A 72089-nucleotide genomic window follows, 5' to 3' on the forward strand; every position below is an offset into this window, starting at 1 on the left:
TTTATAGCGACTCCTAGCTGGTTGTTAATCAGATCCTAGGAGAATATCAAGCCAAAGAAGAGAATATGATCAGCTATCTGAGGAAAGTTAAGGCCGCCTTTCAAGCACTATATGATCAGTAAAATTCTAAGAAACAGTAATTTTGTCACGAATGCTTTGCAAAAATAGCCTCATCGCTAGACTCCGATATCCCGGACAACATTCCAGTTTGGTACATCAAGGTTCCCATCATCATCTCACTGAGCAAGCTGTAGCTACAACTTAATCTACTTCCTGGATGACTCTAATAATTCAGTATCTCCGAGATGGGACTCTACCCAGTGATAAAACTGAGGCAAGAATCCTGTGAACTAGAGCTGCTTGTTACACACTAATCGAGAACCAACTATACAAGCGAGGGTTTAACACTCCCCTTCTCCGATGTGTAACCGATGATGAAGCGACTATATCATGAGAGAAATACATGAGAGGATCTGCGGTAATCACTCTACCGCACGATCTCTCGCCAATAAGATTATCCGTCAGGGATATTATTGGCCCCTACTTCACGAGGACGCCCTCAACTTTGTGAAGAAGTGTGACAAGTGCTAGAGGTTCGCAAATGTTCCGCTAGCCCCTTCCTACTAGCTAACGACAATGACCAGTCCCTAGTCATTTTCTATGTGGGGAATTGATCTCATCGGGCCCATGCCAATCGGTAAAAGGGGCGTCAAGTATGCACTAGTCGTAGTGAATTATTTCACTAAGTGGGTCGAAGCTGAGCCTCTGGCGGCGATCACAACCAAAAAGCTCAAAGACTTCATCTTTAAGAACATAGTGTGTCACTACGGGATCCCTCATACATTCATCTCTGATAATGGAAAATAGTTCGACAATGAGGAATTCAAGCAATTTTGCGACAAGCTAGGGATTCATAAAAAGTTTGTCTCAATAGCAAGACTGCTAGCCAATGGTCAGGTTGAAGCTATCAACAAGACTATTAAGCACACATTGAAGGCAAAGCTTGGTACAGTCAAAGGCAATTTGGCCGATGACCTCCTAGAAGTCTTATGGGCATATAGGACAACTCCAAGAACCTCTATTTCAGAAACATCCTTCTCGCTAGCATATGACCGCGAGGCAATGATCCCAGTGGAAGTAGGAACTGGTTCACTTCGGAGAGAATTTTTTAACGAGGCAGACAATGAAGCACTCTTGCGTGCGAGTCTGGACTTGGTCAAAGAACACCACGACAAAGCTCGGTTAAGGATAGCTCCTACCAACAACGGACAAAAAGATTCTTCAACTCTAAGGTTAAGAGAAGGGACTTTCAGGTTGGCGACCTAGTTCTGAAAAAAAATCATTCTCGGTATGAGGGAACCGAGTGCAGGGTATTGGGACCCAACTGGGAAGGTCCATACCGTATTGCAAAGGTAATACGACCTGGGACGTATCACCTTAAAAGGCTCAATGGCTTTGAAGTGCTACGAGCTTGGAATGTTGAACATCTTCGCCCCTATTATTAGTAATTCTTAACTCGCTTATAGCTTTGATTATTTCTTTGAACTTGTAAAATTTTCCTTCTTGTAAGCATTATGAATAAGATTGTCCCATTTCTTCTCAGAGAAAAACTTGTGTCGTGATCTCAAGTCTTTTGTTAATAATTTTGTTCTTTGTAACATTTTGCAAGTTCAATGGTCAGATAAGACATATTTGTCTTGTGAAGTGCTTAAATTATAGAAATGCTATCATAAGTGACCAAGAGTTGCTTTTATATATTAAAAAAGTATGTGCAAGAAAGCGACAAGAAATTACAAAAAGCTAAAAAAAAGTTGGGAGAACTATAAAGACAGAAAAAGGGTAATCATTGGTCTTCATCTCCAGGCCCCCCGCGCGCGACCTCCCGATCCTCTAGATGATCATTAGCCTCCGGATCATCCACCCAATCTTCAAGAACATTCGGCTAATCATCTTTTGGAGGGGGTTCCTATTCCTCCTACTGCTCGGCCTCTTCAGCCTGAAGCATGGAAACAATGATGGACTGGTATTCATCTGGAAGGTCGAAGATGTCCATCTCGGGGTTCCTCGGCCGCAAGTTGTAGATGGCTTGTATTTCCCAGTGAGCATTCGTCTTCTCGAGCTCGAGGATTTATCACTTCATCTACTCGGTTAATGAAGCAACTCACTCTTGAGACAGCTTGAGGTCCACCTCCAAGACAGCTCAAGGTTCGCATCCATTGCCCTCTTCTGCTTCTCAGAGTTCTCCTACAGCTGAGCCCGACTCTCCTCCGCCGCTTTCACGCAATCGGTGCTCACCTTCAGCTTATTCTCTTGCTTGCTCAACTCCTTGGTGAGTCTTGCCACCATCCGTTGAAGCTCATTGTTGTCCCCGTCCCTCTTCTCGAGTTCAACCTTCTAAAAGTTTGTAGCCCGGAGTGCAGAACCTCTTTCTGCCAGGTACTGATCCGCCTGGGTGCGAACTGCTTTAGTCTCTGCATCTGCGGCTGCGAGGTCCTACTTCAGCTTGGCATTCTCCTCCTTCAGCTCGTGGAGATTGCCGGCAGAGTCCATATCAATCTTCTACTAGGCCACGGTTAGGGCGAGCAGGGACTGTATGGGAAAAAAGACAAAAGTTAGTTTCCATTAGGGTGTACATTATCAGTTACAGGTGCTCTAGCAGTTGCCTTAAGGAATCCAACACGGACGGGTCTAGCCCCGAAGAGACAGGTATGTCCTTAACTAGTTGTTTGCTCGCTCTCTTCTGAGCAGTCGTGGTCGCTTCCAATCCCTTGCACGAGCTCCCTAAATTTACAAACACCATCATACTCGAAGAAGAAATATTTGGTGTCATAAGCCCTAACGTTGCTGGGGTAACGAAATATCCCTCCCTCGATCGCAAATCGCTTCGAGAGATAGAATGAATCATTGTCCTTGCTTTTTTTTCTAGTAGTAAACGCATGTGAGTTCTAATGTTTTTAGCTCACCGAACCCATGTTCGTGACATGCAATATACATAGCAATTGCTATCATATACGCATTGGATGTTAGTTGGAATGGCACGACCTCGAAGTGGTCGAGGATCGATCTGATGAAGGGGTGAAAAGGTATTGTCACCCCATATTTGAAGATTGACTCTAAGATTACAGCCATTCCCTCCAGGGGGTCTTGATCAGTGTGCGACCTATGCTGGTAGACTTTTACGTTGATTACAAACTAGTCTACTGCCTTTTGAATCTCAACCGCAGTGGCTGCTGATAGCACCGCCTATGTAGGACCTGTCAAGCTGTTCTCATCTCTAAAGTGTCCATTGCTCTAAAAGTTTGAAAATGTGTGACACAAAGAGGCGACTCAGTCTCCGAACGCAATGTTTTGTACGATGACTCGAAAGAGTAAGAAAAACCCTAATTTTCCTTCCTTAGCCCCTAAAAACCCTAAACATCCTTGAGAACAAGTTCCTAAGGATTTGTGCCCTAGGTTTTTGATTTTTAAGAGTGTTCCCCTTTGAACACTGCCAAAGAATGTGCATCATAAAAATTTACCAGTCGTTCAAACCCAACATTGCTGTGTAAAAATCGAGTTTTTAATAAGAATGAAAAGAAGAAAGGAAAGAGTATTCCTTACCTCTTGGTTGTTAGGGAAGAATGTTTTATCATAGTGGCGAGTGCGCATCAACTGGAAGAATGATGAACTAGTTTTCTAAGTGTAAAAAACTCTGTTTTTTCTCTCTGAAGATTTGAGTTCTGTGAAAATCATGAAGTGGGGTTGGGTTTTTATAGGGAAGGAGGCAACGCTTGGTTTCCTTTGCAAGCGACGTTTGGGCGAGACGCGTTCCTAGCCGTTGGATGCGACCATGTGTCGCCAATCCTCGTGAAGAGTAACCTTCACGGTTCGTGAAGATCAATCGACATTTCCCTCTGTTGGAGAAACCAAACATCAGCGTGGTTATCTTCACCACATTGAATACGCCCTCATCCTCATTTATTGCTTTAAAAGAGAATGTCGTTTCAGCATGGCTTGCATTTAATGCTCATGGCTGAAACTTATTGCGCAAAGACACGTCTGTCAGATAAATCTTACTTTATTGAACAGGCCAGCTGTCAAGCGCAACAGATTACATCTGAAGAGGTCATTTGAATGAAACACTTTGCTCCATGTATTGAGCTCAAAGCGAAGTGACCTCCAATTTTTGGCAAGAATTTTCTAAGTGCTTTCAGGTCGAGAGCAATGGATAAAGTTCGAAGCATGTTAGTATAGCACAGAGCAAGATCTGACCCCAGGTCGCTGAACCTTCAGGGGATGATCATCTCAGGTCGCTTGTGAAGTTCGCCAAGCCCACATCGCGACCTCCACTCATTTCGCTAGTCAGGTAAAATCATGAACTTTGTGTTATTTCAGTTGTACTCCGCTTGCAGCTCGCGCAAGTGATCCTCGGGATGAGCCATATCATAGCTTAATCATGAAGTTCTCAAAGTTCAAGCCTTGAACCTTAAGAACTAGGGGGCTTTTGTTATGCCTAAAAATCAGGGCTGACGTATGTTCATGTTAACAAGGACCAATTACAGTTCAGGAAGGTATTGTGTCGTCCAAGCACTACCACATCGTCCAAGGACATAAAGAGCAAGGTTGTCATCCGTTTGGCAGGTAAAGGCCTGGCAAGTGACTGGCTGGGAGTCACCCACTTGCCAAGGCCCTATGCGATTTAAAGATATCTTCCATGCAATTGACCAATGAGGAGCAGGGTAGAAATTACACGACACCTACCCGCTGACAGACCCATTATCATTACGAAAAACCTCTTACTATAAATAAAGAGCTCCCCTCTATTTTTTGGGATTCTAGTCTTGATAACAAAAAAAAAAAAAAAAACCACTCTCTCTCCCTCTCTGTATTTCTGCTCTCTAAGATCGTTGCATGCAACCTGATTGTACTCTTTCATAAATAAACAGACAATGGACATAGGATTCACCTTGAGCATCCGAATTACTTTAAAAATCGTCTCCCTTTTATTTGATTCATTTTTCAGTTCACATGTAATTTCTAAGTTCACTTAGCACTTTGCACATGCAAATAGTTGGTGTCAAAATCTAGCATCAACAATTTATGATAGTGTTATAAACATTTCTTATGTAGTTCATTAATTATCAAATCTCCTCCTTGTAATATAAATTAGGTGAAACTTATAATTTAGGTTTTGAATTTCTTTAAATTAAATAATAGTTTAGAAATTCTAGTTCTTTTTTTATTTAATTTACTAGTAAAAGTTATTTTGTTTTACAACTAAACTAAATAATTAATGTCTCTGGTGTCTTTCCACTATATGCAACATTTTAGTAATTAAATCATTAAATTAAGACTCTATTATTAGTTTATTTTTTATACCTACACAGACAGAGTGGTTTAATTAATTGATTGATGAAATTATTGTAGTCTGCCCTAATTGTTCGTTGAAATTAAAGATATCGAACATCTAGAAGATTTTAAGTGAAATTACCAAAAAGGATATATATAGTTTAAGAATCTAACTCTCCTAAAACAATATTCTTAACTGAGTAAATGTGGCATTAAATGGTATTTTCCTCCTTTTTTATCCTCTTTTTAGCCTAGACATGGGGCTCACAACGTGCACGCAGGTATATTTATTCAATGTTTTTGAAATAAATAATAAACAAATTTATTTTAACAAAATAAACTAATTAGATTAAGACATAATAATTGTTAAATTATACCAATTTTAAAGTAAATATAAATTTTATATATATACAAAGTTGTGTTAAGATAAAATTAATAATTGTACCTGTATAATTATTAATATCAATTATAGGTAGATGTCATTAAATCATTTATCCAACTTGAGAAGATCACCTGAATATTATATGATCTAATTATATTTTTAGGATCATTACCTTGTACTATTGATATTATTTTTGCAACATGTCTTTGATCAGGGGCGGATCCAGCACTGGCACATCCTTAATTTAAAAAAAAAAAAAAATACTAATATGTACAATTTCTAAATTTTGGCCCACCCTAACAGAAATATTAATAGACAAAAATATTAATGTGCAATTAATTTTTATTTTGACCCACCCTAACAGAAATTTATGGATCCGCTACTATCTTTGATAGTCGATGTCAGTATTTTGTAGTAAATCGTGTATGATATTTAAGATCACCTGAATATTATCATGATCAGCTATTTAAACTTAAAATTTATACTGACCTTCCACAATTTTTGTAACTTATATTCATTTTCAAGTTGCGTTGCGCAAATATGTTTATTATATCTTTTTTTACATTATTATTAGGGTTTTTTGTGTTTTAAATATATATTTTTATATTGAAGTTCATTTTTTATTGAATTGATAATTAAAAAATCAATAAATAAAATATCCACAAATTGAACTCAAAAGTCTATATCATCATGGTTCTTCTCAAATATGTCACAATTTGAAATCTGCAACCAAAGTTTACAACTTTGTCAAGAAAAGCAAAAAATTTTGCAAGATAATCTACTGGGTATTATTGATGAGTTTATAAATCAATCAGAGAAAGAGAAACATTATTGAAAAATGTGAACTTTTAAGCAAGAGACTTGTAGAGCCAGAGGAAAAAACTAATTTTGATTGTTGAAAAGAGAAAATGAATTATTTTTATTATTATTGTTTTAGAAATTAAAAAAAAAAATTAAGAATGTTGAGAAGAGAACTCACATAGAAAGCAACAATAACTCTAACAGTATAATCCGAAGGCAACTTAATTGAAGTATTGAAGAAGCCATCAAGATAAAAGTCATGTGATACAAATCTATTTGTTATAATTAGAATTAACCACCACCTATAACAAAAAAAGCATTTGATGATAGTCTTCTAAAGAAAGACGATAATTGTAAAACCCACAAAACACACAAATCAAACAATAAAATCAATCCAAAAATCAACAAAAAAAGATAGAACAAATACAATTAAAACTACATATCAATATTTGTTTTCTTTGGTTATCACTAAAATTAAATTTGTTTTATGTGTGTAATAATAAAATGAATTTTTATTTTATTTTAATTCCTTGTATAATATATCAATTAAATCCCTATCTCTCTAGTTTCCAAAGATTCAAACCGTTCATCAATTGGATTTTTATTTAGCAAGTTATGGCTAATTTACTACCAACTATTTAGTGAAAATCGAGAAACAGGGGAAACAATTTGTGTGATAATAAAATGAATGGTTCTATAGTAGGGCTACAATTGTCCAAAATAAGTGTATAATATATCAAATTAAATTTATGTCTGTCTAGTTTCTAAATATTTGAACTGGATTTTTATTGAGCAAGTTATGGTCAATTTACTATTGACTGTTGAGTGGAAACCAAATTATGTGTGATGATAAAATGAATGGTTCAGCAGTGGGGATACAGTTGTTCAAATTAAGTGTATAACATATCAACTTAAAGCCCAATCTATCTAGTTTCTAAATATTTAAACCTCTCATCAATTAGATTTTTATTTAGCAAGTTATAGATAATTTACTACTAACTATTCAGTGGAAGTCGAAATGTGTGTGATGATGAAAGAAATAGTTTGGCAATGGGGCTAGAGTTATCCAAATTAAGTGTATAATATATCAAATTAAAGCCTTGTTTGTCTAATTTCTAAATATTCAAACCACTTATCAATATGAGTTTTATTGGGCAAGTTATGGTCAATTTACTACTAATTGTTCAGTGGAAATATAAATGTGCGTGACGATAAAATGAATGGTTTACCAAAGCTACATGGTTCAGCATCAAACATCAGTTGATATTTGTTAAATAAATGAAATTAGTTATATTCAATAACAACCTCTTTTCATGATATATGTATGCAACATAAAAAGATATCAACAAAAAGGGATAGAACAATTATAATTAAAACTACGTATCAATATTTGTTTTCCTTTAAGGATAATAATAATGGTTCGACATATTATAAACGGTTTACTAAAGCTACATGGTTCGGCAACAAACATCAGATGATATTTGTGATACAAATAAAATTTGTTATATTCATCAACAATCTGTTTTCGATAAATGTATGTAACATAAAAAATTATCAACAAAAAGAGATAGAACAAATACAATTAAAACTGCATATCAATATTTGTTTTCCTTTGTCATCACTAAAATTGAATTAGTTTTATGTGTGTGATGATAAAATGAATGGTTCAACCGCAGCTCTATAGTTATCCAAATTCATCATATAATATATCAAATTAAAGCTCTATCTTTCTAATTTCCAAAGATTGAAGTCGCTCATCAATTGGAGTTTCATTGAGTAAGTTGTGGCCAATTGTGTAATGCCCCACTTGAGGTACGTAGCTAATGTTTCTTCTTTTGCTCTTATTTGAGTTGGTTTATTAGTATTATTGTTTGGTTGACCTTTGATTAAGTGATATGTTGAACACTTGCTTTGAAATTGGTTGAAAATAGAAGAAGTTTAGTGTTCCAGGCTTCGCCGGGGCAAAGAAGAATCTTTGCCACAGCGAATAGGTGTTGAAGCCCACGGGGAAGCTGCTGGACAGTTTCGCCACGGTGACAGAAGCTTCTTCGCCACGGCAACAGGCCGACCAAAATGTTTTTTAAGTTTTAGATATTTTCTTCCCTAAGGGCATTTTGATCATTCTACCCCTAATTAGTAGGAAAAGTGGGGAGTAAAATGTAAGGAAATTTCTTGGAGCATTTGTTAATATGGTGGTGTGTTTATAATGAATCAAAGGATATAGATGAAATTCCCAAGGAAGAGTAAGGCCAAAATGGGAATGCTTGTGCATAAATTGCATTAAAAGGAATTAAGTCATTGCAAACCCTTCATTCTTCTTCTCCATCGCCACTCTCCCTTCTTACTTCCTCTCAATTTCTCTTTCATTTGTTCAAGGATTTTTAGAGGGCTTTTGGAGTGTTTTGGGGTAGAAAATCAATCTAAGGCATCCTAAGGTAAGGATTCTTGCTTTGGATGTGAAGCTTTGTGAGATTTTATGTATATTTGAATATTGAGGTCTTTTGGTTCATTTGTTTAAAAAATCAAGCAAACCAAAAGAAAGGAAGAGCTAATGAGATCTCTCCATAACAAGGTAAGTAAATCCCAACCCAAGTTGAGATTTGAGAATTTTCTTGATTAGAGTTTTAATAGCAATTATGTATGTATGTTATATACATGTTATATGCTATGTTATTGAGTTTTAAATGGAGATTATTATTGCTTGTGGTTGTTCATATACTTCAATTGTGAGAAGTGAGATATGGGTTGGAAATGTAGTTTGAGATGGAATTGAAGGATATTGAGAAATCCTTTTTAGAAGTGCTATTTTATGGCAGGAATTATGGCTATGTGAGGGAGTTTTCTCCCATTTTGGATGGTTAGAGAAAGATATAGAATTATTGTTATAGTAGAGTTTTGTTATGCACTTGAGTTGTTTGATGAAATGCCTAATAGAGGTTTGAGTATGAGTAGTGAACCTTAATTCTTGCAATATTGCATGTTGGCATTTCATAAGTGCATTAGTGGAGATGAACCATCCATAGGTATTAATTGTGCATTGAGAAGTGATTTAAGAAAGAGTAGAAAACTTTGTGTATGCACTTGCTTAATGAGTAGAGAACTTTGTGAACGCAGCTACTCTAAGGGTAGAGTAAATGGAAAGAGCATTAGAAATGGGTTGATGCTTTGTGATCATCACCCGACAGTTATTAGAAATTGGTTGATGCTTTGTGATCATCACCCGACAGTTATTAGAAATGGGTTGATGCTTTGTGATCATCAACCGACAGTTATTAGAAACGAGTTGATGCTTTGTGATTGTCACCCGAAAGTCATGAGGAATGGGTAGGTGCTTTGTGGTCTCCACCCGATAGTTACGAAAACCGGGTTGATGCTTTGTGATCATCACCCGACAGTTATTAGAAACGGGTTGATGCTTTGTGATCGTCACCCGAAAGTCATGAGGAACGGGTAGGTGCTTTGTGGTCTCCACCCGATAGTTACGAAAACTGGGTAGGTGCTTCGTGATCCCCACTCGGTAGTCACTAAGAGCGAGTTGGTGATGTGTGAACTCCACCCGACAGTCATGAAGTGTGAGATGGTGCTGTGTGAATGCCATCCGGCCGTACCTCCGATAAGATGAGGCCATGACGTTTAGTAGAAAACAATAGAAAGAAAGTGTGAGGAAAGAATTAAGAGAAATACATACGGGGATAGACAGATAGAGGGTTTACTTACTGAGCATTATTTTGTGCTCACCTTGTTATTTTTCCTTTGTGGATGCAGGATCTAGGTGATGATACAGTCGGAGGGGCGTCGGCAAGCGAGGAGCAATAGCTACACTGTTTCCCCTGTTTTTGTTTTTTTAAATGGCATTTTGTAAATAATGCTCTTTGTGTATAAAAGACTTATTACATATAATTAAAAAAAAAAAAAAAGTTTTGGGCCCATTCTATTATTATTATGCATGCATTGTACTAGTTTACAGTAGTTGTTACAAATTGACTACTGATTATTCAATGGAAATTGAGAAATAGGGAAAACCAAAATGTGTGTGATGATAAAAAGAATGGTTCGGAAGTGGGGCTACATTTATCCAAATTAAGCGTATAATATATAAAATGAAAGACCTATCTGTCTAGTTTATAAATATTCAAACATCTCATCGATTGGAGTTTTATTGACCAAGTTATGGTCAATTTATTACTGATTGTTCAGTGGAAACCTAAATGTGTAAGATGATAAAAGGAATGGTTTACTAAAGCTACATGGTTTAGCATCAAACATCAGTTGATATTTGTTAAATAAAGGAAATTAGTTATATTCAGCAACAATCTCTTTTCATAATATGTGTATGTAACATAAAAAGATATCAACAAAAAGAGATAGAACAATTACAATTAAAACTAAATATTAATATTTCTTTTCCTTTAAGGATAATAATAATGGTTCGGCATATTATAAATGGTTTACTAAAGCTATATGGATCGGCAACAAACATTAGATGATATTTGTGATACAAATAAAATTTGTTATATTCAGTAACAACCTGTTTTCGATATATATATGTAACATAAAAAAATATCAACAAAAAGAGATAGAACAAATATAATTAAAACTGCATATCAATATTTGTTTTCCTTTGTCATCACTAAAATTGAATTAGTTTTATGTGTGTGATAATAAAATGAATGGTTCAGCCGCAGGTCTATAGTTATTCAAATTCATTGTAAAATATATAAAATTAAAGTTCTATCTTTCTAGTTTCCAAAGATTAAAACCGCTTATCAATTAGATTTTTATTGAGTAAGTTATGGCCAATTTACTACTAATTGTTCAGTGGAAATCGAGAAACATGAGAAATCGAAATGTGTGTGATGATAAAAGGAATGGTTTAAAAGTGGGGCAACAGTTATCAAAATTAAGTGTATAATAAACCAAATTAAATCTCTGTCTATCTAGTTCCTAAATATTTAAACCTCTCATCAATTGGGGTTTTATTGAGCAAGTTATAGTCAATTTACTATGGATTGTTTAGTGGAAACCGAAATGTGTATAGTAATAAAAGGAATGGTTTTTCAGTGGGGCTACAGTTATCCAAATTAAGATTATAATATATCAAATTAAATCCCTATCTATCTAGTTTCTAAAAATTCAAACCTCTTATCAATTGGAGTTTTATTAAGCAAGTTATAGTCAATTTACTACTAACTATTCAGTGGAAAATAAAATGTGTGTGATGATAAAAGGAATTATTTTCCAATGGGGCTACAATTATCCAAATTAAGCATATAATACATCAATTTAAATTGCTGTCTATTTAGTTTCTAAAGATGCAAACCTCTCATCAATTGGATTTTTATTGAGCAAGTTATGGTCAATTTACTACTGACTTTTCAGTGGAAGCCGAAATGTGTGTGATAATGAAAGGAATGGTTCGGCAGTGGGGCTACAGTTATTAAAATTAAGCGTATAATATATCAAATTAAAGCATTGACTGTCTAGTTTCTAAAGATTGAATCATTCTATCAATTGGATTTTTATTGAGCAAGTTACGGTCAATTTATTACTGATTGTTCAATGAAAACCGAAATATTTGTGATGATAAAATGAATGGTTTACTTGACCCAAATTTAAGGGATTATCATTTAGAACTGATAAGAAATATTTCAAATAACAATATTGATTGGAAAACGGAATCAGCCAAAATTAATTCATTTAACATATATACTCACACATCAACAAGACATAAACAATTAATCATTCATATAACAAATTAAAATACATGAATGTTTTTACATAAAACACATTTTCAACACAAATGAATTGTTTCTACTAATATAGATATGACACATACTCACAGGTCGGTTGACAATAGGATCATCCTCAATTTGATCTTAGTAAAATACATTCCTTGAAAACAAACATAACAAAATTTAATCGATCTTTATGTTAAGATTATTAAGGAATAATTATTCATTCGTATAACAATTGTTACCTGAAAACGAAATCAACAAAAGTTAATTAATCTTTATATTAAAATTGTTAAAGAATACACTTACTGTTCAGCAGGACTAACAGAATTAATCATTCAAATAGATTAACCGAACAAAAACAATCATTCAACCAAATAAACCATTAAAATAATTAGGAAATATACTTACAATTTCGTATTAAAATAATTAGAAGATATACTTACAATTCAGAAGAACAAATCAAAATAACAACTCATTTGACAATGTCAATCGGACATCCTTCCTTTATTCCATGCCAATTTATGAATCTTTGACCTGTAAACAACAACAAAAACATAAATAAATAAAAAATCATCGATTAACAAAATCATGAAGAACAGACGTATTATTGACACAAAGTAACATCACCTATAAACAATTAACAAAAGACTAGACGTATTGTTGACACCAACTAACATATTGTGATAATACATAACTGAACATATGCCTATTTTATAACCCCTTATTTAGACTTTTCGAATGTCAACACAATTAAATACGAATTGAATACGAAGAAATGTTTACAATGTCAATACAGTGCACCTATATAATTATTAATAAACAAGTATGCTTTTACTACCAATGCAATGCACCTATGTAATCCAATCTTTATGTCTATTTATTTAGACTTTGGAATACCAATGCAGCAATTAATATTGTCTTCATCATCACCAATGAAATTCAACCATATGGCAATAACAAATCTAAGGTGTCATTATGGTTAAACCTTTAGAATGCCAATGCAATGCACCCATATAATTATAGTTAACCTCTCTGTAGTCATAATTGTGAGATCAACTAATTTTATTACTATGAGGAGGTTATAATTTAATAGAGGTGTAATTACAAAAATTATTGTTTTGATTTCTTATTTTATAATTCATGTTTTAGTAATACAGTATTAGAATTTCAATTCATATTTTAGTAGTAGTAGGATTTCGATTTAGCACTTCAATTGTCTACTTTTAAAACGGATAGAAGATCGTGTCTTGGAACCAACAAAGATAAGTGTTATTGATGGAACTATAAATACAGTTGATACATGGTTAACTGATGTGAAGCCACAAAAAATTGCCAATGATTTTAACTTTTAAGCACTGCAAAATTAGGATCCCCGATGTCAATGAATTGCAAGTTACAAATGAAGTGGATGAGGAGAATAAAAGAGTCATTGCAAAATTAAGTATTCAAATTCGACAATTTCACCACACTAATTGAATGGATATTATTTTCTTCCTCGATCATCCAAATGAACAACAAATCGTGTATGCTTTAACTGAAGAAGAAATCATTGCTGCAATTAGACAAAAAGCTCTAAACATGCTTGAGAAGCTAAAAATATTTTGACTTTAACAATAAAGTGTCCATGCTAGCAAGTTATTACATACTCGTAAGTTAAAATATGTGGAAATAACTCTAAAGCATAAATTATTGTCCCAAACAACTTTAGATAAATATTTTATTTCAGCTTAAACATTTAATGTAACATAAAACATATTTTTTGTAATATACATATAATTATTACTATGTAGAGGCAACTTTCATTAAGGCGGGAATTAGAAAAATTATAACTTATTATAATGTAGAATTTATTCTTATTTATAACTATCCCAAATTGAGACTATAATTTTTTATGATTATATAAAATTTATTCCTATATAGAATATTACTATAGAGAGGTTTTACTGTAGTATTATTATTAATTATTAATACAACTAATGCAATGCAACTATGTAATCCAATCTTTATGTCTATTTATTTAGACTTTGGAATACCAATGCAACAATTAATATTGTCTACATCATCACCAAATAAATTCAACCACATGACAATCACATATCCAAGTGTTATTATGGTTAGACGTTTACAATGCTAATGCAATGCACCTGTATTATTATTATTAATAATTATTAATACATATCTTATTTTTTTAATTAATTAATAATTATAAATGGAGTAATAAATAACAACCTAAAGTATCAAGATAGAGTAATTTGATTGATTTATTAATTCAATGTGTCAAAATGGAGCAATTCTAGAGCTTTTCTCCATGCTCCAAAGGTTAGAGGTGGGGTCAAAGGACCGGTCCCAAGCAGGCATAAGCCTGGGCCTATTTGGGACTGATCCCAAATGGGACCAATCACTCATGCCTGGGAACGTCCCAGGCCCATGAGAAAAATTAGGACCTGACCAGGCCTTAGGCCTAGTAGGGACTGGTCTTATGGGTCAGGACCGGTCCTAGGACCAATCCCATGGAGTTTGGATAATTATTTTTTCTCCCTCAATTTTTTAATATTTTGAGTGCAAAATGAGATTTTATGGGGGTTTTTAGCATTTTTTAGGTGTAAAATTTATAATAATTTTTTAGATTTTATAAAATGTCATTTTAGCCCTCTTAATTTATATTTATTTCAAATTAACAGGGGTTTTATGTAATTTGGCAGGGACTATATTGAAAAAAATACAATTTTTTTTTGGGCCCGGGCCTGGACCGAGGGCCTAGTGAGGGCCCGGGCCCTCCACCTAGGTCCGGTCCTCTCGAGGACCGATCCTAGGACCGGGTTTTCGAGCTGGGCTTTTGGCTCGATCCCAAATACCCAGCTCTACAAAGACCAATTAGATTTAGGAAGGTATTGGTCGTCCAGGTCTACCACGCTCGTCCAAGGCAGAAGGAGTAAGGTTGTCATCCGTTTGGCAGGTAAAGGCATGACGAGTGAGTGGCTGGGATCACCCACTTGCCAAAGCCCGCGTGATTTAAAGATATCTTCCATGCAACCGACCAATGAGAAGCAGGTAGAACTGCACGGCACCTGCCCCCTGGCAAACCTATAATCATACCAAAACCTCTTACTATAATGAGAGCTCCCCGCTATTTTTCGGGATTCTAGTCCTGATAACAAAAAAAATAATAATAATATAATAATAATAAAACACTCTCTCTCCCTCTCTGTATTCTCCTCTTAGATCGCTGCATACGACCTGATTGTACTCTTTCATAAATAAACAAACATGGATGTAGATTCGCTTTGACATCTGAACTACTTTAAAAATTGTCTCCCTTTTATTTGATCCATTTTTCAGTTCACGTGTAATTTCTAAGTCCGCTTAGCACTTACACATGCAAATAGTTTGTGTCAAAATCCAGCACAACAGTTTGGCGCTAGAAGGAGGGCTTGATTTAGTATCCACTCTTCATCAGGAATCTCTGATCATCGAATCTATTCGCTAGCAAATGGCCTGTAATTCGAAACCGAGTGAGCTAGCCCCCACAACGAGGAGTCCCCTGGAAACAGGATGACACTTCGAGAGAAGTGCCCTCGATTCAGCTAGTACAGCGGCGGACATTCCTTCGAGCTCATAGCTCAACCCTGTTGTAATGGATTACCTGGAGAGGTTCAACAATACTCCAAACGGTTAATCGAAGGTTAAAACGTTTGGACCAGGTCGTACCACTCGAGTCTGACAAGGTGGTGCTACCGCAAAAAGGCCTGTAGGTCGCGTAAAGCATGGAAACGGGCGAAGGCCCATGCCACGCGCACTACGCGTGAAAAGGCAAGGGAAAGCAGGTGATAGATAGTGCCGAAGGGCTCCAAGGGACCAGCGAAAACAGTCACAAAACAGTAGAAATTTGTTTTTGCGACTTGGCGACATGTTGCTCAGTGAACCATCCCACGCCACATCTCATGGGCACCCCCACAAGAGTGTAAGGCAGGGAAACCCCCAACAACCGCAGGTAGGTTCTACCACCACAGAGGTCAGGCTAATTCCCTGAACCTTTCATTGCCCTCACACGACTCCATCAACTGTGTCAAGATATGCCAGAGCCTCTGACTGAGGCGGAAAGATCTGATCTGTAGTCTTTCCTCAACTGTAATCGTGAAGTCGAACCCACATTGCAAAAAGTGATCCCCAGGTGGCTGCGTTGCCTCAAATTTAGGAGTTACAGTGAGCTCTGGATCAACTTAAAGCTTGGCAAAATGAGCGTAGATGTCGCTGAGGCGTCTCCCCTTTTCTCCGTAGTATTAGTTCCCCTCTCCCATCGGCTTTAGAATGCCTAATATGCGAGCATTCGATGAAATTTTGATCACCAGGATCTCCTCATGATTTTACAACCTCATAGAGCTTTACCAAGTTTCCAACTTGGCCAAATGTCGTTGTTTAGCAATGACCCTAACTCCACGCCAAGCGCTGGTTTAGATCGCTTCTGCCAGGATCTATTAACTCGTGGCAACAGATGAGCTCATTTTCTTGAGACACTTTCAGGCGAAAGGAAGTTCTCAATGCCGTTGAGCTATCTAAGCAACATATGGCGGAAAAAAATGAATCCCTCCAGTCCACATTGACAAGTTCCACAGGGAGCTGCATAGGGTGGCTAATATACCTGAAAATCTATTCGAACTCTCATTATTGCTGGAGTTCGCCTGTAAACCGACCTTTGGAAAAAGCTACAGTCCAAGGACGACATTTCCCTCACCTGCTTCCATGACCTTATGGAGAATTACTCCGAATAAAGAATTTTGTGGCTCTCTCTCGCCACAACCCATGTCCTTCGACCAGTGCTCCTAACTAGGGGGGGGTATAGAAGACTTGATCGCAGGGTGGCTAATGAACTCAGCGAAAGGGAAATAAACAGTAGTTTGAGCCCAAGAAATCCTATGCCTGTTCCTCATCACAATCGTGACAAGACACTCCTCTAAACACGTCATGTTGGCTATTCTAGATAAGTTAGAAGAGGTCAGCCTACTTGGAGAGTCAGTGCCCATGAACAATCCCTTTCAGCAAGAAACATCAAAAATATTACCGTTACCATCGAGATAATGGGCACACCACCGATAGTGTCGCTCTCAGCAAGCAATTGAAGACCTTATCAAACAGGGGCACTTCAAGGAGTATGTTGATGTCCGACCCCGTTTAGGAGAAGGATTAAGAGGAACAGGGGAAGAAGCTTTGTAGTAATAAGGTCCTTTACTGCATGGGGATCACTTTAAACCACACCTCGTAGAGAATCGAGGTGCCCAAGAAGGTACGCTCGGAAGCTCATCATGACCCTGTGAGTGTGATGGGTACGGCATCGCGACCGCTAAGATTCGCAGGAAGAAAGATTACCTTCTCAGAGAAAGATTGGTGCATTGCATCATCTCTATGAGGATGCACTCGTCATCGCGCCTGAAATAGGTTGGGCAAAGTCCACAGAATGTTAGTGGACAATGACATGTTGTGAACATCCTATTTCAGAGCTTTTGAGAAAATACAATTGACGAGATAGATGTAAGACCTGCCTTATCCCTCTCTACGGTTTTACTGAGATCATCTGATTCCGAAGGGAACAATTTCACTTCCTGTCACTTTGGGTGAGACCAACGAAGTGACCAAGAGGATAAGTTCTTGGTAGTAGACTGTCCGTCCGCTTTTAATGGCATTCTAGGATGACATTTACTACGAAGCTTCAAGGCCGTCACCTCCATTTATCATATGAAAATGAAGTTTCCCACTCCGACGGGTGTGGGGAAATAAAAGGGTCTCAAAGCAATCTTGTGACTACTATGTAAGGGCAGTGTAGATGATGTGCAAAGGGAAAAGGATATCGTGGGCATTCCCGAGCAGGCAATGGCGATCAGCAATGATCAAGCCATAGCCAGGTCTCCAGAAGAGTATAGATCCTCGTGTTCAGGAGGAGTACTTCCATAGTCGCCGGTTGTCTCTATCGGAGGTACTGTTGCCCAAATGAGTTGACGCGATATTGAGAATTTGGAGTAATCTCAGCCCCAGCTCGTTACAAATTTAACGAGCTTCCTAGACAGAATACTAATGTTTTTGCATGGACTCATGCTGATATGGTTGGGATCAGCCCGAACATAATATATCATGCACTTAACATCGACAGCATAGTCAGTCGGTTTGCTAGAAGAGAAGACCATGGACCAAGTGTTATGCTACCCTTAAAGTGTGGATAGCTATCTTAAACGGGTTTATTCGGGAAGCTCATTGCCCGAGTTAGGTCACCAATCCGTTTTGGTGAAGAAACCCAACGATAAGTGGCAAACTTGCGTTATTTCTCTTACCTTAACTAATCTTATCGCCAAGATAGTTTCCCTTTGCCCAGTCGATCAGCTCGTCGACGCCACCTCTGGCCACGAGCTGTTGGCTTCAGGGATGCCCACTCAAGGTATATCAGATCCTGATGCATGAGCCTAACGAGGAACATACCTCGTTCATCACTATCAGGGGTTGACTTTTATAAAGTCATGTCCTTCGGTCTGAAGAACGATGGGGCAACCTACCAGCATTGGCTAACCGTATGTTTTCCGAGCAGATTGGGAAATCAATGGAAGTCTATTTCGATGACAGGCTGGTTAAGTCATGTCCTTAGATTACATACCACATCTCGCTGACATGTTCGATGTACTCCGAAGTACAGAAGGAAGCTTAATCCTCTAAAGTGTTCGTTCGAAGTATCCTTAATTCTTGGGGTATATGGTTAACCACGAGAGGATTGAAATCAACCCCGAAAAGTTCCAAGCTCTCCTAGATATGACAAGTCCCGTAAATCGAAAGCAAGTTCAGAGCTTGAATGGAAGATACCGGCTCTCAGTAGCTTCATATCGAGAGCAACAAATCATTGCTTGCTGTTCTTTAATATACATAGGCTAACAAGAAGTTTGAATGGACTCTGGAATGTGAGCGAGCCTTCCAAAGCATAAAAGAACATCTCGAAAAGCTGTATCTTCTATCCAAGCCTCTTCCCAAGGAGATTTTTTTATCTACTTGTCTGTCTCCTAGTATGCGGTTAGCATAGCTCTCATTTAGGAAGAGCAGAGTTCAGTGGCTAGTGTATTTATCGAGCAAGTGCCTTCTGGATGTCGAGACTGGTTCCAGAGATGGAACGATTAGCCTATGCCCTGCTGATCGCTTCTAGGAAGCTACGACCTTATTTCCATGCCTATATCGTCCATGTTCTAACCAACTACTCACTCAGGCAAGTTCTTCAGAAGTCGGAGGCTTCGGGTAAGTGGCTTAAATGTGCTCTGGAATGAAGCCAATTCGATCTACATTACAGACCGAAGATAGCTCAAAGGGCAGGATGTTGTTGATTTATTTCAGGGTTCTCTTATCAGCCGATCGGGAACCCCGAATAGATAGCCAGCAAAGTGTCCAGGAAACTATTCGAAACTTATCGACTTGGAGCCTTATATTGTGGGTCTTGAATAAGAAGAGTCGAGCGTCTTCTTCTCTTTAGTCCGAAGGGACTCGAATTCTCTCAGGCTCAGATTTAAAGCTATAAATAATAAGGCCGAATATGAAGCTCTCTTATTGGTCTGTGATTAGCAAGAGAAATGGTGTCGGAAATAATCGACATTTATAGCGACTCCTAGCTGTTGTTAATCAGATCCTAGGAGAATATCAAGCCAAAGAAAGAATATGATCAGCTATCTGAGGAGTTAAGGCCCCCTTTCAAGCACTAATAGATCAGTAAAATTCTAAGAAACAGTAATTTTGTCCGCAATGCTTTGCAAAAATAGCCTCATCGCTAGACTCGATATCCCGACACATTCCAGTTTGGTACATCAAGGTTCCCATCATCATCATCCACTGAGCAAGCTGTAGCTACAACTTAATCTACTTCCTGGATGACTCTAATAATTCATATCTCCGAGATGACCTACCCAGTGATAAAACTGAGCGCAGAATCCTTGAACTAGACTGCTTGTTACACTATCGGAACCACTATACAAGCGGGTTTAACACTCCCTTCTCCGATGTGTAACCGATGATGAAGCGACTATATCATGAGAGAATACATGAGAGGATCTGCGGTAATCACTCTACCGCACGATCTCTCGCCAAATTATCCGTCGGATATTATTGGCCCCTACTTCACGAGGACGCCCTCAACTTTGTGAAGAGTGTGACAAGTGCTAGAGGTTCCAAATGTTCCGCTAGCCCCTTCCTACTAGCTAACCAATGACCAGTCCCTAGTCATTTTCTATGTGGGAATTGATCTCATCGCCCATGCCCGGTAAAAGGGCGTCAAGTTGCACTAGTCGTAGTGAATTATTTCACTATGTGGTCGAGCTAGCCTCTGCGGCGATCACAACCAAAAAGCTCAAAACTTCATCTTTAAGAACATAGTGGTCACTACGGGATCCCTCATACATTCATCTCGATAATGGAAAATGTTCGACAATGAGAATTCAAGCAATTTTGCGACAAGCTAGGGATTCATAAAAAGTTTGTCTCAATAGCAGACTGCTAGCCAATGGTCAGGTTGAAGCTATCAACAAGACTATGCACACATTGAAGGCAAAGCTTGGTACAGTCAAAGGCAATTGGCCGATGACCCTCAGAAGTCTTATGGGCATATAGGACAACTCCAAAACCTCTATTTCAGAAACATCCTTCTCGCTAGCATATGACGCGAGGCAATGATCCCAGTGGAAGTAGGAACTGTTTCACTTCGGAGAGAATTTTTTAACAAGGCAGACAATGAAGCACTCTTGCGTGCGAGTCTGGACTTGGTCAAAGAACACCACGACAAGCTCGTTTAGGATAGCTCCTACCACAACGGACAAAAAGATTCTTCAACTCTAAGGTTAAGGAAGGGACTTTCAGGTTGGCGACCTAGTTCTGAAAAAAAAATCATTCTCGGTATGAGGGAACCGAGTGCAGGTATTGGGACCCAACTGGAAGGTCCATACCGTATGCAAAGGTAATACGACCTGGGACGTATCACCTTAAAAGGCTCAATGGCTTTGAATGCTACGAGCTTGGAATGTTGACATCTTCGCCCCTATTATTAGTATTCTTAACTCGCTTATAGCTTTGATTATTTCTTTGAACTTGTAAAATTTTCCTTCTTGTAAGCATTATGAATAAGATTGTCCCATTTCTTCTCAGAGAAAAACTTGTGTCGTGATCTCAAGTCTTTTGTTAATAATTTTGTTCTTTGTAACATTTTGCAAGTTCATGGTCAAATAAGACTTTTGTCTTGTGAAGTGCTTAATTTAGAAATGCTATCATAAGTGACCAAGAGTTGCTTTTAATATTAAAAGTATGTGCAAGAAAGCGACAGAAATTACAAAAGCTAAAAAAATTGGGAGAACTATAAAACAGAAAAGGGTAATCATTGGTCTTCATCTCCGGCCCCCCCGCCCGACCTCCCGATCCTCTAGATGATCATTAGCCTCCGGATCATCCACCCAATCTTCAAGAACATTCGGCTAATCATCTTTGAGGGGGTTCCTATTCCTCCTACTGCTCGCCTCTTCACCTGAAGCATGGAAACAATGATGGACTGTATTCATCTGAAGGTCGAAGATGTCCATCTCGGGGTTCCTCGGCCGCAAGTTGTAGATGGCTTGTATTTCCCAGTGAGCATTCGTCTTCTCGAGCTCGGGAGTTATCACTCATCTACTCGGTTAATGAAGCAACTCACTCTTGAGACACTTAGGTCCACCTCCAAGACAGCTCAAGGTTCGCATCCATTGCCCTCTTCTGCTTCTCAGAGTTCTCCTACAGCTAGCCCGACTCTCCTCCGCCGCTTTCACGCAATCGGTGCTCACCCTTCAGCTTATTCTCTTGCTTCTCACTCCTTGGTGAGTCTTGCCACCATCCTTTGAAGCTCATTGTTGTCCCCGTCCCTCTTCTCGAGTTCAACCTTCTAAAAGTTTGTAGCCCGGAGTGCAGAACTCTTTCTGCCAGGTACTGATCCGCCTGGGTGCAACTGCTTTAGTCTCTGCATCTGCGGCTGCAGGTCCTACTTCAGCTTGGCATTCCCTCCTTCAGCTCGTGGAGATGCCGGCAGAGTCCTATCAATCTTCTACTAGGCCACGGTTAGGGCGAGCAGGGACTGTATGAAAAAAAACAAAAGTTAGTTTCCATTAGGTGTACATTATCAGTTACAGGTGCTCGCAGTTGCCTTAAGGAACCAACACGGACGGGTCTAGCCCGAAAGACAGGTATGTCCTTAACTAGTTGTTGCTCGCTCTCTTCTGAGCAGTCGTGGTCGCTTCCAATCCCTTGCACGAGCTCCCTAAATTTACAAACACCATCATACTCGAAGAAGAAATATTTGGTGTCATAAGCCCTAACGTTGCTGGGTAACGAAAATCTCCCTCCCTCGATCGCAAATCGTTCGAGAGATAGAATGAATCATGTCCTTGCTTTTTTTTCTAGTAGTAAACGCATGTGAGTTCTATGTTTTTAGCTCACGAACCCATGTTCGTGACATGCAATATACATAGCAATTGCTATCATATACGCATTGGATGTTATTTGGAATGGCACGACCTCGAAGTGGTCGAGGATCGATCTGATGAAGGGGTGAAAAGGTATTGTCACCCCATATTGAAGATTACTCAAGATTACAGCCATTCCCTCCAGGGGGTCTTGATCAGTGTGCACCTATGCTGGTAGACTTTACGTTGATTACAACTATTCTACTGCCTTTTGAATCTCAACCGCAGGTGCTGCTGATGACCGCCTATGTAGGACCTGTCAGCTGTTCTCATCTCTAAAGTGTCCATTGCTCTAAAAGTTTGAAAATGGGTGACACAAGAGGCGACTCGTCCTCGAACGCAATGTTTTGTACGATGACTCGAAAGAGTAAGAAAAACCCTAATTTTCCTTCCTTCTAGCCCCTAAAAACCCTAAACATCCTTGAAACAGTTCCTAAGATTTGTGCCCTAGGTTTTTGATTTTTGAGTGTTCCCCTTTGAACACTGCCAAAGAATGTGCATCATAAAATTTACCAGTCGTTCAAACCCAACATTGCTGTGTAAAAATCAGTTTTTAATAAGAATGAAAAGAAGAAAGAAGAGTATTCCTTACCTCTTGGTTGTTAGGGAGTGTTTTATCATAGTGGCGAGTGCGCATCAACTGGAAGAATGATGAACTAGTTTTTCAAGTGTAAAAAACTCTGTTTTTTCTCTCTGAGATTTGAGTTCTGTGAAAATCATGAAGTGGGGTTGGGTTTTTATAGGGAAGGAGGCAACGCTTGGTTTCCTTTGCAAGCGACGTTTGGGCGAGACGCGTTCCTACCGTTGGATGCGACCATGTGTCGCCAATCCTCGTGAAGATAACCTTCACGGTTCGTGAAGATCAATCGACATTTCCCTCTGTTGGAGAAACCAAACATCAGCGTGGTTATCTTCACCACATTGAATACGCCCTCATCCTCATTTATTGCTTTAAAAGAGAATGTCGTTTCGACATGGCTTGCATTTAATGCTCATGGCTGAAACTTATTCGCCAAAGACACGTCTGTCAGATAAATCTTACTTATTGAACAGGCCAGCTGTCAACGCAACAGATTACATCTGAAGAGTCATTTGAATGAAACACTTTGCTCCATTTATTGCTCAAAGCGAAGTGACCTCCAATTTTTGGCAAGAATTTTCTAAGTGCTTTCAGGTCGAGAGCAATGGATAAAGTTCGAAGCATGTTAGTATAGCACAGAGCAAGATCTGACCCCAGGTCGCTGAACCTTCAGGGGATGATCATCTCAGGTCGCTTGTGAAGTTCGCCAAGCCCACATCGCGACCCCACTCATTTCGCTAGTCAGGTAAAATCATGAACTTTGTGTTATTTCAGTTGTACTCCGCTTGCAGCTCGCGCAAGTGATCCTCGTGAGACCATATCATAGCTAATATCATGAAGTTCTCAAAGTTCAAGCCTTGAACCTTAAGAACTAGGGGGCTTTTGTTATGCCTAAAAATCAGGGCTGACGTATGTTCATGTTAACAAGGACCAATTACAGTTCAGGAAGGTATTGTGTCGTCCAAGCACTACCACATCGTCCAAGGACATAAGAGCAAGGTTGTCACCGTTTGGCAGGTAAAGGCCTGCAAGTGACTGGCTGGGAGTCACCCACTTGCCAAGGCCCTATGCGATTTAAAGATATCTTCCATGCAATTGACCAATGAGGAGCAGGTAGAAATTCAACGACACCTACCCCTGACAGACCCTTATCATTCGAAAAACCTCTTACTATAAATAAGAGCTCCCCTCTATTTTTGGGATTCTAGTCTTGATAACAAAAAAAAAAAAAAAACCACTCTCTCTCCCTCTCTGTATTTCTGCTCTCTAGATCGTTGCATGCAACCTGATTGTACTCTTTCATAAATAAACAGACAATGACATAGGATTCACCTTGAGCATCCGATTACTTTAAAAATCGTCTCCCTTTATTTGATTCATTTTTCATTCACATGTAATTTCTAAGTTCACTTAGCACTTTGCACATGCAAATAGTTGGTGTCAAAATCTAGCATCAACAATTTATGAAGTGTTATAACATTTCTTATGTAGTTCATTAATTATCAAATCTCCCCTTGTAATATAATTAGGTGAAACTTATAATTTAGGTTTTGAATTTCTTTAATTAAATAATAGTTTAGAAATTCTAGTTCTTTTTTTATTAATTACTAGTAAAGTTATTTTGTTTTACAACTAAACTATAATTATGTCTCTGGTGTCTTTCCACTATTGCAACATTTTAGTAATTAAATCATTAAATTAAGACTCATTATTATTTTTATTTTTATACCTACACAGACAGAGTGGTTTAATTAATTGATGATGAATTATTGTAGTCTGCCCTAATTGTTCGTTGAAATTAAAGATATCGAACATCTAGAAGATTTTAAGTGAAATTACCAAAAAGGATATATATAGTTTAAGAATCTAACTTCTAAAACAATATCTTAACTGAGTAAATGGGGCATTAAGTGTATTTTCCTCCTTTTTTACCTCTTTTTAACCCAGACATGGTGCTCACAACATGCACGCAGGTATATTTATTCAATGTTTTTGAATAAATTATAAACAAATTTATTTTAACAAAATAAACTAATTAATTAAGACATAATATTGAAAATTATACCAATTTAAAAGTAAATATAAATTTTATATATATACAAGTTGTGTTAAGATAAAATTAATAATTGTACCTGTATAATTATTAATATCAATTATAGGTAGAGTCATTAAATCATTCACCCAACTTGAGAAGATCACCTGAATATTATATGGTCTAATTAATTTTTAGGATCATCCACTTGTACAATTGATATTATTTTACAAACGTCTTTGATCAGGGTGGATCCAGCACTGGCCCCCCCATTTAAAAAAAAAAAAATACTAATATGCACAATTTCAGATTTTGGCCCACCTAACAGAAATTATGGATCTGCTACTGTCTTTGATATTTGATGTCGTATTTTGTAGTGAATCGTGTATGATATTTAAGATTACCTGAATATTATCAAGATCAGCTATTTAAACTTAAAATTTATACCACCTTCCACAATTTCTGTAACTATTTCATTTTCAAGTTGCGTTGCGCGGATATGTTTTATATTTTTTTTTTTACATTATTATTGTTTTTTTTTTTTTTTTTTGTGTGTGTTTTAAATATATATTTTTATATTGAAGTTCATTTTTTATTGAATTGATAATTAAAAAATCAATAAATAAAATATCCACAAATGAACTCAAAGTCTATCTCATCTGGTTCTTCTCAAATATGTCACAATTTGAAATCTGCAACCAAAGTTACAACTTTGTCAAGAAAAGCAAAAAATTTTGCAAGATATCTACTGGGTATTATTGATGAGTTTATAAATCAATCAGAGAAAGAGAAACATTATGAAAAAGTGAACTTTTAAGCAAGAGACTTGTAGAGCCAGAGGAAAAAACTAATTTTGATTGTTGAAAAGGAAATGAATTATTTTTTTATTATTATGTTTTAGAAATTAAAAAAAAAAATTAAGAATGTTGAGAAGAGAACTCACATGAAAGCAACAATAACTCTAACAGTATAATCCGAAGGCAACTTAATTGAAGTTATGAAGAAGCCATCAAGATAAAAGTCATGTGATACAAATCTATTTGTTATAATTAGAATTAACCACCACCTATAACAAAAAAAGCATTGATGATAGTCTCTAAAGAAAGACGATAATTGTAACCCCAAAACACACAAATCAAACAATAAAATCAATCCAAAAATCAAAAAAAAGATAAACAATACAATTAAAACTACATATCAATATTTGTTTTCTTGGTTATCACAAAATTAAATTTGTTTTATGTGTGTAATAATAAAATGAATTTTTATTTTATTTTAATTCCTTTTATAATAATCATTAAATCCTATCTCTCTAGTTTCCAAAGATTCAAACCGTTCATCAATTGGATTTTTATTTAGCAAGTTATGGCTAATTTACTACCAACTATTATGAAAATCGAGAAACAGGGGAAACATTGTGTGATATAAAAATGAATGGTTCTATAGTAGGGCTACAATTGTCCAAAATAAGTTTATATATATCAAATTAAATTTATGTCTGTCTTTTTCTAAATATTTGAACTGGATTTTTATGAGCAAGTTATGGTCAATTTACTATTGACTGTTGAGTGGAAACCAATTATGTGTGATGATAAAATGAATGGTTCAGCAGTGGGGTACAGTTGTTCAAATTAAGTGTATAACATATCAACTTAAAGCCCAATCTATCTAGTTTCTAAATATTAAAACCTCTCATCAATTAGATTTTTATTTACAAGTTATAGATAATTTACTACTAACTATTCAGTGGAAGTCGAAATGTGTGTGATGATGAAAGAAATAGTTTTGCAATGGGGCTAGAGTTTCCAAATTAAGTGTATAATATATCAATTAAAGCCTTGTTTGTCTAATTTCTAATTCAAACCACTTATCAATATGAGTTTTATTGGGCAAGTTATGGTCAATTTACTACTATTGTTCAGTGGAAATATAAATGTGCGTGACGATAAAATGAATGGTTTACCAAAGCTACATGGTTCAGCATCAAACATCGTTGATATTTGTAAAATAAATGAAATTAGTTTATATCTAACACCCTTTTCATATATATGTAGCAACATAAAAAGATATCAACAAAAAGGGATAGAACAATTATAATAAAACTACTACATATTTGTTTTCCTTTAAGGATAATAATGGTTCGACATATTATAAACGTTTACTAAAGCTACATGGTTCGGCCAACAACATCAGATGATATTTTGATACAAATAAAATTTGTTATATTCACCAACTCTGTTTTCGATAAATGTATGTAACATAAAAAAATTATCAACAAAAGAGATAGAACAAAACATTAAACTGCATATCTATTTGTTTTCCTTTGTCATCCCTAAAATTGAATTAGTTTTATGTGTGTATGATAAAATGAATGGTTCAACCGCAGCTCTATAGTTATCCAAATTCATCATATAATATATCAAATTAAAGCTCTATCTTTCTAATTTCCAAAGATTGAAGTCGCTCATCAATTGGAGTTTCATTGAGTAAGTTGTGGCAATTGTGTAATGCCCCACTTGAGGTACGTAGCTAATGTTTCTTCTTTTGCTCTTATTTGAGTTGTTTATTAGTATTATTGTTTGGTTGACCTTTGATTGTGATATGTTACACTTGCTTGAAATTGGTTGAAAATAGAAGAAGTTTAGTGTTCCAGGCTTCCCGGGGCAAGAGAATCTTGCCACCGATATGGTTGAAGCCCACGGGGAAGCTGCTGGACATTTCGCCACGGTGACAGAAGCTTCTTCGCCACGGCAACAGGCCGACCAAAATGTTTTTTAAGTTTTAGATATTTTCTTCCCTAAGGCATTTTGATCATTCTACCCCTAATTAGTAGGAAAAGTGGGGAGTAAATGTAAGGAAATTTCTTGGAGCATTTGTTAATATGGTGGTGTGTTATAATGAACAAAGGATATAGATGAATTCCCAAGGAAGAGTAAGGCCAAAATGGGAATGCTTGCATAAATTGCATTAAAAGAATTAAGTCATTGCAAACCCTTCATTCTTCTTCTCCATCGCCACTCTCCCTTCTTACTTCCTCTCAATTTCTCTTTCATTTGTTCAAGGATTTTTAGAGGGCTTTTGGAGTGTTTTGGGTAGAAAATCAATCAAGGCATCCTAAGTAAGATTCTGCTTTGGATGTGAAGCTTTGTGAGATTTTATGTATATTTGAATATTGAGGTCTTTTGGTTCATTTGTTTAAAAAATCAAGCAAACCAAAAGAAAGGAAGAGCTAATGAGATCTCTCCATAAAGGTAAGTAAATCCCAACCCAAGTTGAGATTTGAGAATTTTCTTGATTAGAGTTTTAATGCATATTATGTTGTTTATATACATGTTATATGCTATGTTATTGAGTTTTAAAGGAGATTATTATTGCTGTGGTTGTTCATATACTTCAATTGTGGAAGTGAGATATGGGTTGGAAATGTAGTTTAGATGGAATTGAAGATATTGAGAAATCCTTTTTAAAGTGCTATTTTTATGCAGGAATTATGGCTATGGGAGGGAGTTTTCTCCCATTTTGGATGGTTGAGAAAGATATAGAATATTGTTATAGTAGAGTTTTGTTATGCACTTGAGTTGTTTGATGAAATGCCTAATAGAGGTTTGAGTATGAGTAGTGAACCTTAATTCTTGCAATATTGCATGTTGCATTTCAAGTGCATTAGTGAGATGAACCACCCATAGGTATTAATTGTGCATTGAGAAGTGATTTAGAAAGAGTAGAAAACTTTGTGTATGCACTTGCTTAATGAGTAGAGAACTTTGTGAACCGAGCTACTCTAAGGGTAGAGTAAATGGAAAAGCATAAAATGGGTTGTGCTTTGTCTCATCACCCGACAGTTATTAGAAATTGGTTGATGCTTTGTGATCATCACCCGACAGTTATTAGAATGGGTTGATGCTTTGTGATCACATCCGACAGTTATTAGAAACGAGTTGATGCTTTTGTATTGTCACCCAAAGTCATGAGGAATGGGTAGGTGCTTTGTGTCTCCACCCGATAGTTACGAAAACCGGGTTGATGCTTTGTGATCATCACCCGACAGTTATTAGAAACGGTTGATGCTTTGTGATCGTCACCCGAAAGTCATGAGGAACGGGTAGGTGCTTTGTGGTCTCCCCCCGATAGTTACGAAAACTGGGTAGGTGCTCGTGATCCCCACTCGGTAGTCACTAAAGCGAGTTGGTGATGTGTGAACTCCACCGACAGTCATGAAGTGTGAGATGGTGCTGTGTGAATGCCATCCGGCCGTACCTCCGATAAATGACCATGACGTTTGTAGAAAACATAGAAAGAAAGTGTGAGGAAGAATTAAGAGAATACATACGGGGAAGACAGATAGAGGGTTTACTTACTGAGCATTTTTTTGTGCTCACCTTGTATTTTTTTTCCTTGTGGATGCAGGATCAGGTGATGATACAGTCGGAGGGGCGTCGGCAAGCGAGGAGCAATAGCTACACTGTTTCCCCTGTTTTTGTTTTTTTAAATGGCATTTTGTAATAATGCTCTTTGTGTATAAAAGACTATTACATATAATTAAAAAAAAAAAAAAGTTTTGGGCCCATTCTATTATTATTATGCTGCATTGTACTAGTTTACAGTAGTTGTTACAAATTGACTACTGATTATTCATGGAAATTGAGAAATAGGGAAAACCAAAATGTGTGTGATGATAAAAAGAATGGTTCGGAAGTGGGGCTACATTTATCCAATTAAGCGTATAATATATAAATGAAAGACCTATCTGTCTAGTTTATAAATATTCAAACATCATCGATTGGAGTTTTATTGACCAAGTTATGGTCATTTTATTACTGATTGTTCAGTGGAAACCTAAATGTGTAAGATATAAAAGGAATGGTTTACTAAAGCTACATGGTTTAGCATCAAACATCAGTTGATATTGTTAAATAAAGGAAATTAGTTATTCAGCAACAATCTCTTTTCATAATATGTGTATGTAACATAAAAAATATCACAAAAAGAGATAGAACAATTACAATTAAACTAAATATTATATTTTCTTTTCCTTTAAGGATAATAAAGGTTCGGCATATTAATAATGGTTTACTAAAGCTATATGGATCGGCAACAAACATTAGATGATATTTGTGATACAATAAAATTTGTTATATTCAGTAACAACCTGTTTTCGATAATATAATGTAACATAAAAAAATATCAACAAAAAGAGATAGAACATATAATTAAAACTGCATATCAATATTTGTTTCCTTTGTCATCACTAAATTGAATTAGTTTTATGTGTGTGTATATAAAATGAATGGTTCAGCCGCAGGTCTATAGTTTTCAAATTCATTGTAAAATATTAAAATTAAGTTCTATCTTTCTAGTTTCCAAAGATTAAAACCGCTTATCATTAGATTTTTATTGAGTAAGTTATGGCCAATTTACTACTAATTGTTCAGTGGAAATCGAGAAACATGAGAATCGAAATGTGTGTGATGATAAAGGAATGGTTTAAAAGTGGGGCACAGTTATCAAATTAAGTGTAAATAAACCAAATTAATCTTGTCTATCTAGTTCCTAATATTTAAACCTCTCATCAATGGGTTTTATTGAGCAAGTTATAGTCAATTTACTATGGATTGTTTAGTGGAAACCGAAATGTGTATAGTAATAAAAGATGGTTTTTCAGTGGGGCTACAGTTATCCAAATTAAGATTATAATTATCAAATAAATCCCTATCTATCTAGTTTCTAAAAATTCAAACCTCTTATCAATTGGAGTTTTATTAAGCAAGTTATAGTTCAATTTACTACTACTATTCAGTGGAAAATAAAATGTGTGATGATAAAAGGAATTATTTTCCAATGGGGCTACAATTATCCAAATTAAGCAATAATCATCATTTAATTGCTGTCTATTTAGTTTCTAAAGATGCAAACCTCTCATCAATTGGATTTTTATTGCAAGTTATGGTCAATTACTACTGACTTTTCAGTGGAAGCCGAAATGTGTGTGATTGAAAGGAATGGTTCGGCAGTGGGGCTACAGTTATTAAAATTAAGCGTATAATATATCAAATTAAAGCATTGACTGTCTAGTTTCTAAAGATTGAATCATTCTATCAATTGGATTTTTATTGAGCAAGTTACGGTCAATTTTTACTGTTATAATTACAGTAATATAAAATCCGGCACATGATTCAATTACTTAATGTACCGCATTCCATACATTCGGAACCGAAGTTAAATCTTATTTATATTAATTTAAATTTAATAATTTATCGGATAAGCATCTCAATTGTCATCCCTCTGAAATAAGATAGAGATTTTAATCAATGAAAAAATTCTATCTGAAAAAGAAAGCACTAAAATTCCCACTCACCTCACCGAATCTTGATCCACAAACATCCTTGTTCCCACAAAACACCCAAGTATCACACAAGCAAGGGCCATCATTGCCGGTGCACATGGCCTTACAAGCCTCACAACATTCTTTAGAACTATTAAACTTAAACTCAGACCCCCACTTCACAGCACTGCCCCAAAGCTCCAAATTCTCAATCCCTTGACAACACTCACCAAATTCACTACCTTTCACAGACGTTAAAGACTCGAGGTCCGCATTCAAAGAGGCGTCATTTGATTTGGTGATAAAAGAGAGGAATGTGTAGACTACAGCGCAGGAGATCAAGCCCCAGGAAAGGAGAATGAGAGAGGTGAAACGGGGGGCTTCAGGTTCGTTTGGTTTGCGACCCATTTAAGGTGGAATTGGTGTAAAGAGAAAAACCCAGATGGGGATTTGGATCTTTTGATGGGATGTTGACTGGTAATATACTGGATGGAAAGAATGTGAGGAAGAGTAATCATTGAAGACTATTGATGAAATATTATACAGATAGTTGACGGTTGGTGAGTGTCGTGAGTCAATGGCTATGGCAAGATGCTTCTTTCTCGTTATTTCTCTGAAGTTGACAGGAGGAGAGGAAACTAAACGAGGACGACGTCGTATTTTTGTTAATAGCATGCAGCCAAATTCATTTCTTGGTAATTGGAATTGAATTATGTCTTTGTTATTTTCTCGCTACCGAACACAAATATAAAAATAAATTAAAAAAATTAAAATTTACGTTATGCCTAAAAAATCAGGGTTGACATAGGCTCGCGTCAGCAAAGACCAATCAGAGTTCAAGAAGGTATTGTGTCGTCCAAGAACAAAAAGAGTAAGGTTGTCATCCGCTTGGCAAGTAAAGGCATGACGAGTGAGTGGCTAGGAGTCACCCACTTGTCAAAGTTCTGTGTGATTTAAGGATATCTTTCATGCAACCGACCAATGAGAAGCAGTGTAGGAACTGCACGGCACCTGCCCGCTGACAAACTCATAATCATTACCAAAAACCTCTTACTATAAATAGAGAGCTCCCCTCTATTTTTTGGGATTCTAGTCTTGATAACCAAAAAAAAAAAAACACTCTCTCTCCCTCTCTGTATTTATGCTCTCTTAGATCACTACATACGACCTGATTACACTCTTTCATAAATAAACAGACAGTGGACGTAGGATTCGCTTTGAGCATCTAAACCACTTTAAAAATCATCTCCCTTTTATTTGATTCATTTTTCAGTACACGTGTAATTTCTAAGTCCGCTTAGCACTTTGCACGTACGAATAGTTGGTGTCAAAATCCAGCATCAACAGTTTGGCACTAGAATGAGGGCTTGATTTAGTATCCGCTCTTCATCAGGAATCTCTGATCAATCGAATCTGTTCGCTAGCAAATGGCCTGTGGTTTCGAAACCGAGTGAGCTAGCCCCAACAACGAGGAAGTCCCCGGGTACAAGATGACACTTCTCTCAAAGTGCCCTTGATTCAGCATAATACCGCGGTGGACATTCCTTCGAGCACACGGTTCTACCCAGCTGTAATGGATTACTTGGAGAGGTTCAACAATACTCTCCAAACAGTTAATCGAAGGTTAGACCGTTTGGACCAGGTCTTACCACCCGAGTCCGACAAGGTGGTGCTACCACCAAAAAGGCCTGTAGGTCGGGTTAAAGCGTGGAAACGGGCGAAAGCCCATGCCATGCGCACTACAATGCGAAAAGGCAAAGGAAAGCAGGTGGCAGATAGTAGGCCGAATGGCTCTAAGGGACCAGCGAATACCAGTCGCGAAACAGGTAGAATACTTATGGCTTTGCGACTTGGCCACATGTTGCATCATGAACCGTCCCACGCCACATCTCATGGGAACCCCCACAAGAGTGTAAGGCAGGGAAACCCCCAACAACCACGAGTAGGTTCTGACCATTGCAGAGGCCAGGCTAATTCCCTCAACCTTTCATTGCCTTCACACGGCTCCAGTCAGCGTGTGTCAAGATATGTCGAAGCCTCTGGCTGAGGTAAGGAAGAGTTCGATTTGTGGTCTTTCCTCAACCGTAATCGTGAGGGTCGAACCCACATTGCAAAAAGTGATCCCTAGGTAGCTGCGTTACCTCAGATTGAGGAGTTACAGTAAGCTCTGGATCAGCTTAAAGCTCGGCAAAATGAGCGCGGGCAGGTCGCTGAGGCTTCTCCCTTTTCTCTGGCAGTATTAGTTTCCCCTCTCCTGTAGAGCTTTAGAAGGCCTGATATGCGAGCATTCGATGGGAATTTTGATCCCCAAGATCTCCTCTATGAGTTTAACGACCTCATGAAGCTTCACCAAGTTTCCAACTTGGTCAAATATCGCTGTTTTGCAGTGACCCTGACTGCCCACGCCAAACGCTGGTTTAGAACGCTTCCACCAGGATCTATTAACTCATTGCAATAGATGAGCTCATTATTCTTGAGACAATTCCAGGCGAATAGGAAGTTCTCAATGCCGTTGAGCTATCTAAGCAACATATGGCAGGAAAAGAATGAATCCCTCCAATCCTACATTGGCAGGTTCCACAGGGAGTTGCATAGGGTGGCTAATATACTTGAAAAATCTGTTCGGACTCTCATTATTGTGGGAGTTCGCCCGCAGACCGACCTGTGGAAAAAGCTACAATCCAAGGACGACATTTCCCTCACCTGCTTTCACGACCTTATGGAGAAGTACCTCCGAATAGAGAATTTTGTGGCTAATCTCAATCGCCACAACCCCTGTCCTTCGACCAGTGCTCCTAACCAGGGGGAGGCTAGTAGAAGAGTTGATTGCAGGTGGGCTAATGATGATCAGTGGAAAGGAAAGAAGCAGCGGTTTGAGCCCAAGAAATCCTATGTCTAGGTTCCTCATCGCAATCGCGATAAGAATCAATACACTTATCTGAACGCGTCAGTGTCAGCTATTCTAGACAAGTTAGAAGAGGTTAGCCTGCTCGGAGAGTTGCTACCCATGAACAATCCCTTTTCAGCAAGAAACATCAAGAAATATTACCGTTACCATCGAGATAATGGGCACCACACCGATGAGTGTTGGGCTCTCAAGCAAGTTGTTGAAGACCTCATTAAACAGGGGCATTTCAAGGAGTATGTTAATGATCCGACTCCCATTTGGCAGAAGGATTAAGAGGAACAGGGGAAGAAGCGTCGTGGTCGTAAGGGTCTTTACTGCATGGGGATCATTTTGGGAGGGGGAAAGGTACGCTCGGAAAGCTCATCATGACCCTGTGAGTGTGATGAGTACGGCATCGCGACCTGCTAAGATTCGCAGGGAATAAGAGATTACCTTCTCAGAGAAAGACGTGGTGCGATTGTATCATCTCTATGAAGATGCACTCGTCATCGCGCCTGAAATAGGTTGGTACGAAGTCCACAGAATGTTAGTGGACAATGGCATCGCTGTGAACATCCTATTTCAGCAAGCTTTTGAGAAAATGCAATTGGACGAGGCAGATGTAAGACCTACCTCTATCATTTTCAACGGTTTTACTGGAGATTATCTGATTCCGAAGGGAACAATTGCACTTCCTATCACTTTGGGTGAGACCAACGAAGTGACTAAGATGACAGAGTTCTTGGTAGTAAACTGTCTATCCGCTTTTAATGGCATTCTAGGATGAACTTTACTACGAAGCTTCAAGGCTGTCACCTCCATTTATCAAATGAAAATGAAGTTTCCCACTCCGATGGGGTGTGGGGAAATAAAAAGGTCTCAGAGCGAATCTCACGACTGCTATGTAAGGGCAATGCAGATGACATGCAAAGGGAAAAGGATGCTATTGGGCATTCCCGAGCAGGCAATGGCGATCAGCAAGATCAAGCCATAGCCAGGTCCAGCAGAAGATTGCATAGATCCTCGTGTTCAAGAGGAGCATTCCCACAGTGGGTCGATTGAGTCTCTGTCGAAGGTATCTGTTGATCAAAATGAGTTGACATGAGTATTGAGAATTTGGAGTAATCTCAGCCCACAGCTCGTTGCAGATTTAACGAGCTTTCTCAGACAGAATACCGATGTTTTTGCATGGACTCATGCTGATATGGTCGGGATCAGCCCGAACATAATATATCATGCACTTAACATCGACAGCATAATCAAGCCAATTCGCTGGAAGAGAAGAACCATGGACCCGGAGCGCTATGCTGCCCTTAAAGTTGAGATGGATAAGCTCTTCTTAAACGGGTTTATTCGGGAAGCTCATTGCCCGAGTTGGGTCGCCAATTCGATTTTGGTGAAGAAACCCAACAATAAGTGGCAAACTTGCATTGATTTCTCTGATCTCAACAAATCATATCTGAAGGATAGTTTCCGTTTGCCTAGGATCGATCAACTCATCGACGCCACCTCTGGGCACGAGCTGTTGAGCTTCATGGATGCCTACTAGGGGTATAATCAGATCCTAATGTATGAGCCTGATGAGGAACATACATTGTTCATCATAGATCAGGAGTTACACTGTTATAAAGACATGCCCTTCAGTCTGAAGAATGTTGGGGTAACCTACCAGCCGTTTGGTTAACCGCATGTTTTTCGAGCAGATCAGGAAATCAATAGAAGTCTATGTCGATGACATGCTGGTTAAGTCACATGTCGCTTCAGATCACATAACACATCTCGCTGAGATGTTCAATGTACTCTGAAGGTACAGAAGGAAGCTTAATCCTCTAAAGTGTTCTTTCGGAGTATCCTCAGGAAAATTCCTAGGGTATATGGTTAACCACCAGGGGATTAAAATCAACCTCGAAAAGATTCGAGCTCTCCTAGATATGACAAGTCCTGCAAATCGAAAGCAAGTTCAGAGCTTGAATGTGAAGATATCGGCTCTCAGTCGCTTCATATCGAGAGCAACAGATCGTTGCTTACTGTTCTTTAATATACTTAAGGCTAACAACAAGTTTGAATAGACTCCGGAATATGAGCGAGCCTTCCAAAGCATAAAAGAACATCTCAAAAAGCTGCCTCTTTTATCCAAGTCTTTTCCCAAGGAGATTTTATTTATCTACTTGTCTGTCTCCTAGTATGCGGTTAGCACAACTCTCATCCAGGAAGAGGGCAGAGTTCAGTGGCTAGTGTATTATACGAGCAAGTACCTTTTGGATTCCGAGACACGGTATCCAGGGATGGAATGATTAGCCTATGCCCTACTGATTGCTTCTAGGAAGCTACAACCTTATTTCCATGCCTATACTGTCTATGTTCTAACCAACTACCTACTCAGGCAAGTTCTTTAGAGGTCGGAGGCTTCGGGTAAGTTACTTAAATGTGCTATGGAATTAAGCCAATTCAATCTATATTACAGACCAAAGACAACAGTTAAAGGGCGTGATGTTGCTGATTTTATTTCAGAGTTCTCTTATCAGCCGGATCGAGAACCCAAACAGACAGCCAGCGAAGTTGTTCAGGAAATTGTTCAAAACTTATCGACTTGGAGCCTTTATGTTGATGGGTCTTCGAACAGAAGAAAAGTCGGAGCTGGTCTTCTCCTCTTTAGTCCCGAAGGGACTCGAATTCAGAGAATCCTCAGGCTCAGATTCAAAGCTATAAATAATGGGCCGAATATGAAACGCTACTTGCTAGTCTAAGATTAGTAAGAGAAATGGTGTCAAAAATAATCGACATCTATAGCGACTCCCAGCTAGTTGTTAACTAGAGCTTCTTGTTAATCCTAGGAGAATATCAAGCCAAAGAAGAGAATATGATCAGTTATTTGAGGAAAGCTAAGGTCGCCTCGAGCCTTTCAAGCACTATATGATCAGTCAAATTCTGAGAGACAGTAACTCTTTCACGAATGCCTTAGCAAAAATAGCCTCGTTGCTAGACTTCGATGTCCCGGATAGCATTCCAGTTTGGTACATCGAGATTCCCATCATCAGCTCGCCTGAGCAAGCCGTAGCTATGACCAAATCTACTTCCTGGATGACTCTAACTATTCAGTATCTCCGGGATAGGACTCTACCCAGTGATAAAACTGAGGCAAGAATCATGTGAACTAGAGCTACTTGTTAGCACTCCCTTTCTCTAATGTGTAACCGATGATGAAGCGACTACATCATGAGAGAAATACATGAGAGAATCTATGGTAATCACACTATCACATGATCTCTCGCCAATAAGATTATCCGTCAAGGGATATTATTGGCCCCTACTTCACAAGGACGCCTTCAACTTTGTGAAAAAGTGTGACAAGTGCCAGAGGTTCGCAAATGTTCCACGAGCCCCTTCACACTAGCTAACGACAATGACCAATCCCTGGCCATTTTCTATGTAGGGAATTGATCTTATCGGGCTCATGCCAACCGGTAAAGGTGGCGTCAAGTATGTAGTGGTCGCAGTGGATTATTTCACTATGTAGGTCGAAGCTAAGCCTCTGGCCACGATCACTACCAAAAAGCTCAAAGACTTCGTCTTCAAGAACATAATGTGCCATTACGGGATCCCTCATACACTCATCTCTGATAATGGGAAACAGTTCAACAATGAGGAATTCAAGCAGTTTTACGACGAGTTATGGATTCATAAAAAGTTTGCCTCAGTAGCAAGACTACAAGCCGATGGTCAGGTTGAAGCTGTCAACAAGACCATTAAGCACACATTGAAGGCCAAGCTTGGCACAGCCAAAGGCAATTGGGGTGATGACCTCCCAGAAGTCTTATGGGCATATAAGATAACTCCGAGAACCTCCATTTCAGAAACACCCTTCTCGTTAGCATATGGCTTTGAGGCAATGATCCCAATGGAAGTAGGAACTGGTTCACTTCGGAGGGAATTTTTTAATAAGGCAGACAATGAAGCACTCTTGCGTGTGAGTCTGGACTTGGTTGAAGAACATCGCGACAAAGCTCGGTTAAGGATAGCTTCCTACCAGCAGCGGGCAAAAAAATTCTTCGATTCCAAGGTTAGGAGAAGGGTCTTTCAGGTTGACGACCTAATTCTAAAAGAATTCCTTCTCGGTATGAGGGAACCGAGTGCAGAGGTATTGGGACCCAATTGGGAAGGTCCATACCGCATTGCAAAGGTAATACGGCCTGGGACGTATCACCTTAAAAGGCTCAATGGCTCCGAAGTGCCACGAGCTTGGAATGTTGAACATCTTCGCCCATATTATTAGTAATTCTTAACTCGCTTACAACTTTGATTATTTCTTTGAACTTGTAAAATTTTCCTTCTTGTAAGCATTATGAATAAGATTGTCCCATTTCTTCTTTGAGAAAAACTTCTGTCGTGATCTCAAGTCTTTTGTTAATAATTTTGTTCTTTGTAACATTTTGCAAGTTTAATGGTCAGATAAGTCATATTTGTCTTGTGAAGTGCTTAAATTATAAAAGTGCTATCGTAAGTGACCAAGAGTTCCTTTTATATATTAAAAAAGTATGTACAAGAAAGCGACAAAGAGTTACAAAAAGCTAAAAAAAAGTTGGGAGAACTATAAAGACAGAAAAAGGATAATCATTGGTCTTCATCTCCAGGCCCCCCGGGCGTGACCTCCCGATCCTCTAGATGATCGTTAGCCTCTGGATCGTCCACCCGATCTTGGGGAACATTTGGCTAATCATCTTCTAGAGGAGGTTCCTGTTCCTTTTACTACTCGGTCTCTTCAGCCTGAAGTATGGAAACAAGGATGGACTGGTATTCGTCCAGAGGTCGAAGATGTCCATCTCAGGGCTCCTCGGCCACAAGTTGAAGATGGCTTGTATTGCCCAGTGAGCAGTCATCCTCTCGAGCTCGAGGTTTTGTTGTTTCATCTGCTTGGTTAATGAAGCAACTCGCCCTTGAGACAGCTCGAGGTCCACCTCCGAGACAGCTCGAGGTCCGCCTCCGAGACAGCTCGAGGTCTGCCTCCATTGCCCTCTTCTACTTCTCAAAGTTCTCCTACAGCTAAGCCCGACTCTCCTTTGCTGCTTTCGCGATCGGTGCTCACCTTCAGCTTATTCTTTTTCTCGCTCAGCTCCTTGGTGAGTCTTGCCACCGTCCGCTGGAGCTTCTTGTTGTCCCCGTCCTTCTTCTCAAGTTCAACCTTCTAAAAGTCCGTAGCCCGGAGTGTAGAACCTCTCTCTGCCAGGTACTGATCCGCTTTGGTGTGAACTGCTTTAGCCTCTGTATCCGCGACCGCGAGGTCCTACTTCAGCTTGCCATTCTCCTACTTCAACTAGTGGAGATTGCCGACAGAGTCCATATTGATCTTCTATTAGGCCACGGTTAGGGCGAGCAGGGACTGCATGGGAAAAGAGACAAAAGTTAGTTTCTAGCAGGGTGTACATTATTAGCTGCAGGTGCTTTGGCAGTTGCCCTAAGGAATCCAGCATGGACGGGTTTGGCCCCGAGGGGCCAGGTATGTCCTTAACCCGTTGTTTGCCCGCTCTCTTTTGAGCAACCGTGGTCACTCCCGCTCCCTTGTGCAAGCTCCCTAAATTTACAAACACCATCATACTCGAAAAAGAAATATTTGGTGTCATAAGCCCTAACGTTGCTAGGGTAACCAAATATCCCTCCCTCGGTCGTAGATCGCTTCAAGAGATAGAAGGAATCCTTGTCCTTTCTTTTCTTCAAGTAGTAAACGCATGCGAGTTCTAACGCTGTTAGCTCACCGAACCCATGTTCGCGGCATATGATATACATAGCAATTGCTATCATATACGCATTGGATGTCATTTGGAATGGCGCGATCTCGAAGTGGTCGAGGATGATCTGATGAAGGGATGAAAAGGTATTGTCACCCCGCATTTGAAGATTGACTCTAAGATCGTAGCCATTCCCTCTAGGGGGTTTTGAACAATGTGTGACCTATGCTGGTAGATGTTTACATTGATTACAAACTAGTCTACCACCTTTTGAATCTTATCCGCAGTGGCTGCTGATAGCACCGCTTGTGTAGGACCCGTCGAGGTGCTTAAGGGTTGCGAGCTGGTTCCAACAACTATTCTCATCTCCAAAGCGTCTATTGCTCTAAAAGTTTGAAAAGGTGTGACACAAAGAGGCGACTCAATCTCCGTACGCAGTGTTTCATATGACGACTCGAAAGAGTAAGAAAAACCCTAATTTTCTTTCCTTAGCCCCTAAAAGCCCTAAACATCCTTGAGAATGAGTTCCCAAGGATTTGTGCCCTAGGTTTTCGATTTTTAAGAGTGTTCCTCTTTGAACACTGCCTAAGGGTGTGCATCATAAAAATTTACCAGTTGTTCAAACCCAACATTGCTGTGTAAAAATCGAGTTTCTAACAAGAATGAAAAGAAGAAAGGAAAGAGTATTCCTTACCTCTTGGTTGTTGGGGAAGAATGTTCTATCGTAGCGGCAAGTGTGCATCAACTGGAAGAATGATAAACTGGTTTTCTGAGTGCATAAAACTCTGTTTTTTCTCTCTAAAGATTTGAGTTATGTGAAAATCATGAAGTGGGGTTGGGTTTTTATAGGGAATGAGGCAACGCTTGGTTTCCTTTGCAAGCGATGTTTGGGTGGGATGCGTTCCTAGCTATTGGATGCGACCACGTGTTGCCAATCCTCGCGAAGAGTAACCTTCACGCTTCGTGAAGATCAATCGATGTTTCCCTCTATTGGAGAAACCAAACATTGGCGTGGTTATCTTCACCGCATCGAATACGCCCTCATCCTCATTTATTGCTTTAAAAGAGAATGTCGTTTCAGCATGACTTGCATTTAATGCTCATGGCTAACACTTATTGCACAAAGACACGTCTGTCAGATAAATCTTACTTTATTGAACAGGTCAGCTGTCAAGCGCAACGGATTACATCTAAAGAGGTCATTTGAATGAAACACTTTGCTCCATGTATTGAGCTCAAAACGAAGTGACCTCCGATTTTCGGCAAGAATTTTCTAAGTGCTTTCAGGTCGAGAGCAATAGGTAAAGTTCGAAGCATGTTAGTATAGTAGTAAGCAGGATCTGACCCCAGGTCACTGAACCTTCAGGGGATGATCATCTCAGGTCACTTGTGAAGTTCGCCAAGCCCACATCGCGACCTCCACTCATTTCGTTGGTCAGGTAAAATCACGAACTTCGTGTTATTTTAGCTGTACTCCGCTTGCAGCTCGCGCAAGTGATCCTCGGGATGAGCCATATCATAGCATAATCATGAAGTTCTCAAAGTTCAAGCCTTGAACCTTAAGAACAAGGGGGCTCCTGTTATGCCTAAAAAATCAGGGCTGACGTAGGCTCACGTTAGCAAGGACCAATCAGAGTTCAGGAAGGTATTGTGTTGTCCAAGCACTACCACGTCGTCCAAGGACATAAAGAGTAAGGCTATCATCTGCTTGGCAGGTAAAGGCCTGGCGAGTGAGTGGCTGGGAGTCACGCACTTGCCAAGGCCCTACGCGATTTAAAGATATCTTCCATGCAATCGGCCAATGAGAAGCAGGGTAGGAACTACACTGCACCTACCCGCTGACAAACCCATAATCATTACCAAAAACCTCTTACTATAAATAAAGAGCTCTCCTCTATTTTTCGAGATTCTAGTCCTGATAACAAAAAAAAAAAAAAAACACTCTCTCTCCCTCTCTATATTTCTGCTCTTTTAGATCGCTACATACAACCTAATTGTACTCTTTCATAAATAAACAGACAGTGGATGTAGGATTCATTTTGAGCATCCGAACTACTTTAAAAATCGTCTCCCTTTTATTTGATTCATTTTTCAATTCACGTGTAATTTCTAAGTCCACTTAGCACTTTGCACGTGTGAATAGTTGGTGTTAAAATTTAGCCTCAACAATTTATGATAATGTTATAAACATTTCTTATGTAGTTCATTAATTATCAAATCTCCTCCTTGTAATATAAATTAGGTGAAACTTATAATTTAGGTTTTGAATTTCTTTAAATTAAATAATAGTTTAGAAATTCTAGTTCTTTTTTTATTTAATTTACTGGTAAAAGTTATTTCGTTTTACAACTAAACTAAATAATTAATGTCTTTGGTGTCTTTCCACTATATGCAACATTTTAGTAATTAAATCATTAAATTAAGACTCTATTATTAGTTTATTTTTTATACCTACACAGACAGACAGAGTGGTTTAATTAATTGATTGATGAAATTATTGTAGTCTGCCCTAATTGTTCGTTGAAATTAAAGATATCGCACATCTAGAAGATTTTAAGTGAAATTACTAAAAAGGATATATATAGTTTAAGAATCTAACTCTCCTAAAACAATATTCTTAACTGAGTAAATGTGGCATTAAATGGTATTTTCCTCCTTTTTTATCCTCTTTTTAGCCTAGACATGGGGCTCACAACGTGCACGCAGGTATATTTATTCAATGTTTTTGAAATAAATAATAAACAAATTTATTTTAACAAAATAAACTAATTAGATTAAGACATAATAATTGTTAAATTATACCAATTTTAAAGTAAATATAAATTTTATATATATACAAAGTTGTGTTAAGATAAAATTAATAATTGTACATGTATAATTATTAATATCAATTATAGGTAGATGTCATTAAATCATTTATCCAACTTGAGAAGATCACCTGAATATTATATGATCTAATTATATTTTTAGGATCATTACCTTGTACTATTGATATTATTTTTGCAACATGTCTTTGATCAGGGGCGGATCCAGCACTGGCACATCCTTAATTTAAAAAAAAAAAAAAATACTAATATGTACAATTTCTAAATTTTGGCCCACCCTAACAGAAATATTAATAGACAAAAATATTAATGTGCAATTAATTTTTATTTTGACCCACCCTAACAGAAATTTATGGATCCGCTACTATCTTTGATAGTCGATGTCAGTATTTTGTAGTAAATCGTGTATGATATTTAAGATCACCTGAATATTATCATGATCAGCTATTTAAACTTAAAATTTATACTGACCTTCCACAATTTTTGTAACTTATATTCATTTTCAAGTTGCGTTGCGCAAATATGTTTATTATATCTTTTTTTACATTATTATTAGTTTTTTTTGTGTTTTAAATATATATTTTTATATTGAAGTTCATTTTATATTGAATTGATAATTAAAAAATCAATAAATAAAATATCCACAAATTGAATTCAAAGTCTATATCATCATGGTTCTTCTCAAATATGTCACCATTTGAAATCCGCAACCAAAGTTTACAACTTTGTCAAGAAAAGCAAAAAAATTTGCAGGGTATTATTAATAAGTTTATAAATCAATCAGAGAAAGAGAAACATTGTTGAAAAATGTGAACTTTTAAGCAAGAGACTTGCAGAGCTAGAGGAAAAAACTGATTTTGATTGTTGAAAAGAGAAAATGAATTATTATTATTATTATTATTATTATTTTAGAAATTAAAAAAAAAATTAAGAATGTTGAGAAGATAACTTACATAGAAAGCAACAACAACTCCAACAGTATAATCTGAAGGCAACTTAATTGAAGTATTGAAGAAGCCATAAAGATAAAAGTCATGTGATACAAATCTATTTGCTACAATTAGAATTGACCACCACCTATAGTAAAAAAAGCATTTGATGATAGCCTTTTAAAGAAAGACAATAATTGTAAAACCCACAAATCAAATAATAAAATCAATCCAAAAATCAACAAAAAGAGATAGAACAAATACAATTAAACCTACATATCAATATTTGTTTTCCTTTGTTATCACTAAAATTGAATTTGTTTTAAGTGTGTAATAATAAAATGAATTTATTTTATGTTAATTCATTGTATAGTATATCAATTAAATTCCTATCTCTCTAGTTTCCAAAGATTCAAACCGCTCATCAATTAGATTTTTATTGAGCAAGTTATGGCTAATTTACTACCGACTATTTAATGGAAATCGAGAAACAGGAGAAACTAAAATGCGTGTGATAATAAAATGAATGGTTCGATAGTGGGGCTACAATTATCCAAAATAAGTGTATAATATATCAAATTAAAGTCCTGTCTATCTAGTTTCTAAATATTTGAACCTCTCATCAGTTGGATTTTTATTGAGCAAGTTATGGTCAATTTACTACTGACTGTTGAGTGGAAACCAAAATGTGTGTGATGATAAAATGAATGGTTTGGCAGTGGGGATACAATTGTTCAAATTAAGTGTATAATATATCAACTTAAAGCCCAATCTATCTAGTTTCTAAATATTTAAACCTCTCATCAATTAGATTTTTAATGAGCAAGTTATGGATAATTTACTACTAACTATTCAGTGGAAGTCGAAATATGTGTGATGATGAAAAGAATGGTTTGGCAGTGGGGCTAGAGTTATCCAAATTAAGTGTATAATATATCAAATTAAAGCCCTATTTGTCTAATTTCTAAAGATTCAAACCACTTATCAATAGGATTTTTATTGAGCAAGTTATGGTCAATTTACTACTGATTGTTCAGTGGAAACTTAAATGTGTGTGATGATAAAATGAATGGTTTACTAAAGCTATATGGTTCAGCATCAAACATTAGTTGATATTTGTTAAATAAATGAAATTAGTTTTATTCAGCAACAACCTCTTTTCATGATATATGTATGTAACATAAAAAGATATCAACAAAAAGAGATAAAACAATTATAATTAAAACTACATATCAATATTTGTTTTCCTTTAACGATAATAATAACGGTTCGGCATATTATAAACGGTTTACTAAAGCTACATGGTTCGGCAACAAACATCAAATGATATTTGTGATACAAATAAAATTTTTATATTCAGCAACAACCTGTTTTCGATAAATATATGTAACATAAAAAAATATCAACAAAAAGAGATAGAACAAATACAATTAAAACTGCATATCAATATTTGTTTTCCTTTGTCATCACTAAAATTGAATTGGTTTTATCTGTGTGATGATAAAATGAATGGTTCAGCTGCAGATCTATAGTTATCCAAATTCATCGTATAACATATCAAATTAAAGCTCTATCTTTCTAGTTTCCAAAGATTGAAACCGCTCATCAATTGGAGTTATTGAGTAAGTTGTGGCCAATTTACTACTGATTGTTCAGTGGAAATTGAGAAACAGCGGAAACCAAAATGTGTGTGATGATAAAAAAGAATGGTTCGGAAGTGGGGCTGCATTTATCCAAATTAAGCGTATAATATATAAACTGAAAGACTAATTTGTCTAGTTTCTAAATATTCAAATGTCTCATCAATTGGAGTTTTACTGACCATGTTATGGTCAATTTACTACTGATTGTTCAGTAGAAACCTAAATGTGTGTGATGATAAAATGAATGGTTTACTAAAGCTACATGGTTCAGCATCAAACATCAATTGATATTTGTTAAATAAATGAAATTAGTTTTATTCAGCAACAACCTCTTTTCATAATATATGTATGTAATGAAAGAAACAACATGAAGAGGTGGCGGAAATGTAGATTGAAAACATGAAAGATTGGATTAATAGGACTCAAAAATTTCAAACAAAGTTTGAGAAGCATTATACCTTCTCCTTTGCTTAAGGTTGATGAAGCCAAGACTCAAAGAGATGAGTCCTCCACACTTTAACACCAACTTGAGAGAGTAAGAGAGTGGTCGAACCCTAAGAGAGAGATATTGATTTCCTTTTGAGTGAATGAATGACCTAAAATGCAACCATTTGCATTTATACATACATGGGTCATTTTGCAATTAGTTATTTTTCACTCTATGCCCCAATAAAATCTTATTTTAAAAGGAGCCCAAGTATTTATTATTTTACTCTTTGAATAATCAATATTATTCAAAGGCCCATGTAAATTAAACTAGTTTACATTAACAACCCATAAGTTTACCCTTTTGCCCTTTAACTATTAAAAGGTTATTTTCGTTAAACTCATTTATCTTAACGCTTTAAGATATAATAATTAAATACAATTAATTATTGCTTGACCATTTTAACCCTTAAAATGTCACAAACAATTTTCTATGTAACTATTACCATAGAAATCTCGTCATTACCGTCCGAAGGTGCTAGCCCTCTTCGGATAATCATTTCTCTCTCTTATCCTTCTCTAACTTCTCAAGGCTATTGGTGTGATCATGTAGATCCACCGTGGATTAGCCGTGAGCTGGTTCTGGATGAATCTGGAAACCTGTTTAGAGGGCCAACGACTATGGTAAACATCTAGCAATGTGTCATAGTCCCTAAACCACGATAAAGAAATACTTCATCGAACCCATTTCAGATCATATGTACCATGCAGGTAAAGTCCCTCCATTGATATATCCTGATCGAGCACGGATTCATGGAACGTCAAAATCCTAAACTCAATCTTCTACCGAATCGTCAATCAATATGTTCGGAACTCGTCATCACGAACTTGCTTTCATATGACTAATAATAGACTCTGGCCAGAGATTCTGATTTCTAACATTTATCGACGTTCGACCAGGAACTCGAATCCGGATGGAGTCGGCGGTACTCCTGATCCTATATTTTTGAGTCAATGGATCCCTTCTTGACCATTGTTCGTTTCCTCATATGAACAACGCATGACCAAATAGGCTTTATCATACGAAACATGACTAGTCTCATACTTATACACCCTATGAACCATACGCATCCGTATCAGATCCGACCACAATGTCTCGGGTCAAAGGACTACATCGTGCACTAATATAACCAAACGATAAATCATTGACTACATGCTGTTCCAAGTGATTTGTCGTTATTCGGTCATGTTCGAAAAACAATTCACCAACCGCTAATCCATACTAATGCCCCAGTGACATGACTATCATGGTCATCTATACTTATATCAACTCATGATATCCTTCGGAAGCATCCAGTATACCAACTATGCAATATAATTTCCCAAATTATATTGCTTCCGTAAGGAACCTTTTTGATAATTCATTTACTGATTAAATGAACCATATGGACAATTCATATACATACTTTATTTTAAATACATGACTGAATAAAGGAAGCAACTTATATATATATGAATTGAAGAACTCTTTCTTCCATTATTTATGATATATTGATACAAGACAAAACGCTCTGAAACCGACAACACGAATGGTTTCTAGGGCATACACTAATACATTCTAACAAACTCCCACTTGCGCTAAAGTCATTCGATGTTGTATCTCATACCTATCTTCTCAAGATGATGGTCCAATTGCTTTAGTGTCATTGCCTTAGTCAGTGGATCAACTATATTTTCTGCTGAAGGTGTATTCAGAATTATAATTTTTTCAGCTCCAACGAATTCTCTCAAAATGTGATACTTGCGCTGAATGTGTTTGGATTTTTGGTGTGCCTTTGGTTCCTTTGCCTGTGCAATAGCTCTAGTATTGTCACAGAACACGCTTATCGGGTAAGCCATGTTCGAAACCACACCAAGTTCAATTACGAACTTTCGCATCCAAACAGCCTTCTTTGATGCTCCTGAAGCAGCAATGTATTCAGCTTTTGTAGTGGAGTCTGCTATGGTTGTCTGTTTGAAACTTTTCCAACTAACAACACCTCTATTACATATAAAAATGTACCCTGACGTAGACTTTCTATCATGAATATCTGATTAGAAATCAGAATCTGAGTATCCTTGAATGTTTAACTCTGAACATCCATAACTCAGAGCTAGATCCTCAATTCTTCTCAAGTACTTAAGGATCGATTTTACAACCGACCAGTGTTTCTCCCCTATATTTGATTAATATCTGCTTGTAACACTTACAGCATAAGCTATATCAAGTCTTATACATAGCATTGTGTAATGACTTCTTTCTACTATCATATTCATAAAATATATTAATAAACATACAAGTATACATATCAAAATAGTTGGGCCCAAAAATTTTCTTTACTAATATATACATTCTTTACATAGTACAATATCATTTGTACAAAAAGACTCTCAAAATAGTGGACAATGTAGCCAAGTCTCCCCGTTTGCCGACATCCATCCGACCACGTCCTCACCTATGTCCTACAAAAACATAGAAAATAATAGGGTGAGCACAAAAATGCTCAGTAAGTAAATCCTTTACTCCACTATCCCCGTGTATCACTCTTCAATTCTTTCCTTACTCTTGTCACTTTCTCCTATGCAATCTCTCTTGTTCTTTCTTTGTTTCTAGTTCTCACTGTTCTTTTCTTTCTTTCTCTTCTTTCTTTCTTTCTGTCGGCTCTTTCTTTCTTTCTTTCTATTCTTATCTCCTATAAGGGATATCATGATAACATGCATGGATGAGATACATATGCACTAATTCAAAGCAATGCATTTTCTCTCTTTTCTTTTCTTTCTATTCTTTTCTTATTCTTTGCCGATCGGTCTTGGTTGATGCATGGATTCGGAACCCTTGGCCATGTGAGTGTACTCTCTCTCGTGTATAACCCTCATCCTCATGTATTCTCACGGGCTATACGAATTCTTTTTCTCATTCTCATTCTGGTCTCTCATGGCGGAGACCGCTCTCTCACGGTGGTTTACATGCGGGTAATTCTACACTTATGGGTTCCCCATCGCACAACCTATTCTCTTTTCTCTTCTTTAGCACTTTTTATTCCTTTTATTCTCTAGTGCTAATTCTTTCTTTCTCTTTATTCTAAGAGAATTAGTTCTTTTCTTTATCTTTATTCTTAGAGTGTTTCTTTCTCATTACTCATATTTCTTTCTTTGATGATTACACATATAAACATATGCATATGGATGGCTCATGCCTAGAATCTTTCTTATATGCACTCATGAAATGCAAATATGCTATGTTGCATAAAGTAAGGTTTTCTACTTCTACTCATGCTTCTCTTAGGCATTTCATCAAACAATATGTGTGCATACAAAACCCTACTCTAACTATAGTTCTACTTCTTTCTTAACCATCCAAAATTGGAGTTCAACTCCTTCAAATCATCACACATCCTACAAAGAAAACACACTTCAAATATTCCTCTCAAATTCTTCTAAATCTATCCATACTTCTACCAAATTTTATCAACACAATCCACCCTTCTCATGGTGGAAATCTCTCCATAAATCAACATTGAACTCATTCATAAATCCATCAACTCATTTCAAACATAAAAATTCAAGCATTAATCATATACAAATCTCTATACATTATTCAATCATGCAAATTACAACTTAGGTGGATTTACTTACCTTATACTCAAGTAGAATCCACTTAAGCTCTCTACGCTTGATGGCTTGATACCTTAAACACAAACTTAGTAAGGATCCTACTCTTACACTACTAAAAATTCACATCTAGAGGAAGGATTCTTACCTTTTAGTGCTTAGGATCAACTTGTATCAACTTCTAGTCAAAAGCCTCCAAAAATCCTTGGAAAATTGAATGAAAGTTTGAGAGAATTGAAGGATAGAAGAGGCGGTGGAAAAGAAAGAATGAAAGGGTTTCTAAAGCTAAACCCTTAATATCTCATATTTTTCCACTCTTTCCCATTTTACCCTTACTCTTTCTTAAAAATGCCAACTTTGCCCTTTAATTCTTTGCAAATGCACCCCCATTTAAATTATTCTCCATGCAATCTCCTTGCATTTCACACCCCACTTTTCCTGCTAATTAGGGGTAGAATGGTCATTGTGCCCCAAAGGAAGAATTCTCTAGAAACTCATAAAAATTTTCAACCAAGTCTTCGTCGCGGCGAAGAGGAATTCTTCGCCTCGGCGAAAAATTCCAGGGCCTACGTCACCACGGCGACGAGTCTTCTTCGTCGCGGCGAAGTCTGCCTTTCACAAATTTCAACAAGACTTCACCAATTTTAGGGCATTCAAACAATTTCAACACATACACACTTAACTAAGGGCACAAAAACAACTTTAAGGGCAAAATGAGCAAATATGAGTTGCATATCTCAAGCGAGCGTTACACATTGCGTACATTAAGCTGCCTACCGTAGACACATAAGGCACATTACGCATCCGCTGTCGCTCTTCATCGGTCTTTGGACCCATTTCCTTGGAAAGATGAAGACCGTGAGTGAACGGAAAGAGACCTCTCTTAGAGTTCTCTAAGCTAAATCTTTTTAGCATTTTCTCTATGTACAATTCTGGGATAATCCAATTACCATTTTCGTTCTATCTCTATAGACACGAATGCCAAGGACATAGGTCGCTTCTCCTAAGTCTTTCATCGATAAGGTTTTGGATAACCAAACTTTAACCTCTGTCATCATGCCTATGTCATTTCCCATCAAAAGTATGTCATCTACATATAGTATGAGAAATGTGATGGCATGATCTTTAACCCATTTTTATACACAGGGTTCATCCGGATTCTTGACAAAATCAAATGATTTGATTATGTCGTCAAATCGAATGTTCCAGCTTCTTTAATCTTGCTTCAATCCATAAATGGATGAATGCAATTTGCATACCTTATGCTTTTCAGTGGAGGATACAAAACCTATCGGTTGTTCCATATAGATGTTTTCCTCAATAAACCCATTGAGGAAAGCTGTTTTGACATCCATCTGCCAAATTTCATAATCATGGTATGCTGCGATGGCTAGAGTTATACAGAAGAATTTAATCATAGCTACAGGTGAAAAGGTTTCCTCATAATCCAATCATTGTTTCTGAGTATAACCTTCCGCCACCAATCGAGCTTTGAAGGTCTCTATCTCCCCATCCTTGCCAACTTTTCTCTTGTAGACCCATTTGCAACCCATAGGAATTATTCCCTATGGTGGATCCACAAGTGACCATACTTGATTGGCATGCATTGATTCTATCTCAAAATCCATCGCTTCTAGCCATTTTCCTAAATCTCTATCCAGTATTGCTTCTTCGTAGCTTCTAGGATCATCACCATGATCATCTACTCCCACTAAGTAAGATTCAAAATCTTGCTCATGTAAGAACCCATATCTTTCTAGAGGTTTTGATATTCTAGAAGACTTTTGCACTGGAACCATAGTATCTAATACTGAGTTTCGCTGAGTGGACGTTCCAGCTTTAGCAATCTCGATTCTTGGCTCTTCGAACTCTTCCTTGAGTTCAATATTTCTTCCAACACCGCCTTCCTCCAAGAAGTTCATGAGGAAGCGTGCATTTATACTGATCCAAACTCTTTGATCACTTGGGAAGTAAAAGTAATACCCTAAACTATCTTTAGGATATCCAATGAACCGACCCTTCTCGGATTTAACATCCAGCTTATCAGATTTAACTAATTTAACATAAGCTGGACAGCCCCAAATTTTCATATAATTCAGACTTGGACGTTTTCCATACCATATCTCATACGGTGTTTTCTGGACAGTTTTAGACGGGACCCTATTAAGGATGTACACAGTGGTCTAGAAAGCGTATCCACACAGTGACATTGGCAAGTCTGTAAAACTTACCATCGATTGTACCATATCCAATAGAGTACAATTTCTCCTTTCAGACACTCCATTTAGCTGGGGTGTATAGGGAGGAGTCAATTGTGAGATAATCCCATTTTCTTTTAAGAACTCCTGAAACTCTGTACTTAAGTATTCACCCCCATGATCTGATCATAGTATTTTAATACTCTTTCCAGTTTGATTTTCTACTTCATTCTTGAATTCTCTGAATTTTTCAAAGGATTTAGATTTGTATTTCATTAAATAAAAAAACTTATATCGTGATATATCATCTGTAAAGGTAATAAAGTATTCAAATCCTCCCCTAGCTAAAGTACTGAATGGTCCACACACATCTGTATGTATGAGTCTTAATAGTTCTTTAGCTTGCTCTCTTTTACTCTTAAAGGGAGACTTGGTCATCTTTCCTTGGAGACATGATTCACAAGTTGGATAGGGTTCAGAACCCAATAAGTTTAGGATCCCCCTTTCTCTAAGCTGTACTAATCTTCTCTCTCCTATATGACCCAATCTATGGTGCCATATAATTTTAGGATTTGATTCAGATCGAGTTCTTTTATTAGAAATGGTATTGATTGAAGCATAGTCATTAAATTCAAAGACATACAAACCATTTGTATTCACAGCTTTACCAACTAAAACATTTCCAAAATGTATTGAACATTCATTTCCATTAAATAGTACATAGTAACCTGCTTTACACAAAGTAGAAATAGAAATGATGTTTCTAGTGGCTTTTTCAAAGTACAATACTTTAAATAAATTTAAAACATGCATTGAAGGTAGTCTTATTGGGCAAGCCCCCATGGCCTCGGCTGGAACTCGTGCCCCATTTGCCATCCTCAAAATGATCTCGCCCTTTGTCACCTTAGAACTATTCTAAAGTACCTGCAAAGACATACAAACATGAGATGTTGCTACTGAATCTAATATCCAAGAATGACTATCTAAATTAACACTTCATTCTTATTCAATCATAAGACATTGGTTCGTACCTGCTTTTCCTTTGCCTTTCCTCAAACTGTTCAGATATTGAAGACAGTTCCTCTTCCAGTGTCCATCTTCTCCACAGTGGAAATATTTTCCCTTTGCATTGGCCTTCTCTGTCTTCGCCACTGGCTTCTTGAAGCTCTTATTCTTAGGTCCAACTTTTGGACCTTACTTTTGTTGCTTTTTGGCCCTTTTATTGGCCTTGCTGGCAGAGGCGGCAAAGACATCCTCATGTCATTTCCCTTTCACATTCTTCCTATGAAATTCTTTAAGCTCATTTAACAATTCAGAGAGGTTTTGCTCAATCCTATTGAAATTGTAGTTAGTTATAAACAGTTTATAACTTGAAGGAATGGATTGAAGAATCAAATTCACTTTAAGGCGGTCTAACATGACCACCCCATATCCATCCAGTCGACCTAATCCATTGATCATCTTAATAGTATGATCATCTGGAGGTACCCCTTCCCTCAACTTCATGCTAAAGAAGGATGCACATAACTCATACTCAACCACTTTTGGATTTTCGCTATACAACTCTTGTAGAGCTCTGAGGATATCATAAGCATTTGAAACCTTTTCATGATTAGTTTGAAGTTCTCTATTCATTGAGGCTAGCATGTAATTTCTAGCCCTCCTACTATCCTCTCTCCACTTTTCAAAAGCATCACGCTCAGCTTGTGAAGCATCCGGTCCAATATCAACTGGAAGAGGTGCTTCCAAGACATAAGCAATCCTTTCGAAATCTAGAACGATTATGAGATTTCTTAGCCAATCCTTAAGGTTGGGTCCGGTTAGCATGTTATTATCCAGTATCTTTAGGAGAACATTGTTGGCCATTTTTTATTATATATCACAAAGATGAAACTGCAAAGAAAAATAATTATATTAGTGTCTTGTAATCTTTTAAACCTTTTATTGCATAATCATATTAACTCCCACTATTTTATTCGAGTCCTACACTCCCTTAAATAGGATCCGAAAATTTTCGTTGGATTAAATTTCTTAGTGGGGAATCAATTTCTTATAAAATTCAATTAACCTCAAATAATAGAATTCTTGGTTAATTAAGTCTAATAAGTAGGAAACTATTTTCCTTTTATATCACTATATAAGATTTGATTCATATTCTTTGTCCTATTTTCGGATACCTCACATAATAGAATTCTTGGTACCCTAGGCCAGTTAAATCCAAACCATTGTGCTTTCTTGGGATGACATTTTCATCATGTCCTCACATAATAGAAATCTTGGTCAAGGTGAAAATATCCATCCAAGAACAAGATCAACTTAACTCTATGATATAAAGATCATATCCCTCATATAATAGAAATCTTGGGATATTAAAATTTATATTAAAGAATTTAGTTATCCCACAATGGGAGACTTGGATTTAATAATTTTAATTTGGTGAGATTTAGGTTTAACCTTAGTTAATTAATTTTAACATGCCATGTTCAACTAACTATCCATACATATCACATATATGCATAAATTAAAGCATGTGGGTTGACCATGGGGCTTTTCGAAAATATATCCTAAAGGTAAACTATTTACCCTAATACTATATCTTCGATTGGATCATCATTGATAAGTTGCATAATTTGAGTGTTTTTAAGGTTGTTTTGATGTTAGTTTAGTTAACTTCTCATTTGTTTCCTTTGTTTTGATGTTTGTTTTTGTTAAGTTTGAGATATGAATGGTTACCTATTGATTTGGATAACTTTTGTGTTTTTTTAGGCTTTGATTGAGTAGATTGGAGTATTGGAATGAAATTGGCACTTAAAGCTTGAAGAAGTTGAGATTACCTAACATTCTTGAAGGCCACGGCCATGCCTTGGTAGTTCACCATGGCCATGGTGGTGGAACAAAGAGAAAACAAAGAGACCAGGAAGCACCACGGCCTAGGCTGTGGTGACTTAAATTTGGCCACGGCCAAGGTTGTGGCAGAAACTATTAGGGCGTTTTTATCAGTTTTTCTTTCCTTTTTCACTTAGGACTCTTTTGGGTATTTAAGTATAATTGAGATCAGTTGTCAAGGGACGAATTTTGCATATTTTTTAGAGGAGAAGACGCATTCTTGGGGCTTGAAGACTGAAGATCAGATTTAAGAGTTTGATTTTTATTTATTTTCAAGTCTGATTATGTTTTCCTTCTTCTCTATTTATTTCTTTGTTCTTAGGATGGAGTAAATCCCTTTTGTTAGGGGAGGATGGAACCCTAATTATGTTTTGAACAATTTTTATTCTTAATACCAGATTTATGTTTATGAATTTGTGCAAGAGTTTAGGTTTAATGCTTTATGAATGTTGGATTGATTCAATTACCTTGATGATGTTTCGAATAGAGAAGTTAGGGTTTATTGCTTAATTCATATTCATAATTGTTTTATGGGAATAACATTGCACAACATATTAAAACTAGAAGTAATCGAATAGAGATTCTAGGATTAATTTGTGGTCCATCTAATTCATAACCGAATAGGGCAGATTAGTTGTAAGTGATTGATGAATTTATGCTTCTTAATTTCAGAGTAACCGAATATGGATTGTATTAAGTTGAATATTATGCCTGAATAAGGATAATTGGCCTTAGAAGAATCCTACCAATTCATAGCACAAATGGGTATTAAGAGTAGTTGTCAAGCATAATTAGGGGGAAATTTATACCCCAACTTCATTAATATTGCAAAGTTCTTCACATTATTTATTTGTTTAATTTAGTTTTTTTAATCCGTTACTTTTACACTCTAAGATTTCATTTTCTCAAATAACGTGTAGGTAGTTTTAGGTAATTACAAATATTCGCTTTGATCTCTATGGGACGATACTCAAACTCATCACTTTATTACTTGAACACGACTAGTGCACTTGCTAAGGTTAATTTAGTCGCATCAGTGATCTGGATGCTCTTTAGGATCCCGTCTAGCCGATTCAATTACAAATTGGATCTTAGGCACGCAGACCCGATTAAAATAAATAAATAAAATTTAATTATTACAAGACATTTAATAAAAGAATATTACAAACACTTTTGAATATTTTTTGAAAACTAAATAGCGCCCATGATCAACCCTCTAATCTAATATTCATCCATTACATAAATAAATATTAAACATTCATACCAAATATAATAAACAATTATTTAAAGGCATGAATATAAACAATTTAAAATATATATATATATATATATATACATGTGGTAATTTAATCATAACTTTGGGGCATGCAACAATTACACATTTCAAGGGAATTATTATACAAACACTTTTGTCATATTCCACCCAAAGATATAATAATGAATTTCTTATTTAATTATTAACATCATTTCAATACTTTTTACAAAAGTCATGTATGACATAGATAAATGAGTTTTATTACTCCAAAAGTAATACACAAGTTACTTTAAATAAAGTAATATTTTTTATGACACATTGATCTTCTCAAAGACAATCATATTATCTTACATCATCAATTTTTGAAACTATTTAAAAAACCAAATTATTACATTTCAAAAATATAATAATTTATGCCATGCAATGATGCAATATATGATAATTTAATCAAATTAAATATCATACTTTAAAATTACCATTATCATGTATACATAATATCACAATTCATCACATGAATTAATAATCCACAACTTTATGCCAACATCATTTTCCACCACTAAACACTTGCAACATTTGCATACTCTTCATACAAAATATACTTTAATCAAATTAAAGGATAACACATTTAGCGTGTCAAAGCATAAACAATTTAATCAAAGTCTTGGAAATGAACATACATGAACATTTCTCTAAATAAATCATCATGCAACATTTCCCAAAACTTTATTCATCAATGCATGAATGAGATGACAAAATCTTATGGCAAAACTAGTCATGGCCGAGCATGACAAAGAGGAAAAACATAACATATCCATGCATGTAGTTCTCAATACATCTCAAGCAATAACCATCATCCAAACATGCTTTAAATCACATTCTAACACATCCAAACATATTAGAGCAAGATGAAAAACATGTTTTCACAAAGTAAGGAGATGGCCGAATCACACACATGCATCAAACATGCTTATTCCAACTAACAACTCATTCAATACAAAGGCATGCTCATTATCAACATTACCATCATTCAAAACACATGAGAATGACATGAAAAATGAATATTTACCTTTGATCTAAGTGTGGCCGAGACATGCATGCAGAGAGTTGGGATGAAAAACTCATTTTTGAACCAAAGCACTAACATGCAAACTCAACCATGTATGATGAACATATGAACACATGGAACAACATGAGTTTTGCTCAAAACCGACATGCATGGAGCTTTTAAGCACTGATACCATTTGAAAGAAACAACATGAAGAGGTGGCAGAAATGTAGATTGAAAACATGAAAGATTGGATTAATAGGATTCAAAAATTTCAAACAAAGTTTGAGAAACATTATACCTTCTCCTTTGCTTAAGGTTGATGAAGCAGAGACTCAAAGAGATGAATCCTCCACACTTTAACACCACCTTGAGAGAGTAAGAGAGTGGCCGAACCCTAAGAGAGAGATATTGATTTCCTTTTGGAACAAAGTGAATGAATGACCTAAAATGCAACCATTTGCATTTATATATAAAGGGGCCATTTTGCAATTAGTTATTTTTCACTTCTATGCCCCAATAAAATCTTATGTTAAAAGGAGCTCAAGTATTTATTATTTTGCCCTTTGAATAATCAATATTATTCAAGGCCCATGTAAACTAAACTAGTTTACATTAACAACCCATAAGTTTACCCTTTTGCCCTTTAACAATTAAAAGGTTATTTTTGTTCATCTGATTTATCTTAACACTTTAAAATATAATAATTAAATACAATTAATCATTGCTTGACCATTTTAACCCTTAAAATGTCACAAACAATTTTCTATGTAACTATTACCATAGAAATCCTGTTATTACCATTGGAAGGTGCTAGCCCTCTTCGGATAAGCATTTCTCTCTCTTATCCTTCTCTAACTTCTCAAGGCTATTAGTGTGACCATATAGGTCCACCGTGGATTAGCCGTGAGCCGGTTCTAGATGCATCCAAAAACATTTTCTGAGGCCCAACGACTATGGTAAACATCTAGCAATGTGCCATAGTCCCTAAACCACGATGAAGAAATACTTCATCGAACCCGTTTCAGATCATATGTACCATGCAGGTAAAGTCCCTCCATTGATATATCCTGATCGAGCACAGATTCATGGAACGTCAAAATCCTAAACTCGATCTTCTACCGAATCATCGATCAATATGTTCGGAACTCGTCATCACGAACTTGCTTTCGTATGACTAATATTAGACTCTGGCTAGAGATTCCGATTTTCGACATTTATCGACGTTCGACCAGGAACTCGAATCCGGATGGAGTTAGTAGTACTCCTGATCCTATATTTCTGAGTCAATGGATCCCTTTTTGACCCTCGTTCATTTCCGCATATGAACAACGCATGACCAAATAGGCTTTATCATACGAAACTTGACTAGTCTCGTACTTATACACCCTATGAACCATATGCATCCGTATCAGATCCGACCACAATGTCTCAGGTCAAAGGACTACATCATGCACTGATATAACCAAATGATAAATCATTGACTACATGTTTTTTCAAGTAATTTGTCGCTATTCAATCACGTTCGAAAAACTATCCACCAACCGCTAATCCATACTAATGCCCTAGTGACATGACTATCATTGTCATCCGTACTTATATCAACTCATGATATCCTTCGAAAGCATCCAGTATGCCTACTATGCAATATAATTGCCCAAATTATATTGCTTCCATAGGGAACCCTTTTGATAATTCATTTACCGATTAAATGAACCATCTGGATAATTCATATACATACTTTATTTTAAATGCATGACTGAATAAAGGAAGCAACTTATATATATATATGAATTGAAGAACTCTTTCTTCCATTATTTATGATATATTGATACAAGACAAAAAGCTCTGAAACCGACAACACGAATGGTTTCTAGGGCATACACTAATACATTCTAACATGTAACATAAAAAGGTATCAACAAAAAGAGATAGAACAATTACAATTAAAACTAAATATCAATATTTGTTTTCCTTTAAGGATAATAATAATGGTTTGGCATATTATAAATGGTTTACTAAAGCTACATGGATCGGCAACAAACATTAGATGATATTTGTGATACAAATAAAATTTGTTATATTCAGTAACAACTTGTTTTCGATATATGTATGTAACATAAAAAAATATCAACAAAAAGAGATAAAACAAATATAATTAAAACTTCATATCAATATTTGTTTTCCTTTGTCATCACTAAAATTGAATTGGTTTTATGTGTGTGATGATAAAATGAATGGTTCGGCTACAGGTCTATAGTTATTCAAATTCATTGTATAATATATAAAATTAAAGCTCTATCTTTCTAGTTTCCAAAGATTAAAACCACTTATCAATTGGATTTTTATTGAGTAAGTTATGGTCAATTTACTACTAATTGTTCAGTGGAAATCGAGAAACAAGAGAAATCAAAATGTGTGTGATGATAAAATGAATGGTTTGAAAGTGGGGCAACAGTTATCAAAATTAAGTGTATAATAAACCAAATTAAATCTCTGTCTATCTAGTTTATAAATATTTAAACCTCTCATCAATTGGAGTTTTATTGAGCAAGTTATAGTCAATTTACTATGGACTATTTAGTGGAAACCGAAATATGTGTGATAATAAAAGGAATAGTTTTCAGTGTGGCTACAGTTATCCAAATTAAGATTATAAAATATCAAATTAAATCCCTATCTGTCTAGTTTCTAAAGATTCAAACCTCTCATCAATTGGAGTTTCATTGAGCAAGTTATGATCAATTTACTACTGATTATTCAGTGGAAAATAAAATGTGTGTGATGATAAAAGGAATGGTTTTCCAGTGGGGCTACAATGATCCAAATTAAGCATATAATATATCAATTTAAAGCCCTATCTATATATCATCAATTGGATTTTTATTGACCAAATTATGGTCAATTTACTACTGACTGTTCAGTGGAAGCTGAAATGTGTGTGATGATGAAAAGAATGGTTCGGCAGCGAGGCTACAGTTATTAAAATTAAGCGTATAATATATCAAATTAAAGCACTGACTGTCTAGTTTCTAAAGATTCAATCATTCCATCAATTGGATTTTTATTGAGCAAGTTACGGTCAATTTACTACTAATTGTTTAATGAAAACTGAAATGCGTGTGATGATAAAATGAATGGTTTACTTGACCCAAATTTAAGGGATTATCATATTAGAACTGATAAGAAATATTTCAAATAACACCTATTAATTGGAAAACAGAATCAACCAAAACTAATTCATTTAACATAAATACTCACACATCAGCAGGACATAAACAATTAATCATTCATATAACAAATTAAAATACACAAATGTTTTTAAATAAAACACATCTTCAACACAAATGAACTGTTTTTACTAATATAGATATGACACATACTCACAGTTCGGTTGACAATAGGATCATCCTCAATTTGATCTTAGTAAAATACATGGACATTTCCTTGAAAACAAACATAACAAAATTTAATCGATCTTTATGTTAAGATTGTTAAGGAACAATTATTCATTCGTATAACAATTGTTACCTGAAAACGAAATCAACAAAAGCCAATTAGTCTTTATATTAAAATTGTTAAAGAATACACTTACCGTTTAGCAAGACTAACACAATTAATCATTTAAATAGATTGACCGAACAAAAACAATCATTCAACCAAATAAACCATTAAAATAGTTAGGAAATATACTTACAATTTCGTATTAAAATAGTTAGAAGATATACTTACAATTCAGAAGAACGAATCAAAATAACAACTCATTTGACAATGTCAATCGGACATCTTTCCTTTATTCCATGCCAATTCATGAATCTTTGACCTGTAAACAACAACAAAAACATAAATAAATAAAAAATCATCGATTAACAAAATCATGAAGAACAGACGTATTATTGACACAAACTAACATGACCTATAAACAATTAACAAAAGGCTAGACGTATTGTTGACAACAACTAACATAATGTGATAATACACAACTGAACATATGCCTCTTTTATAACCCCTTATTTAGACCTTTCGAATGCCAACACAATTAAATACGAATTGAATACGAAGAAATGTTTGCAATGTCAATACAGTGCACCTATATAATTATTAATAAGCAAGTATCCTTTTACTACCAATGCAATGCACCTATATAATCCAATCTTTATGTCTATTTATTTAGACTTTGGAATACCAATGCAGTAATTAATATTGTCTACATCATCACCAATGAAATTCAACCATATGGCAATCACAAATCCAAGGTGTCATTATGGTTAAACATTTAGAATGTCAATGCAATGCACCCATATAATTATAGTTAACCTCTCTATAGTCATAATTGTGAGATCAACTAATTTTATTACTATGAGGAGGTTATAACTTAATAGAGATGTAATTACAAAAATTATTGTTTTGATTTCTTATTTTATAATTCATATTTTAGTAATACAGTATTAGAATTTCAATTCATATTTTAGTAGTAGTAGGATTTTGATTCAGCACTTCAATCGCCTACTTTTAAAACGGATAGAAGATCGTGTCTTGAAACTAGCAAAAAACGTGTCTTGGAACTAGCAAAGATAAGTGTCATTGATGGAACTATAAATACAGTTGATGCATGATTAATTGATGTGAAGCCACAGACAATTGCCAATGATTTTAACTTTCAAGCACCGCAAAATTAGGACCCTCGATGTCAATGAATTGCAAGTTACAAATGAAGTGGATGAGGAGAATAAAAGAGTCATTGCAAAATTGAGTGTTCAAATTCGACAATTTCACCACACTAATTGAATAGATATTATTTTCTTCCTCGATCATCCAAATGAACAACAAATCGTGCATGCTTTAACTGAAGAAGAAATCATTGCTGCAATTAGACAAGAAGCTTTAAACATGCTTGAGAAGCTAAAAATATTTTGGCTTCAACAAGAGGGTGTCTATGCTAGCAAGTTATTATATACTCGCAAGTTAAAATATGTGGTAATAACTCTGAAGCATAAATCATTGTCCCAAACAACTTTAGATAAATATTTTATTTCATCTTAAACATTTAAGGCCCATTTGGATCGGGTTGAATTTTTTTAACAAGGGTAATATTTGTTTAATTGAGTAGATTACCGTGTTTGGCATTTTTGTACAAAAACATTACCGGAAAATAAGATGACAAATAGTGCTAAAAAGAGGGTAAATCACCGAGAATAATATTACCTGGGGGGAGGGTGGTATTAAAATTTTACTTCAGTAATCCAAATTTATGTCTAATTATGCCCCAAAACAGTGGACAATGTGGACGAAAATATCATTGGCTTTGTTAATAATTACAAAAAGCCTAATTTGTAAAATGACAAAAACACCCCCACTACCACAGTGCCAGATTCCGACCACCACTGCCAGAATCTAGTCGGAATCTGCCGTTACGACTTAGACTGGTCGAATCTGGCCGGTGGTGTGTCGATCTGGCCTTTTCCGGCCAGATCCACAGCCAGATCTGGTCGTCGACGACCGCAAAAGTCCAGATCTGGCCGTTAGAGACAGCCAAAGAGTTGGCCGTCGTTGACCGTCAACAATGGTCATTTCTTTGGCCATCAAATCTGGCCTTTTTCGGCCAGATCAGTGAATAAACAGCCATTTCCAGTCGTTTTTAGGCCGTTGTGACAGATTTCAGCCACCACTGATGGTGGTTGCCGGAATTTGGCAACTATGGGTGGGTGGGGTGGTTTTTTTTAATTTTTAAACTTTTTTTTCTAAGGGTGTTTAATTATGTTAATAAACTTAAGGGGTCTAAAAATAATTAAAAAACTAGAATAGTATTTCCCAAATAATTAAACAAACAAGTATTTTGGGAATAGGATAGAGAATAGGGTTTGAAATAATAAAACAAACAAGCCTTAATTATTTATATCTAGTAATCATCTAAAGGGCATTCTAGTAAAAGGGTATTTCAAGACATCTCTTATTACTATCAACCAAACACATTAATTATTAATACATCCCAATTGAACCAAGTACAATAATAATTTAAACCCGGTAATCTACAATGTAATCTTTCTTTCCGGTAATCTTATTACTAAGATAAAAAAAACATTATATGATCCAAACGCCCCCTTAATGTAACATAAAACATATTTTTTGTAATATACATATAATTATTACTATGTAGAGGCAACTTTCATTAAAGTGGGAATTAGAAAAATTATAACTTATTATAATGTAGAATTTATTCTTATTTATAACTATCCCAAATTAAGACCATAATTTTTTATGATTATATAAAGTTTATTCTTATATAGAATATCACTATAAAGAGGTTTTATTGTAGTATTATTATTAATTATTAATACAACTAATGCAATACATCTATGTAATTCAGTTTTTATGTCTATTTATTTAGACTTTGGAATGTCAATGCAATAATTAATATTGTTTACATCATCACCAATAAAATTCAACCACATGGCAATCACATATCCAAGTGTTATTATGGTTAGACGTTTAGAATGCTAATGCAATGCACCTGTATTATTATTATTATTAATTATTAATACATATCTTATTTTTTCAATTAATTAATAATTATAGACGGAGCAATATATACCAACCCAAAGTGTCAAGATAGAGCAATTTGATTGACTTATTAATCCAATGTGTCAAAATGGAGCAATTCTAAAGCTTCCAAAATATGTCATGTGTCGATCAACCCATATGGATATTCAGCTTTATATATATATATTTTATACCCGTTGTTATCGTTGAAGAGTTTCTTTGAATTTTTTTTTTTTAGAAATTAATATCAAATAAATTACTTTCAAACTATTATTATTCAACCAAAGTGATACATAATTTTTGGAATTCTAGTTATTGATTATTATAGATTAAAGAGGAGAATGAAAACGAAAAAGATTAAAAAAAAGGGCTGTTTAAGAATAAAAAAAAAATTTAATTTTAAATGAATTTTATTTAACAATGTCGCTTAAAAAGATATTATTGGAGCTTGAATAACACCAATCCTATACGTATTGTCCAAACTTAACTAAAAGATGAGATTGATAGAATATGAAATAATTTCCCAAAATTTTCTTGAAATAATTTATTAAGTTTTTCTTTTAAATTATTTTAATAAGATAATTATGAATACTAAATAATAGTTAGAGATTTAACCTTATTGGGATTCAAGTTAGTTATAACTTATTTTCTCATTTTAGGGTTTTCTCTTTTTGAGTAATTCAACACAAATATTATTATTATGATTTTTTTTTTTTTTTTTTTTTTGGTGAATCTTAAGGTTAGTTAAGACTTTTCCTACATAATTACCTAACACAAGGACATTTTAGTCAACATCAATATGTTGCTGCCCATTTTTTAACAAATATTAATTAAATATTGTTGACATGAGAAAATCAAGCCTGACTCATTAACATTTTTTTCTCAAAACATTTTTTTTTTTTTTTTTTCCTCAAACCAGAGGTATTTTAGTCATTTCATCAGTATCGTTAATCTTCCTTTTTTTTTTCCATCCAAATGTATTTTGGTCATTTTACCAGGAAAAATTTGTCGTTGCACTTAAACGGCAAAATATGATGAAAGGAGAGGTTTTTGGATAATATGCCAAATGTTTGGACCTATTTGGAATTTCTCGAAGTTGAGTGGAGGTAATTATTTTCATCCTATTTATGCTCAAACCACTTGCGTCAAACACTTCATAAAAGAAATTATAAATATATATTATATAAAACACTTCATAAAATTTCTACAAATATAGGGGTGATCGGGTCTGAGTACCTTGGAATTTTTGGAGGAATTGGAACCGATCAGCTCCTAAAATTGGGAACTGGAACCAAAACCGACCGATTCTGGTTCTATGTACCCCAGATAAGTTAATTGGTCCCTATTATTTTACAAAATGACAAAAACACCTTTAAATTTTACAAATACACCCACATTTGTTTACATATTCTTTAACTTTTCTCTTATTAATTAATTTAAATATTTCAAATAATTTTAATTAGTTACTGTAAAATTACTTAAAACCCCCCAATGTTGTATACTACTTTTTAAACCCTGGTTCTTTTCCTAGTTCCTAGCAAGGTACCCTATTCTCGATTCCTAGTAGAGTATCCTATTTTAGGTTCCAGTTCCGATTCTTAGTTCCAAGAATGAAGGAACCAGAACCAGGGAGTCCCAGTTCCTATTTTTTATAACCGGAACCTACCCTGTGAGGGCTAGTTCCGATTTCTACCTGAAAACGTGATCCTTGGTACCAGCCGGTTCCGGGTAGAACGTATTTGTTTGCTCACCCCTACTTGTGATCAAGACTTTTTGTGTGTTATGATGGAGGTTGCAATAAGAGTGTTTAATTTAATTATTTTTTTATCTTCTTTTCATTTTCTCATCCAAATGTCATTTCATAGTTTTGCTATTGCTAAGAACTATATGAAGTATCTTTTTGTTCTTCAAGTGACTATAGGCTTCTGCAAATTTTTTTACTCTGTTGGGTATCCACAGAAATTCTCAGTATATTACCAAAGGATTCATATATTCATCCATCATTCATAGCCATCGACACTTGCATTCATCACTTGAAGGGACAAACAGAGCAAGAGCAAACTTATGCTATTGAAGTCATTTCCTTGGAGATCATTGAAAATATATAGTTGCAACCCGGGGTACTTTGATTGCTATTAAAGAGAAAACAGAGTGAATTAATCTTTAAATTTTATTGTCATTATATTTTAGAAGCTTAGGGGTAAAAATAATTGATTAGGATACAATATTATCCCGGTCCATCATTTTTACTACTGAATATCTTCATTGATATATTATTCATCTCCTCTACCATATTATGCAATGTCCATTTGTTTTAAAATGTACTGACCACAAATTTCACAAGATGGATTTGAATCCAACCACTTACATAAATAATAATATTGAACATCCATTTATTTATATATATTTAGTGTTGCACAATACACCGTGGTAAAGCAATATTAAGCTTAATTGATGAACAAAAACTCACACCTTAATTGACAGCAAAGCAGAGATATGTATTAATCTTAAGTAGAGAAAGCATGATCATGGCAGCAGCAGGTTTCAACTTTCATGGAGTTGTGATACCTATAAAAAAAAGGTAGGAGAAGAATTAATTAATGTCAATAAAGTAGAATTTAACATTGGTAAAGATTAATATTATTAATATATGGTTAATTGTTTGGTGATGAAAATAGAGAGATTTGGGTAGGCAAGAGGCAGCTAGCTTACTGCCACACTTGAAGTGACGAGGGACTCTCCTTCCGCAACCTTCAATGAGGCGGATAGCCCGGTTGACGTCAATAAGAGCAACTAACTTAGGGGTAATGACGGGGCAGACGCACTCCATATGGCTAACTCTGACACGCTCACAGCACGCTGGTGTGGGAAGCTTCCCGTACAGCACCGCTTTGCATTCGTTAAGCCCAATTCTCCTTTCTTCTTTGCACTGGGCAGCACTGAGTTCTGCACTCGCCATCTTCACCTCGCACATACCCACTACTACTAAAACCATCAAGCTTAAGCCTAATGATCTAATTGCCCTTGTGTTCCCTTTCCCCATCTTTTTTTCCTCTCTCACACACAATTAATATGATTACCCACAAACCTCCTATATATATAGTGGGGAGAGCCTTGGAGGGCACGTCCCCTTTCTTCATACGGTTGAATACTTGACTTTCTATAGTGGTCATCTCCACAAAACTCTTGAAATTCTAGATTATATACTGTTCTGGTAGGCCTTGGGAACAATTGTCATGTTTAAACATATTGGTTATTAATTATTTCACATTTTACTTGCAATTTAATGATATTATAAAGCTTTTTTTTCTGCCAACGGATCCATTGCAGTAGGGATATATACCTGTTTCTTCAGAGTTCATATTATTCTACAGAATTTAGAATATACATGCATACATGTTAATAGGGGACGTATATAATTGAAGCCGACATGGAAAACTAGTGATATAGGCTTGGAATAATGGTGTAATACAGTGGTCAATTGATTGATAATGATGAAATTTATATGAAGAATAATGGTCTTTTTTCTTATCAATCAGCTACATAAAATCGGAGAAACTTGTGGGAGATTCAACTAAAATCCAATTACGGAAGATTGATTAAAAATTGTGGTGGAAGCCACTCCAGGAAGGTTCCCATAATTTCTTAATGGTAAAAATTCCATCCATATAATGATTAAATAGGTAATAGATCAATGTATATAAATAAATGTTTAGGGATGTTGGGTGGGCATAGAATAGATTTAGGTGGAAATACATTTATAGAATTGGTCCCTTTGTTTCTTTTTGTCTAGATAAGTGTAATTCATCCGTCTTATTATTAATTTGGTTTGGTCCGGTTTGACTCTGACCAAACACTATCTCCCAAATACCAAAGAAAATACCACTAGCTATGGCAGTATCAACCCTCCTTTTTTGACCATGGAAATGCTTGCCAATTAGTAGATTTAAAATGAATCATTCATGTAAAACATGGATTTATCAATCGAAATTAATCAATAAGAATACGCAAATTCGGTGATCAAAATTGCTAATTGACAACTAGTTATTCTTAAAATCTTAAATAGATGGATAGACACATATCTCAAACATTCTTAATTTTTTTTTTTTTTTTTTTAATGATCAAGGATGTTCTAGTCAGTTTGCGTGCACCTCAACTAGTCCCTCGAGACTCAAGAAATACCAGCCGGATAAGAGTTCTCATGACCATCCTTATTAACAATTATGGAAACTCGAACTCGAGAGACTATGTTAGATCCTTTTTCTACTCTTTTATCATTAGGCTACCCAGTAGTGGTTAAAACATTCTTAAATATTTTTTTCATATGCATATATAGACAACAATAACAAGTAACGACTAAAGGCATATGGGCTCACTCCAAATTAACTAATAAGGCTCATATATGCCGGTTCATGGAAAGTTGGACCTGCAACAACAACAACAACAACAACAACAACAACAACAACAACAACAACAACAAAAAAAAAAAAAAAATCAGTCACTCTATAATATGTCTGTTGATGCGTGATTTTGACACTAACGACTCGTATGTATAAAGTTCTAAAGCATTCTTAGAAATTATATGTAAATGATTATAATTAGATACAAAGACTGAATAATAAATGAGAGAGATGATTTTTAAAGTGATTAAGATGTTTAAAGCGAATCCTACGTCCACTGTTTCTTTTATATATGAGAGATTACAAGAGGTCACGTATAGGGAACAACGAACAAAGGTACAATAACTGAGTATTCAGATAAAATATCAAGTTAGTCTCTTTCCCGTAGATTATTTTTGCTCTAAAAATAAATATTACTATCAGAATGAGAGTTCAGTCTGAGAATCCCGAAAATGAGAGTGGGAGTCCTCTATTTATAATAGAGGAATTCAAGGTAATGATTACAAATCTGCAAGTGGGTAGGTGTCGTGCAAGTCTTTCCTTGCCTCTCATTGGCTAATAACTTGTGAAGTATCTTCAAATTATCTGAGGCTAGGACATGTGTGCGGTCCTCAGTCACTCATAGACAAAACCTGAATTTGCTAAGTTGGTGACAACCATATTTTTTCTGTCATGGAACAACGTGGTAGCTCCTGGGCGGTGCAAAATCTTCTTGAACTCTGATTGATGCTTGCTGGCGTTGCTGATTTTTTAGGCATAACAATGTTGAATGCATTGAAATATAAAATTTAAATATATAAACAGATTAGAAAAAAAAAATACTTTTGATACTATATTAATTATATGTGAGTGTGGCTTAATTAAAGAAGCTTATACATAAAATTTTGGTTTGCCGAAGAGATCAGAGAGAGGTGTTAGTCTTACTGCCACGCTTGAAATGGCGAGGCACCCTTCTGCCACAACCTTTGAGGAGCTTTATGACTCGATTAATATCGGTGAGTGCAGCCAATTTAGCCGTAACAACTAGACACACACTCAAAGTGGCTAACCCTCACCCTTTTACAACATGCTGGAGATGCCGGCTGCCCGAACACGATTGGCCACCCCCAACCGTCTCTCCTCTATGCACTCACTCGGGCTCCGCCCACCTCCATGCACTAATATTTTCTCTTCACTCAACATTAACGAGATTACAAGAAAAAGTATCAACAACAATGGAGAATTTCCTTTCATTTCTATGTTCTTTTAATTCCTTCACTAATCTGCACAATATTTTTACTTATATGAATGCAAAGGAAACGGGATTTTTAGTCTTATACTCAAAAAAGGTAAGTAAGGCGCACCAATTGAGTGGAAAATGCTGTGTACTACACTCGGTTAAGCCTTTGGATTGAAAGATAAGCATCATTACATTGGAATGTAGATAATTAACTTTCTTGGTTTACTAGCAACAGTTGAGTTCTTAGAGAGATTGGGCATCAGAACGGACGACCCAAAAGAGTTTGTTATAATTCTATGTGTAATTCACCCAAAAATCCTAATTGATCACTTGATCATCCAATAGTAGTTAGTTAATTAATGTTGTTAAAATGTTTTTGGTAAAATATTTTTGGAAATTTTACATCGTTTTTACGTACCTACAGATTTTTCTAAGCAAAAGAAGAGAGTATTTCAATGTAAAACGATTTCTCGTTACACAAGAACCCTTTTCAGCATATGGTACGTGCACCTAAAATTGGTTCAGTACTAATATTGTAGGGCAACACTATCCAATATACTGTATAATTTTGCCAATACATTATTAAAACTAGTGATTGAAAACACTATAAGCTTCAAGTACAAATCCTTTTCCATCTGATTTGTAGTCAGGGAAGATAATCACCACTGACATCGACCTCAGATTCTATGTCACCCTCCAAATCATCATGGTCCTCAGCCCCTACACTAGCTTGTGCGCCGACTTTGGCTCCTGCACCTGGCGTCTTTGCTTCTTGTATGATACGCATTATTTCTTCAACACTCTGAGATGGTTGGTCATGTAATGCTTCCCTAAAGTTTGTTTTCTCAATTTCAATTAGCTCTTTCGGCAAATTTTTTAGAAACCATGGGTGCTGCTTGATCTCTGGGATAGTAACCCTCTGTTAGGAGGAAAAGACAGGATCAGTATACAGATGATTAAAGAATCACTCATATAAACATGTGAGATCAGATAAATAAATAAATTTAAAGAAAAAAACAAAGAGAAGATATAAAAAAAGTTTAGGATCACTCAAAATTCCATTTTCATGGCAGAGAGAATGTTTAGAGAACAAAATGCCACAAAAAAAGAAAGTGTTTACCTTTGAAGGATCAGAAACAAAAATCCGAGAAAGAAGATGCCTACAGTCTGCAGACACACGTACATAGTCGGGTATGGAGTACTGAACACTCTTTATTCTCTGTTAAGATAAATAAAAGATAGAACTTCATTATATACAATATATATACTAGAGAAAGAAGAATCTTCAAAACATAGAACTATTGGGTAGAAGAGACGCACATCAATGGTCTTACGGAAATTTCTAGGATCTTCTGGATCCTCAAAAGGATAGGCACCCACCAACATCACATAAAGCGTCACACCACAGGACCAAACATCTGAAATCTACAAGCCACAAACAATAATCACCAAGAAAATTAATATGACCTCACTGTTATTACTATAATAGAGATGTTATATCCACATCAGAAAAAAAATGCTAGTTAAATTTGAAGAACCAAATGCAAACACAAAGGTAAGTCGATATTAGATTAGAGAAAACTTTAACTATTAGTATGAGTGCCGAAGTTAACATAGCTCAGCACTACTTGATAAAATGACTAATGGATACGAAGCATTAACACAGAAGCTAAACTTTTTTAAGCACCATAAGAATCACAATATTACACAACATAGACACACAGATAGGCATGACTTGAAATAAAGAGCTCAATAAGCCAGTAAAGCTAGATGTGGGGAGAAGTTTTCCAGCAGGAATAAACTTTCTTCTAGCATCATTATGTCATTGCCCTGGTACCAAATATCTCATGGATCACTAAATTCTTGCACCCTTAGTAAGAAGCTTTATGTATAATATATATGCTTTTGCATTCGAATTCATTAGGAACTCTTGAATAAGAGCATCCACAGAAACAAGAGACTAATGTGACAAGCATGTAGTTTCTCAGGTTTGCCAGTGGCCATGTGGTCTTGTGGCATAGGCCTCCACACATTTGTGGATTGTCTAGAGTCCTATATTTCGAATCCAGGCAAAATGGAGGAGTTTAAAACTGCGGGTTCATATTATCATTTGAGCGCTCCTATCATTTATTGATCCACATGATGTCTCCATATTTCCATCACCAATTCTAACCAAGTGTTTACTGGAACACACAAAATCAGATGAAAAATAAAAACTCAATACCTTCCCATCATATTCCTTTCGTGAGAGGACCTCTGGGGCAATATATGCTGGAGTTCCAACAGTTGATTTAGGCTGTGAGTGCAACAATCCTGACTGCAGGATGTAAAGCAAAAACAATAATGAAAGTTAAAACTAAGGACTATAATGTAAGATATAATTTATGACTCACTATGTCTTAGTACTGAGTTTTTTTCTTTCATGGAAAAAAAAAGGTAGAAATTTGTAAGAAAGCAGCAGAGTTATGAGCCATTTATCAAGTCAACAAAGCTGCTATTCAACTAAAAACATAAACCTTAGAGTAACCAAAGTCGCATATTTTAACACGTGGTGTTGGACTTCCATCCAATAGTGTGTTTTCCAACTTCAGATCCCTGTGACAAATTTCCTGCAGTAAAAGAAATATGTATATAAGGTAGAGATCATAACATAAGATTTAAAATTAAACTTAGATATCATACCATGGCATGACAGTAGCTGACGCCAGATATTAGCTGTTGGAAGAAAAACCTTGCCTGTCGTGAAAAGGGTTTTGCCAACAAACAAATCATTAAGATAATCAATTTGT

The 72089-nt window shown here is 36.1% G+C and overlaps 4 protein-coding genes across 4 annotated transcripts in view; all 4 read right to left on the reverse strand.

Moving 5' to 3' along the window:
• Positions 1 to 31618: 31618 nt before the first annotated feature.
• Positions 31619 to 32081, reverse strand: LOC116133019. The gene is made up of 2 exons (XM_031418693.1): positions 31707 to 32081; positions 31619 to 31633 (listed from the first exon to the last, which is right to left on the reverse strand). The coding sequence occupies exons 1-2, from the start codon at positions 32079 to 32081 to the stop codon at positions 31619 to 31621; spliced, it is 390 nt and encodes a 129-aa protein (XP_031274553.1).
• Positions 32082 to 53215: 21134 nt separating this feature from the next.
• LOC116133020 lies at positions 53216 to 53821 on the reverse strand. Its single transcript, XM_031418694.1, has 2 exons — positions 53637 to 53821; positions 53216 to 53531 (listed from the first exon to the last, which is right to left on the reverse strand). Exons 1-2 carry the CDS (start codon positions 53819 to 53821, stop codon positions 53216 to 53218), a joined length of 501 nt encoding a protein of 166 aa, XP_031274554.1.
• Positions 53822 to 66050: 12229 nt separating this feature from the next.
• On the reverse strand, positions 66051 to 66759 carry LOC116133139. Its single transcript, XM_031418820.1, has 2 exons — positions 66394 to 66759; positions 66051 to 66249 (listed from the first exon to the last, which is right to left on the reverse strand). Exons 1-2 carry the CDS (start codon positions 66722 to 66724, stop codon positions 66233 to 66235), a joined length of 348 nt encoding a protein of 115 aa, XP_031274680.1. The 5' UTR covers positions 66725 to 66759; the 3' UTR covers positions 66051 to 66232.
• Positions 66760 to 69787: 3028 nt separating this feature from the next.
• LOC116133083 (serine/threonine-protein kinase SAPK3-like) overlaps positions 69788 to 72089 on the reverse strand; it is a 4245-nt gene continuing 1943 nt past the window's right edge. Inside the window, exons 4-9 of the mRNA XM_031418752.1 lie at positions 71983 to 72036; positions 71817 to 71909; positions 71525 to 71617; positions 70621 to 70725; positions 70421 to 70519; positions 69788 to 70219 (exon numbers count right to left, since the gene is read on the reverse strand). Coding sequence (XP_031274612.1) covers positions 69947 to 70219; positions 70421 to 70519; positions 70621 to 70725; positions 71525 to 71617; positions 71817 to 71909; positions 71983 to 72036 — 717 coding nt within the window. The 3' untranslated portion in view covers positions 69788 to 69946. The remainder of the gene's footprint in view (positions 70220 to 70420; positions 70520 to 70620; positions 70726 to 71524; positions 71618 to 71816; positions 71910 to 71982; positions 72037 to 72089) is intronic.

Source organism: Pistacia vera, unplaced genomic scaffold (genome assembly GCF_008641045.1).
Source record: "Pistacia vera cultivar Batoury unplaced genomic scaffold, PisVer_v2 Contig265, whole genome shotgun sequence".
In the NCBI taxonomy this organism is placed as follows: domain Eukaryota; kingdom Viridiplantae; phylum Streptophyta; class Magnoliopsida; order Sapindales; family Anacardiaceae; genus Pistacia; species Pistacia vera.

What these genes read in the sequence shown, in the direction of transcription:
- LOC116133019 (XM_031418693.1), bottom strand. Translation starts at nt 32,081, where the DNA reads ATGGGTCGCAAACCAAACGAACCTGAAGCCCCCCGTTTCACCTCTCTC.
- LOC116133020 (XM_031418694.1), bottom strand. Translation starts at nt 53,821, where the DNA reads ATGGCCAACAATGTTCTCCTAAAGATACTGGATAATAACATGCTAACC. An exon ending in GAGCGTGATGCTTTTGAAAA is followed by an intron (nt 53,532 to 53,636) that starts GTGGAGAGAGGA and finishes TGATATCCTCAG; the next exon opens with AGCTCTACAAGAGTTGTATA.
- LOC116133139 (XM_031418820.1), bottom strand. Translation starts at nt 66,724, where the DNA reads ATGGGGAAAGGGAACACAAGGGCAATTAGATCATTAGGCTTAAGCTTG.